Source organism: Labrus mixtus, chromosome 8, assembly GCF_963584025.1.
Source record: "Labrus mixtus chromosome 8, fLabMix1.1, whole genome shotgun sequence".
NCBI lineage: Eukaryota > Metazoa > Chordata > Actinopteri > Labriformes > Labridae > Labrus > Labrus mixtus.
Window position 1 is genome coordinate 11,031,131 of NC_083619.1, and position 54,979 is coordinate 11,086,109.

Sequence of the window (54,979 nt, forward strand, 5' to 3'; positions counted from 1 at the left end):
GACAAATGCATTTGGTGACATGTCTTTGGCATAAAAACAATCACATATGCAAAACTGTAATACAATTTAAAGTTGTTTTTATTTTTTACCTTTTATTTTTTAAAGTTATTTTCTTAACACAATTTTACATATTCTTCAGAAAAATGTTTTGGAAGACAAAAATAAAATAAGAATAAAAGTAGGTTCAGGGTAAGGTTTATTCTGCTACTTTCTGTTTTCTATTCAAATATAAGTTTAGCATTTTCTTCGTTTCATCATGACATAAACTTAAATGCGGTTTCCACTTAAAACATCATATCTGTACAAGGCTTTCTCTTCATGGGAGCACTGGGTAGCACTGGGAGCACTGGGTAAGTTATTTTGCGGTGCAACAGCGAGTCCGCGTGGCCAGAAGAAAAATAATAATAAATATAATGCACCTTTAAATGCAGTGCACACGTTTCACCGGTAGGCGTCGCTGCTGAGCCGTGCAGAAGTCAACCCAGGAATTTCTGCTACAGCTGATTTGGTCGCCATCTTTGTCCAGAACATAAACAACATCAACCAGTCGCGTTGGCATTTACATACCCTGCTGCTGTTCGGAAGAAACCCCCCCCTTCCCCCCCACCCCCCCACCCCCCACAATCTGCTCGCTGATGCACCAGTATTTTATCGGAAGATGACGGCTGACGTGGTAACCTGAAGCACCGTGAGAGTCAGACGGTAGGTGGGCTTCACTGTCGAGCTGCAGGGTCGTCAGCTGATGTTTCTCTGCTTTTTTTTAAATAGGTTGATTTGTGCACGCGCTTGATGCCATGACAACGGTGCGGCTGTCATTAACACACTGATTCTGGTTTTCAGCTTTAATATGTCTGTCTTTGAGATTTAATTAACCTCTTCAAATCACGTCACTGATATTTATATATACCACCTTACTGCGCTGACATGCACGTAAAGCGTGATAATACGCTGTTTGTGTTACACTAGCGACAGAGCCGCTGGTTGATTTGGTTTCTGACCTGTTTTCTACAGAGATGGGGACCCGGTGTGGATTTCCTCAAAGGGAGAGAGCGGAGTTGTAAGGGGGGGGCGGGGGGGGCGGGGGCGGGGGCGGGGAGGGCAGCGGAGAGGGCCGGAGGAGATGGACCAGGAGTACGAGAGACGGCTGCTGAGGCAAATCAACCACCAGAACCTGCCGACAGAGGCCCGTCTGTCAAAGGTAAGGATGTAAGGATGTAAGGATGTAAGGATGTTACACGTAGGCCTGTGTGTGTATGAGTCCTTCTTCAGTATGGGATAAACAGGGGATACTGGACCGATTTAAAGGTCCTTTATAGCCTCCTTTTTTCTACGTAGTAGAACCCTGTTGAATGATTTGACGTGGGTTTGTTTTATTATAGTGTCATAATATGCAGCAATAAACAGCTTTATAAGAGTCCAGTGGTTTGCAATAAAACTAATAATACAGGAAAACAAATTAGATGCATGGATTACAAATAATAATATAGAAAAAACATTCTGAAGGGTTCAAAGCTCTACAAACAATGGTGGCAATTTATTTAGATTAGATTAGATGTTAAGAATGATAAAATACTGAACTATACTATTCTATCCTATACGAACTATAAACCCTTGTGCTGGAGCCATTGACCTCGGCTGTGCTGATAACCAGTACAGCAGCGCTCCCTCTTGTGGGATCAAACTGGGATATCCCTCTCTGTTGTCATCAGTGTTTCAAAACATTTTAGTGCCTTAAGCAAATATTTCATTCATCCAAAGTGTTCTTAAATCATTATAATAAGGACAGTACACAATCAAATGTGAATAATTCTCTACTAAATCACATGATTATAACTGGAATGTAGGAAATGTTTGATATGCTCTCTCTGGTCTTTCAGTGTGTGAGTGCAACCTGCAGTCCTGTCAGTGTGAAGTCAGGGGACCGCTTCATTCCCACCCGCGCTGGAAGCAACTGGAGCATCAACTTCCACTACGCCAATGTGAGCCATCAGTCCAGTCACATGACCTGTGGTAGTGCTTCACAAGAACAAAGTGGTAATCAAAGCTGTATCAAAAATTCATGCTCATTTCCTTTTTTCTCCCCAGGAGAACTGTCGCTCCCCAAACCAGAACCATAAAGCTAAAGATGCCAGCTCGGACTCAAGCAAAGGTCAGGCATTTGTGCTTTCTGTGAATCATCCCTGTAGTTTGTGACTTCAATATCTCTCAACAAACTGGGTTTTGATCACCTTTTCCACTCCCATCCCTGCAGATGCTGTAGCCTATGCAGCTTTGTTGAGGAATGAGTTACTTGGTGCTGGGATAGAGAGCGTGCCTGACCCTCACACGGACGACCGACGCCATGCAGTCCTCTCTCAAGACTCTCAAAGCCTTTTTAGGGTACAAGTCATTTAAAACGTGTGCTATTCAGCTCTTTTAAGTCACTTACATATTGAAAAGAATGACACTGGATGTTAAATAGTTCTGTTTTCTGTGTTTTTTCTCTGCAGTACACTGTCCACACTAAGAGAGTGCCTTTCAATAGCGATAATGAAGTCTCACCGTACTCCCTTTCCCCTCTTAGTAACAAAAGGTATGACAATGTTCACATGCAGCACCTTGAACACAAACAGTACTTAATCTACACAATCAGATAACTAGTCTGTCTTCTCATTATTCTGTAGTCACAAGCTGCTCCGCTCCCCTCGTAAACCTGCCCGCAAGATCTCAAAGATCCCTTTCAAAGTGCTGGATGCTCCAGAGCTGCAGGATGATTTCTACCTCAACCTGGTAGACTGGTCAGCAGGAAACCTGCTCAGTGTCGGACTGGGAGCCTGTGTCTACCTGTGGAGTGCCTGCACCAGCCAGGTCAGAGGAAGACTTGGAGACATTATTTTATCGCTTGATCACTATGATAGACAGAAAAGCGATAATTGTCAAATCTAATAGCTAGATCAGACCAGCACGATTGGGAAAAAACTGTTTAATGAATGCTGACAGGCATGACAGACTTCCAGGAACATGGTATCTATTTACTTTATGTTTAACACGTTTAAGTAAACTTTATCTCTTGATGTTAACAGGGTGCCTTTTACTACAAACCTCAATTAATCTCAACCTAACTTTAGGTCTACCTAGTGACAGACACAGAGGTGCAGCTGAGGGAGTTACTGACAAACAGTTACAACATACCCGCTTGTAGTCAGACCAGTCACACCCGTAAAGATACACAACTCTTCTGTCATAAAATCAAAACGGATTAGTTATTTTTTTCAAACCCCACAGTGTGTGTGTCGACTTAGACATTAGTCTTTAAGACAAAAAGCATTTTTTGTACCAGTTTGTTTCTGCTTCAAAATGGACATTTTAATAAGGGTATGTATGGGACTTTTGGGTCTTTTGTAGCTAGCCTTAATAATTAGCCTTTCATTTATTTATGGTTTATTGATAGGGACAGATGCAGTATACTGTACGTAGATATATTGGGGGCGGCAGTGGCTCAGTCTGACTTGTGTTGTGAACCGGACGGTCAACCGTTGACGCCCTGGTACCGAACGAAAGTATGGAAGTTGGTTTGGTTGCTGGAGAGGTGCCAGGTCACTCCCTGAGTACTGCCCAAGTGCTGTTAAATGAAACATTAAATATCTGTATAACACACACGTGTTCTGTTTATCTCAACAGGTGACAAGGTTGTGTGACCTGTCAGTGGATGGAGACTCTGTTACATCAGTTTGTTGGAATGAGAGGGTGAGCTGAATCTAATGTTTGTAAGAGAAAATTAACTATTTGTAAAAGAGTCAATAATGTGAAAATAACAGTGGGTGTGCCTTTTGCTCTGGTTCTATCAGGGGAGTCTGGTTGCTGTTGGTACGCACAAAGGTTACGTTCAGATCTGGGACGCAGCAGGAGGGAGGAAGCTGACCAGTCTGGAGGGTCACTCTGCACGTGTAGGTCAGTTAGGAACTGATGGCTCAGATGTTTTTGAGCCGGCTTGTAGAAAAATACTGTATCTAAAAAAAAAGAGAATCTCTTAACAAATAATAGAATTTGGCACTTTACAATAGCCCTTAGGTCCAAATGATTATTTCTACCAGCAAACGTGTTGTTATAAAACAAGAAACACCAGATTGACTCAAGACAGTCACAGTGAAACATGAGACCCTCTCCCTTTTGTCTCAAGGTGCTCTGGCGTGGAATGGAGAGCAGCTGTCGTCGGGGAGTCGGGATAGAGTGATCCTGCAGAGGGACGTCAGAACCCCCCCTTCTGCAGAGAGGAGGCTGCAAGGTCACAGACAGGAAGTGTGCGGCCTCAAATGGTCTCCTGACCACCAGCACCTAGCGTCTGGAGGGAACGACAACAAAGTGAGGCACTTTGAACTTTTTTACTGACAATTGGATTACTGAATACTCTTCTTAAACAGAGTGGTCATATTCCTGTTCCTCTTAATCTCCTGCTCAGTTACTGGTGTGGAACAGCTCAAGCCTCCTCCCCGTGCAGCAGTACAGTGACCACCTGGCGGCGGTGAAGGCAATCGCATGGTCCCCCCACCAACACGGGTTGCTGGCATCGGGGGGCGGCACTGCAGACCGCTGCCTTCGTTTCTGGAACACGCTGACGGGTCAGGCCCTGCAGAGCACAGACACCGGCTCCCAGGTCTGCAACCTGGCCTGGTCCAAACATGCCAACGAACTGGTGAGGAGGATTTTACACACGCATACAGAGTTATGAATAGACCTTCATGTTGGGGATTTAATCTCTCTGCACTAATATCAGTGATTACATTTTTGTGTCATTTTTTTAATTCATTCACCTTCAAAAAAAGAGTGCCCAATGACGGCTGGGATCAGCTCCAGCCCGCTGCAACCCTGAACAGGATACTTGTTTTAGATAATGGATGGAAGAGATGGACATATCGTTATGTTTGGATAAAAATGTGAACAGCCCAGACAACCAAAAATGGTATTATTACTATTAGGCTGCATTGTGTGAAAATGCATTATATTGTTAATATATTATATATTATACTTACATAAGAGAGATGTAATGACAGTATCAAGCAAGTGATCACTTAACATTTATAATGATAACTTGGCTTAACCAATAAATATACATGAAGTTTCCCCTTGTTTTTTTGCGAGCTGTGCCTTCACAAATATAATTCCGTGCAGTATAACTCCTGTATGTGAAGTCTTTGTTGGTAAAGGATCAGTCAGGAGCTCCTTCGATACCTGTTTCTGAGATTGTTCTTTAGTTAGTGTTGCTTTTGAATTGGAAGAATCATTCCAAGAGGTTTTTTTTAATGTACAAAAGAAAACAGTCCAGCAGCAGCTCTGCAGAAGACACGATGGAGTAGAAGTTTCTATACGGTTTTGTGTCTTTATTTTATAACTGTTATTCTTTTGTTCACAGGTGAGCACTCACGGCTACTCTCAGAATCAGATCCTTGTGTGGAAGTATCCGTCTCTCACGCAGGTGGCCAAGCTGACAGGACATTCTTACAGAGTGCTCTATCTGGTAAGAATACAGGTTAGAGTCCATGTTCAGTGCCTGTGCAACTAGCTGACCTTTACGTCATCTGCCGGTGGGAAGTGTTATCATATTTTATCATATATAATATTATTACTATAAATATATATTTATATTTGACTTCAGTATAAGAAGCAACACTAGAACATACAAGTGAAAGTCCAGCATTTACAAATCAAACCTAAATATGATGATGAAATATTTCTTTTCTTTTTTTTTTTTAAATGTACTTTTACTACTTTTACTCTTCATTCAGAAATGAAGGCCTAGTTCAGGTATAGGCGGGTTTTTTGAAAATGTAGGTACAAACGCAACTGCGTTTTAGGTGACTGAAAACACACCTTTTGGAAAACTGCTTCCAGGGTGAAGATTTTCAGAAACTCTGTTTAAGGTGTTTATGTGAAGACGGGGGCTTGTAACGTCATGCTGTGCGCCGGTTTCTTCTCCGTTTGACGTCATTGTGCGACACTTTCACTTTGGTTTACATGAGATTAGTGCAATGACAGACATAACCAAACGAGCGCTGGTGTTAACGTTGCAAACTGAATTTTTTTTTACATGTTTAAACATACGTACACAGTTACCCTCCCACTATGTCGACCAGCAGAGGCGCCTGAACGGACAACTTTGTAAATGAAATGGTCATAGGAACATTTTCATATGTCATGGACATCGTTTTTGACTTTGATGACCGCTGTAACAGTGCGTTTTATGTTTTCATGTGGATGAAGATGCTTTTGAGAAGTTAGGTTGTGGACAGGAATATTTTTTTAAACAGAGGAAAACCTTGGTATAAAAAAATACTTGCCTACGTGTTGACTAGGTCTAAGAATGTGCTTCACCCCTCACCTCCCCTAATTCTTTCTTGTATGAAAAGTTTCAAGTGTCTTCATAAAATGTTCAGTCTTCATCCCCACTTCCACAGTAGAGCAAACATCAGGAGTCGTTGAACTCACCTGTGTAGGTGTGCAGTGCCTTTAATTTGCAGATTAACTTTTGGAGTCAATATGTAAAGAAGAATTACAAATAAATGAATTTGTAGTAAAATGACCTCAAAATATCAAGTACATTTCACAACTGGATTTGTCATTGATTCCTGTGACCTTGAACCTAAATAATCCGTTTTACTCCATAGAATTGCACCCTTTAAACCTCCCACCCCCCCGTCCCCCCTCCCCCTCTCTTGTCCTCTCGTCTCAGGCGGTGTCACCGGATGGGGAGGCCATCGTTACAGGAGCTGGTGATGAGACACTACGTTTCTGGAATGTCTTCAGTAAGACACGCTGCACCAAGGTACAGTTACTCTGCCACACATGAACTAAAACTGGTTTAACAATATGTTGATATGGATCGATATATGGACACAGCAATTCTCTATGATTGATACATAGTTCAGACAGAGACTGATGTGTTGTCTTAAACATACACCAGCCGATGCATCATCCAACAGCATAACAGAGGAATAGAATGTTTGTATTGGTTAAGTTATAAGTTTGTCAAATCACATCATTGATTCTTCGGTATAGATATAAATATCATTATGTATTGAATGGACCAGAGAATATATTTAAATCCTATTGCAGCAAACTTTAAGAAATCATCCCATCATTGCTTGGTTGATAAATATAATCATTTATTGTTTAGGTATTGTGTTTTTTGTACTTAATGATTCCTGATTCTTATTTTATCCCTCTTTCTTTTTGTGTATCTGTATTTCTTAATACTTAATTGTGTTTAAGAGTAACTGTGAGACATTAAAGTGTTTATGATCTGATTCTTATTAAACGTGGGCTTTTCATGTCCATTCGATATATACAGCTTTCATACCTTGGTTGTTTGATGTTGCTTAACATCTTTAAGGTGCAGGTTCATTCATTCTCAGCTCTTTGGAAACACTCACATGTTAAAGATATCAGCTGAAAAATGGATTCATCCTGATTATTAGTCATGACTGACTACATTACAAAGACCTGGATTTCATTTCTTAAGGGTCACTAAACAAGATATTGATCATCATTTTAGATTATCCTTGAGGTATTTTTTTCCCTGAGAGATGAAGGCATTTTGGGGTTTAAGAAAGAGTGACAGGTTTTAATGTTGGATCTCTTTCTGTTCACAGGAATCAAAGTCGGTGCTGAACCTCTTCACCAGAATACGATAGTGTGCGCCTCAGGTCGGGACTGGTTTGATGAGCAGCCTTCTGAACTGCTTTTTGCACAAAATCCCTGATGATTCTCACAGACTAGGCCTCTCTCATCTCAGCACCGGCTCTCAGTGCACCAGACACCACCAGTAGAGTCATCCTCAAATCTTTTTTCCTACAGAAGACACTGTCAAGACCTCTAAGAAAAACTGCCCGCCCTCAAAGTGATGTCTCTGACGAACACTGAAACATGTTGTCTGCTTCAAAGAGTCTGTCTTGTTTTCTTTTCTGTTGTGGAAGTGATGAAATTGTTTCATTATATATCATCAGAAGTATACATGTAGAATATTTCTAAGCTCTATAAAATCATGACGTCTCATTTTTAAAGGCTCTCCTTTACAAAGAGGAGGAGGAGGAGGAGGAGAAGTAGAAGAGGCCAGGAGGGAGGGTCGGGGTTTCTATATTTTCATAATGTGTGAATATGAACTACAAGCAGTATACAAGAGAAGAGAAACAATAAATAAGAGAACATTCACACACAGTTGCTCAAGCAGCTGTAAAGAACCAACAGTTTATTTGTGTTTTGTCCGTTTGTGACACTTTGTATTTCTATCATGACAAAGTGATCTTACTACAAACATGTTGCACAGAAGTCAGCCCTGATAACAGTCACTTTCATCCGTGTGTTTGCATCAGATCATTAGCATGGTTTTAAAAGTCCAGTGTCACCCTCTAAAGTAAAAAAGTCCAGAAGTATTGGGAACATTTCTAGTTAAAAGAGATTCACATTTTGGTTGTTTACTCTCCTACATTCAGAGTATTATTCTAGTATCCAGACCCCTGCATGCCCCGACAGAGCAGAGAAAAGTCCTTCACGATCTCCTTCACGCGACGCTTGTGCGTTTGTTCCCTGGAAGAAAGAGAAACACGTCGTGGTCACAGATCAGACTTTTCACTCCAGTAGTACAGAAAAGCTGAATGCCACTATCATTGGTAAATGGTAAATGGACTTGAGCTTTTATAGCGCTTTTCTAGTCTTCTGACTACTCAAAGCACTTCTACACTGCAGGTCACCCATTCACTCCCATTCACACCCTGATGGCAGAGTTCTATGTAAAGTGTCCATCAGAAGTAACTAATCCCATTCATACACACTCATACCCTGCTGACGAAGCAGCATGAGCAACTTGGGGTTAAATGTCTCGGCCAAGGACAAATTCCCAACTCAGACCAAAGTGAGCCACACCCTTTGGCCTTACAAAGTTTTTTGAAAACAGTGTTGAAACCTGCTATTAACAACAGTTTAATCCTTTTAATTAGAGTGAATTAAGAAGAATCATTTTCAATCTTTTAGTCCGGATAATCTTCAAGTATAAAAATCAAATGCTTCTCTCAGAAGAAAAAAAAAATGACTGTATGTGTGTGTGGATGGTCTATTTATCGCCTAATGTAAGGAACAGTCAAAGTACGGCGCAGGAAACAAACTACTGTTTTGTTTTCTGTTGTTAATCATCACTTATGATATGAAGGTGTAATATTTTCTCCCTTCAAAGAGCAATTTTCTGACAGTGCTTACTTTTCAAACACCAGCATAGTGTGTGTTTTATTTATTTATTAAGATTGCCAGAGTACACAACAAGCATGCATTTCTAATAGGAACTGTTTTGCTTTTCACCTGGTCTATAAACGGGCCTTAAAACAGATCTGTATTTGAATTACCTCAGAAGCTGTTGACTGAAGTTGTGTTTCTGCTCAGTGGAGACCTGTGCAGAGGGGAATCCTGGACTCTGCAGCGTTTCTTTGAGCCACTGAGACAGCAGAGCCGGGCAGTGTCTGTTCAGACTCAGCAGCACCTCAGAGAAGTGCTCCGTCAAACTGCGAGGAGACCCACCTCCAACCGCCTGAGGCACACGGATTAAAGATACAGCATGACAGTTTGAAATCAGACCGTATCATGAATGAAATGCATTCACAGGTCTGATAAGTTAAGCATGTCACAAATGATACAGATTGTCATATCTGGTGTCCGATGACTGACTCACCTGGAGTATGGTTTCTGTCAGGAGCTTTCCGTCCCTCTGCAACACTTCACCAAGCGAGGGAACATCTTTGCATCGAGGCAGCAGCTCGGTCTGTCGGACAGAGCACCAAAATAACAAGAATCTCTCGACTGATCATGAGGCCTTTACTTTACTATTAAATCGTGCACAACATGTCTGCCTTGACTTACAAAGAAGAGACTGGCAGCTTTAACTGTTGGCGTCTCTGGAAACTTCAGTGACAGAATCCCTGAAAGAAAATTTAAAAAAAGATCCTCTCAGGCAGAAATCAGAAAGACTTCATCTAATTTGTAGGACTATAAAAAGGTTTACATTTTGCCATTTAAATTTTTTTTTTTAGGATTTTCTTTGGTCTTAAAAAGTGACAGAAATTTTGAAAATAAAGCATGAATTTTCACATCAAATATATGATCACGTCTGTGAGCACAAGCTGCGTGAGCGCAAGCTGCGTACAGAATACAGTAAAATGATACTCACCACAGTAAAATAGAGCTTTAACATCCAGCTGGTCAGACAGGTAAACATCAGGCTTCCTCTTCAGAATCTTATTGTGAAGAAAAACAAAAAATGTTGGGAAATTTCTGTCTGATTCAGAAAAAAATAGACAAAGAATATTTAAAAAAAAAAAAAAAGAAAACCTGAGCATGAAGTTGCATAAATGATTCTACGATATCAGGATGATCCCTTGGGCCTGTGAAGGAAGGATCAGATCGGATGAGCAAACCTGCAATGTGTCATTGGATGAGCGTAAATGTCTTTGCAGGTGTTTGCTACCTTGCTGAAATATGTTCAGTGTTGCAGAAGTCAACAACTCAATCAGGCTTTTGATGTTAGAGATGTGCTGTTCCTCTCCTGCAAATATGTGAACCATCTGAGCACAAAGAAGAACAACGTTCAGTCCTTACAGCATGTTCAGAGCCTTCATTTCATTTACAGATGTAATGCTTTTTTGTTCTTGATCTGCGGGGGCGCACCTGCCGTGCAAGGTCCAGAGTAGAGGATTGTGGGAAGGCGCTGTAGATCAGCCCCAGCATTTCACTCAGCTGAGCAACCATCGGACCGAAGTCGTGTAGGAGGGTTCGAACTGACTTATCAAAGACCCCGCACACTGCCTGGAGGGAGGAAACGGAAGAGCTGTGAGTCAGTAAACGCACACACATGAATCATATATACACACACACACACACACACACACACACACACACACACACACACACAACATCGAAGACATACAGTGTGTGTTTATGCAGGCAGCAGAAAGCCTCCTACCTCGACCACCTCTGAGTCATTGAGCCATTTGCTGAGGATGGTCTGAATCAATGTGAACACTTGCTGGAGCACAACAACAACCTGGAATTAAAATAAAGAGGATGTTTATATGACATTTTATATGATGAAAATGTTGTGCGTGATATTAATGAACAAAGCTCACTCTAAGGGATTATGAAGAAACAACTACTTCTCTTATCTATCACAAACAGTATAAACTAGATTTAATTAGCTAGAATAGAAAATGAAAGCCGACCATAGTATCCCATGTAATTAGGTAACAAATATAGTATTTGTTCTGGCTAAACTTACTGGATTTTGAGCGCTCGGTGAGGGAGGGAGTCTCGGGCTGGATGCTCCCTCTGAGTCATCTGCATGTCTGATGTCGAGAGTGGTGAAGAGACTGGACAACATCCCCAGGATGTGGATTATTAACTGTTTGTTAGCAGGGTTAGGCTGTACAGAGAGACACAGAGGAATATGAAGCTTTTGGAAAGAGCAACAACTGAAGGAAAGCTGCTGTGAGTGTGTGGAGAGGGCAGGGGTGATTTCCACTGTTATTGAAGGACGTTCTACCTAACAAGTGAGTTGTGGCGTTTATAATTCAATTGAACTCGAACCTTTATTCATTCTAAAAAGGATCCCAATGCCGTTGAGGTTACAATCACACTTAAAACACTGTGTTATGAAAACACTTACGATTGGAAACAAAGTGGCTAGAAATCAAAATACTAAACTTTACAAGAGAGGGAAGAGCTCTAATCTGTAGAGATTGCTGGAGAGCGTTCCGTGGGTTTGGGAAATGCAGATTTATCGATTTCAGTGAAAGCTTGAGGGACTTTAAGAACAAGCCAATCAGTAGAACGGGCAGCTAAGGTGCCCAAATTGCACTCCAAAAGGTCTGTGATGTAAGATGGACCATGTACTACTACCTATGAACTATGTACTTTACCTCCTGCTGGGCCAGGGAGTCGAGCTGCTGCACATGAGGCGTGATGAGAGCGTGAAGTCTGACCAGAATGTCCTCCACAGGCAGGGCAGACAGCAGGAAACCTAGAGCCTGCATCAACCACATGCACTGGCTGCTCTGCATACACACACACACACACACACACACACACACACACACACACACACACACACACAGGAACACAAACAGCACACGTCATACATGAGAGATGAGAGAGACGGCTGCTGCGTTTGTGTTAACAGAAAGAGAAAATAAACCTGTCAAAGTTGAGGGCTGCTTACTCACCTTGTGGATTTCTTTCACCAGCACATCCTACAGGATGACACAACAGTTATTGCAAAGATACAAAAACATACATCATATTGATGGGAAAAAATGGCCACATGTTTAACCTGTGACACGGTCAGGATGTCCTGAGCGTAGGGGCCGAGGTCGTGTCTACACTCCCTGCAGATCCTCTTCAGAGTGGAAACACTGGACACAGACAGCTCAGGCTTCACAAGGCCCTGAAGCACCATGGGTAATATGCCGCCCAGCATTACTGGGTGGTCAGCCAACCACTCAGCAAGGGAACCTGGACAGCAGGGGGGAAGTCATTGAGGGGCAGTGTACATGTCATGGACAATCGAGTGCATACCAGGAGACAAAGAAGATGAATCTATTCACATGACGGTCATTTTCTTCAGACTGCATGTTCAGCATTTGAAGCTCAAAAGGTCGTATCAAAGAAATGTATGTGGTCGAAAAATTTAATTTCACAGCTTCACAATCAAAAAGCAACGGAAAAACAGTTGATCGTAGAAATCTAGGAAGATATTTCAAGTTATGACAACATATTTGACAACAAAGTAGCTAGCATTAAACATCAACTACTTTAAGCATTTAACCTTGAAACATAACTCAAGCTCTGCACAAAAAAAAACACAATTGATTTCTGGAATTCTGCCATCACATCCTTGTAATAAATCTTTGCCAAGGTTTTATGCATCAGCACTTTTGAGTGTCTTGTGTTTATAGGATTTGCAATCTGGAGTAACATTATAACAGAACCTAAGCTTTCTGAGCATGACGTCAGAGGAAAATGCCGCTGCATGAATATGGTGACTACGCTTAAATTATTTTTGTTTGCAATTTGTAAAAATGGTGTTACAGTTAAAATACTTTATTTTTACCTAAGTCTTCCTGGGTAAACTGAACTGTACTGACGAAGAGGGACACAATAGAAAACAAATGTCAGGCATGAACAGTACCTATGGTGTACATGACTGTGTCAGCCAGCATTACATTGCTGATGTTGATTCTGGGGATGAGACCAATAAGACCGGGGATAACATCCGAGTAGTTCACATCAATGGTCTCAGCTATAGACTGGAAGCCAAATAACAAGGCCTCTGTGTCCTAAAGATGGAGGACAACAAACGAAACATGATGTCTGATTCAAAACAGAGGAAGAGGAAACACATTCGGAAAGAGGCAAAAAGAACTATTTAAAATCAACAGATATTAATTGGAAGATTTTATATATGATGACGCTCACTTTCCTAATGTTTAAATACTCATTCAATTCTCACATTAAGATTTCTAATAGGAGTCAGTTATATTTTTACCTGCCATACTGCCGACTGCTGGGGGTCCATCAGCTGCCGCCCAAGTCTGTCGTAGAGGTTACTGAGCAGCTCTGCCCCCAGCATTTCATACACATACATCAGAGTGTCCGAGATGTCCACTCTGAAATGCAAAATGCAACAGAAGCAGCTTGTGTAGCCTTTACGTTTAACCCAGTTTGCAGAAATGTTGCTTAAATTTGGTACAGACATTTTCTCTCAGGATGAAAGGTTTTTATCTGAATATAAATCCATAAGAAAAACCTTTTTTTTTTTTGTCTGACCTGTAAATTCTGAACTGCTCCTTGTCATCAGAGGACCAGGAGGCATACTCCTCCTGGGAGGGATAGTGAGATTTGTGTAGTAGCACGTCCACCAGCTGGAAGTAAACCGGCCTGTAGACCTGCAGGTAAACAACCTGCTTCTCCTCCTCAAACGACATGATGTCATCCTAAACATGCAAAAAAATCATTAAAAACACTCAATCAACAAACGATAGTGGAAAGATTGAAACCACAAACCATGTACTGTTTGTTTCCCATACCTGCAGAGTGTACCAGAATGTGAGTGTGAGGGAGCTGGTGGTCTCTCTGACTGGGTAGTGCCCGGGGGTGTCGGTGCAGAAAAGAATCATGTTAACTAAAGCCAGATATTCTTGCCAGTGCTCCACCTGTTCCAACAAAACCCTGTCATACACAAACACATTTTTCCAAATTAAGAGTTAAAAGCCATTTACTGAAGCCAGGTTAGATGATGGCAGTTCCTGTGTGACCATCTGTGCGTACCTGGAGTGTGTTTCCCCCATGGCAACAGCAATACGACAGATGCCATGTGAGGTCTCCATGTCCCCGTCCTGAGCTGCTGCCTTCAGCTGGTCATGGAGACCCAGCACCAGAGGCACCAAGTTCACCAGAGCATCGATGTACCTGCACATGTTACGAGTTAAAAGATTATCCTCAGAGTCTGCTCAAAGTTAAAAGGCAAAGTAAGTTCACTGTCTGTTGGGATGTTTAACGCATTGATATGTTTAAAATTCATGAAGACTTGCTCAAATAATAAAACGATTTAAAGTTGATACAACCCATAGGCCTACATGCTTAAAAAATGAATCCAAATGATAGAAAAGTCTGTATCTTGATTTTTATTTTATTTTTTCAGCTGCAATAGATTAGATTAGTGATCTAAAAAGTCGTCTTGATCTGATAGCCTGAGATTGATTGCTTTTGTCTGCACAAACGGAAATCGCAGTGTTTTAAAGATTTAAGATTTAAGATTTACTTTTATTGATCCCTGCAAGGGGAAATTTCTGTTTTTACACTCTGTAAGTCATGAACACACACATAGGCTGAAATATACACACACATGCAGAAACAGGATCCTATGGACATGCACTAATGGAGAGATGTCAGAGTGACGGAGTTGCCCACAGCGGGCGCTCCTGGGCTGATGGTGGGGAGGGGGTTTGGTGCCTTGCTCAAGGGCACCTCGGCAGTGCTCAGGAAGTGATCTGGCACCTCTCCAGCTACCAGACCAACTTCCATATTTGGAACCGGTGCCCAACCCAAGTCCCTACAGACGGAGACACTGAGCTACTTAAAATGTTTTTAGCTGAGAAAAAATGGCACTAACACCCTGAGTTCTCCCCTGTTTTTCAGGTAAGCTATGTTGTCGATTATTAATAGAGTTCCTTGCCTTCAGTAACTTGCTTACATGTCAAGAGAATCTAACATTTGAGTGAATTGATGCTATTATCGACGATATCACTGCGCCTAGCTTTACTGTCAGGTAGCCTACATAGGCCATCACTTAAGTGCAGGATGTGAAAAAAATCACGAAAACCGGAAGCAAATACAATGTATGAAAAATGAAGTTACCATTTCTATGAAAAGTATTACCTGATATTCTAGGTAGAATCTAACCCTACCTTATAGTAATGCAGGTGTGAGAGAAAGTGAGTTCCCATAACAGAGAAAAACCTGAAGCTTAGTGCAACCATATTTATATTATTGAAATGAATTACATAGAAACTTGGCTGTAGTAGCTTGGAAACATGTCAAGAGTGTTTGGGTAACATTGGAGTGAGCTCAAGTTAAAGTTTAGACAGTTAGTTTGAAGCCTGTAGGGGAGGTGTATCCAAGATTTTTGTCAACCTTACATTCAAATGTTCACATATTATATGTGTACTTCCCTGTATAGTTGTTTGTTTTGAAGTATATTTTAAGTTTTACAAAATTGTCCCCTTTTATTTTCAGCAGGCATAACACATATGCTCTGACTGTAAATATTAATGGTCGAATCGTGAGGTCACTCATCTGTTACTGTAAGGGGCTTTGCAAGTTCATCGATGGCGGTCGCCATGCTGGGAATCCTGTCTCAGCCTGACTTTCAGTCAGTCTAACCACAGGCTGGACAAGAGCTATAGCTGAGGTGGGTTTTAAGCCTCCACACAAACAAATACATTGCGCCAACTTGTCAGCCAATCAGGTAAGCTACGCGCCTTGTTGTGAATAAGGCTTGTCCTTCATGAAATCAAAACGGATGAGTTATCAAAAAATTAAATTAGTACAGTGTGTGCCAATCAAGAAGATGAGCTAATCAAACTACTTTTCTGTTTTCTTACCAGGCTGTAAACATGTTAGTTTCTGCTGTAAAAGCTGACTTTGAATAGGGTTTTATGTGACTTCTGCAGCCAGCCTCAAGCAGACACTCGACAAAGTGCAGGATTTTGCATTTCCGCATCTGCTTCATTTTTCAATGGCTCCGATTCACACAACTGACTGTTACTAAATGCTGAATGTTTGATCCATTATGTGTCTCACCTTTGGCAGTCTGGCTGTGAGATGGCATTCACTATCGTCTCCACAGCCGTGTCAAACAGCTCTGGGTTGGACAGTGCAGGGAAACAGTCCTGGACCAGTTCATGACTCTCCCCTAATGGCACATCCAGCCCCACCCAGCTGGAAAGGCAGCGGAGCACCCTCTCCTTCACCTGCACAGAGGAGTCCTGGCTTTGAAGCAGTTGGCGTAGCAGTGGACACACCATCGCCCACTCCCCAGTTAGAGCCTCCCTCAGCTGGGCACGACGAGCCTGAGCCAGCCGGCTGCTCTGGAACTCTTCTGGAAGTACGGTCAGGAGCTCCAGTAGTGCCAGGCAGTGTACATGAGGTTCCTGCACAGACTCTGCACCCTCAGAATCAGGCGTCTGTGGCTGGAAGGCCCTCACCATGTCCGCCACTGGCTGGGACCAGGCCTGTGGGATTAAGTTTAGAGCCATAGCAGCAAGGGCCACACAGAGTCTGGTGAGCACCATTTTTGGCCCGGATGAGAAGTGAAGGATGTGGGAGAGGAGCTGCATCCTCAGGCTCTCATGCTGGTCCGTGGGGAGGTCGGTCCAGTGACGAGAGATCTTGGTGTGTAGGGTGCTGGCACCAAAAAATTGTACCTCTGGTAGCTGAAAAGAAACAGACAGATTGAACTCAAAACAGCAAGATGAAATGTCAGCACTGTTTTAACTTAAACTGTGCAGTTCTAAAGACGTTTACGTAGGCACACATCCACAGACCTTGTCAGGACCAAGCAGGGCCCAGCAGAACTGCCATGCCTGTGCTGAGGCCTGGGCCTGGGTTAACCACTTCTGGGCCACATTCTTACGCTCCATGTCCGGGTCGAAATACAGCTGATAGAGAGCCTGTGAAGAAGGGGAGAAGAACCAATACAAAGGCATGGGAGCATTTGCAAAGGGTAACTCAATATTAACAGATACTAGTAATGATGACATGACATAGCTACTCCGAGGAGGGACGATAATGACAATCTGAGATTTATCTGGGTAACAACTTGACCAATTTAATGTAGCACAATTAAGTTGAATTTCTGAGAGAATTTCAGATTCATTTTTAATCACAGCATGCCGCATTGGTTGAATACAGTGAGAAAATGTGTTGTCATGACAACTAATCCAAAGCACATGGTGTTAGTTATTATTAGGACAGCATATGCTTATAGCTGGTATCATGTTGCAAAGGTCCAGTTAGTGTAATTTGCCTATGTTAAACTATAATAAACAAATACAAATAAATAAGTAGTTTTAACCGAACTTCAGCCTTTACAGAAATGATTAGGCTATACATAAACCCTAAAATATATCAGAATCCAAATGATGTGGCAGAAAACAATCACAGTCAAATCAGCTGTCGTGTAATGTGGTGTACACAGAGGCACATTAGTACGCACAATACATGAGAGGCTGATTATTGTCAAGTTACTTACCGACTCCACATTCTCCACCGTAAACTCCAACTCCACCGGGCTATCTCCCGGATTGGATGGAGGATCCATCTCCCGCAGCGTGAAGGAAGAGCTCTCCCTGTTGCTTTTGGTTAAATCCTTTTAGCAATTAAAGCCTCTCCAGTGAATAAAAAAGAAGCAATTGTTAAAAAAAAAAAAACAAGTGTCCTCTAAAGTGTGCCTTAGCACGCTGACAGAGGACGCAGCGGGTCATTCAGCTGTTCATACAGCACACATGTGGGTAGTGCGCTCAGGCGTGACGACACACTGACCTCTGTGGTGCTCAAAAGTTGTTGTCTCACATTACCAGCAACAAACACTGACACCTATCACACCCATCGCTGTGTAGTGTCTTTATTTCACGCTACATTTGTAATATAGGCTAAATTATACACAAAGGAAACTTGCTAACAGCTTGTCTGTGTGTTTTAAATGCCACAGCGCCGCACAACAGGCGCTTCTGACGCAGACGGCTGCGCTTCTGACGCAGTGACGTCTGATTGGAGCAGCGGAGCAACAGCAACTGCAAACTGATGCATGTGGGAGGAAAATATAGAGAGATTGGTGAATGTGACAGGAGTTAACGCAGAGCACGAGAGTGAGACATTTCGGTTTTTTTATAGCAAGAAAAGTGACGCGTTTTACTCTGCGCGCGAGTCTAAAATTCGCCGCCTGCTTGCCGCGCGGCCCCACCCCTGCTCCTCTTCTGCCCGACTCCCTCCGGATATTTTTAGCGCTGATGATGTGCCCTGTCAAATCACGTAACGGAAACAGCCTCGGAGCTGAAAAGCAGAGCTGCCGCGTAGAGAAAGCGTTGGGTCCTTTTTTCTTTGTGATCTGCAGAGAAAAAGCCGCGGATGAGATGAAATTTGAAAATACTTTTGTGTTTTGCGTCTTGGTAATCCTTACCGGCTCATCGCAGACGAGAGGTAAGGTGTCTCCCTGGTGTGTGAGTGTGTGTGAAAGTGTGTGTGTGTGTGTGTGTGTGTGTGTGTGTGTGTGTGTGTGTGTGTGTGTGTGTGTGTGTGTGTGTGTGTGTGTGTGTGTGTGTGTGTGTGTGTGTGTGTGTATCTCTGATCAGACTTGACATCCTGCTGACGTTGGACTCGATATCGATTCAGCACATGATGATGAGCTTGCAGGCTGCTGTTCACTTTTGAAAAATGAACTCAAGATAATTAAGATAGAAATGTATTTCATAAACTGTGGCCTAAATTTGCTGTTTGTTTACACATTCAATGTAGGTTTTTGACCACCAGGGTCCAGGAAATGTATTTCAACTAGAATGTTCTTGATCAGTTAAGACTTTTAATTGCTCATGAATATGATTTTATCTTGTTTCATATATGCAAACAGCAACAAAATCATGCACGCAAGACATTTCTTTTTACGATGCATTGTCTCAGTGGATTAAGAATACATTCTGGTTTCATCTTCTCCAGAAGGGTTTGTCTATTGCATGACTTAATGATAAGTAACTATATAACTTTGAGTTTTGAATCATAAAGCTGCAACTAGTCGGTTTACTGGTTCCCTTCATTCAACTGGCCACTTGACAAAGACAAACCTTTCCTCCTAAATGCACCTTTTATTATATTAGGCTATACCTAATACTGCAATAATCAAACCAAGTCACTTTTAATCATCACTTGTCTCTTTAACTTTCACTGCACATGATGTCTTCATTTTCATTTTTCACTCCTTAATATTCCCCTGGTATATACCTCTTATTTTATTAGTATTTATCTTAACTATTCTGTTTTGATTTTGATTTTTTGTACTATACCTACTTGCTACTGCGTCTTTGTGTTGCTGCAAACCCCAAATTTCCCCTCTGGGGATCAATAAAGGATTATCGTATCTCATCATGATCATGTTTTAACACCTCAGGAATTTCTCGGGATTGGCCGCTATGATTGCAAAATAAACATGTTTTTGGTTTTTGAACTGCTAAGACTTGTTACTGCTTTCCATGTTTGACCCAGTTTAGTTATTCAGTCAGGGCCTTTGTAGTACCATCCTCTTTTAAACATTTGTTTCTGTATAGTACCCAAACTTTATGAAAGTGAAGTAGAAAATGTTTGCAGAGGCTTGTAAACTCACCATGCTCACACAGCTGCTATTTACTATGAAGCTCAGAGTGTGATAATGTGTAGGAAATCTGATAACTGATAAACACGACATCAGTCAATTCAGTAAATTATGCTTTCAGAATGATGATTTTTCGATTGATTATACGTTATAATTCATCTTTGATTTCACAGGTCAGAGCAGTGCTGCCATGCCTCCTGAAACCTTGACTTCTCCTGACCCGACAGAGGATCCAGATCATGAGGTCCCACAGTGGACACACATTCCTGCAGGCCAGGAAGACGCCTCAACTCAAACCACCATTACAAAAACAGAAGTCCATTTAGAGACTGTAAAAAGTACAGCGTTTCAAACATCAACTGCAGGCTATACCTTGGCTACATCTCAACACACAGAAGTACCTGTCTCCATGACTGCTCACAATGCCACTTCTTCGGCTCCAGGTAATTCAGACAAACATGCATGCACTGTTTTCATTTAAACGCTGCTTCTTTTCAAGTTGAAGCCTTGGAAACATAGGAATTATGGTGATCATTTCACTTGTTTTTATAAAATTGTGCATCTATAATTTTCAAGTCCAGTCTGTTTACTTCGTCCAGGTTCTTAAAATAAAACCCCCCACAAACTGAACGCTGTTTAAAAAGACAGACATCCTCACTCCATTGCCAGCAGTATTCCAGGAACACAGCCACAAGACCCCCACATGACTGGACTGAGACGGAGAGTGTGTGCTGTAACCTCATTAAAGAGATTCCCTTTTACAGATCAGATAAATATAACCCCTCTGCTGACGCCATGTTGGCTCTTTGCGCGGATTATTAATAAGCAACAAACGTAATGCTTTTATACAACACACTTTGGTTACCTTTTTTTTAGCTTCATCCGTCACACTTCCATGTCTATGTCGAATAGTGTGTGTATATATATACATTATAGTATGTATTATAGTGAGTATTATATTACTTATGTTTGATTTGTGACCCCATAGAAGAACGTGAGTCTTTCCAACAACACCCAGCATCAGTGTAATATTACGATGAGGCTACTTAGCCCGCATGAGCACTAAACACAGCCTTTCTCCCTCACACGTCTTGTAAACAGTAGAGGCGCTTGTAATTATACAACTTCCAAAGTTCCTTGAACACACCCCCATCCCCAGCCCCCTCCCCAACTGTCAGCATGAGCTGTCCAACACGATGTAAACAGACACATGTGCTTTAAGTGGTGTGAGAGTATGCTCACGATGAAAGACACAGATGAGGTGGGGTTTTCTTAATGCATGGGCAGTTGTAACAGAGAGAATAAAAAAATCATCCAAATAACTAAACAGTGACTGACTTTGTATAAACATACAATACAATACAAATAACCTACTAAAAAAAAAAAACATTTGAATATATAGTGATCAACTGATTATTTTCTTTATTATAAGATTAATGTGTTGGTCTGTAAGCCGGCCTGTTCCCAGAAGCCATATTGTAATTTTCAGCCTTGTTGACCATGTTTACTTCTGCTGTAATTTTGAGCTTTGTAATTTGGGGGCTAACAGGGTTTGAACTGCTTTTAGAGCCCGCCTCAAGTGGCCACTAGAGGAACTGCAGGTTATGGCACTGCTGCTTACCTTGAGGGGTTTTACTCAATGCAACTATGAACAGTTTGAACAGCAGGTGATTGTGCTGGATTTGTTTTGACAAAAATCAAACAAACTGGTTTTTGACATTGTCAAGTATTTCTGGATAGCAGATTTAATGTCAGGGGGAGGGATCTGTTTTTATGAGTTACCTCTGTCTACTGTGTGTATGCTTTGTTTGCTTTGTGCTGTACAACTCTGCCCTGATATCCCCTGTTTCAGATCCTGCAGACAGCCTTTCATCCACACCGACTGTGGAGAGCTCCACCCCTACACAGCACATCTCCACCACTGAAGGCAGAGCCCTGCTGACCACAGAACCCCTCACCAACTTTTCATCTCTGCCAGCCCACACGACGCATGGTACCAGCTCCACAGCCCACACCTCCACCACACAGCAGCAGTCTGAGTCACTGACCACATCCTCCACAAAGCCAACAACCACAGGGCTCCCTCTGACCTCAGCCCCGGGCCGGGCTCCTGCAGGGCCGACGCACCAGGAGGTTCCATCTGAACTAAATGTTGGAGATGAAGGTAAGGTGGTGGACAGGGGGTAGAGAGTGTTGTTTAAGGACCCCCTGCTTTGGTTTTATTTTCTCATTCTGGCCTAAAAGTGTGTTAATAATCTATTGTTTTTTGTTTGTGTGTTATTATAGACCACAAGAGCCCCCGCTCAAGCTCCCCTCTGGACCCTCTACTAGCTGGTCTGCTCTCAGTGTTTATTGTCACCACTGCCATCGTCTTCGTCGTCCTCTTCCTCAAGTTCCGCCAGCGAACAAACCACCCAGAGTTCCATCGGCTGCAGGATCTACCCATGGTGAGATACTTTTCTGTTCCTACAACACAGTAATGCTATTGAAGAACAAGTCCTGATTTTGTTTACGTTTTGTTAAGTGTTAGATTCTCCAACTTACCCTGGAGAACAGTTGTATCATTTCTGATGTGTGTAGGATTGACCGGTTTTGATATTTTCACCAGTACTATGAACCAAAGATCCTTTTGACTGTTCTGATGTACACAATCTTTTTTTTTAAGGCACTTCTACATTTCTGCATCTTAAATTCACAGTGTCTGCATTGGGGCCAACATCTTACGTGATACTCAGTCTGGAAAGTCTAAATAATGTTATTAAGTCTTAATGCTGCGTTTCATACTCTCAAATTATATAACATCAGGGAATTCATTCACTTTTCATTTAACAGAAAACTGAAAAGACTGTAGGTAAACCCAGAAAGACATTGGACTCCATGCCAGATGAAAACAATATACGTTACCTGATAACCCATTAGGCTTTGATAAGTTACTAAAGGTAACATTAGCATTCAACTCCTTTCTAGCTAACTTTGCCTTCATCTGGCTAACATTAGCATTAGCTAGGAATCAATGCCTTTTCTTTGCCTTAATCCAACTGTAAGCTAGCTAACATTACTGTTAGCTAAGAATTTACCCCTTTCCTTTAATACCGTGTTACACTATTAACACTATTATTTGTTAGCCAGTTAGAGGTTGAATGCTACTGATGTAACAAGTAGCGTATGCGTTATCAGATTCTTGTTGTACCTGGCTCTGACCAAATGTCTTTCCAAAAAGCGGGGAAGCGTTTGCAAACCTGGAAACCATCTAAATGTGATGAATTGCAACCCTACATGTTCGATTTCCCCTCCAGGCCATGTTTGAAAATCATCTGTGAATGTGTGAGTTTTTTTAAAGTTTGAACCATAAACACTCCAAGTTCATAGGGTAACATTTTCATCAATTGGTGTTTAAAATCAATCAATGCCAAGATGCCCAGTACCCCAGCTAATGAAGCATACAACCTGTCTAACAGTAACTATTAAATATGGCGGATCGGAAATATGTTCTTCCATTCCTCTCTACAAACACCCTTGAAATCTAGTGTGCACATGATAACTTAAATATACATTTGCATGAGTTGTTGTGATGAACACTTCAGAGAATAACATGGAAAAACACAAAACCAGGGTTCAAGACCAACTGAGTATATACACATTCACCTTGTGGCATTTCTTCCTCACCTGTGCAAAGTCCTTTTTAAAAATACTGTTTGTATTTTGTGTTTTCATCATCTTCTCCAGGATGATTTGATGGAGGACACACCACTCTCCAGGTATAGCTACTGATCCAATGAATCCATTCAGTCACTTCTACCACTCAGCGAGCAGACGAGAAGAAGAGACGCCAGAGGAGCCAGTGTTGGTCTAAGGAAAGCCTTTGCCTAAATGCAACCAGGTTTTGAATATTTTTGGTCAGCGATAGTAATGTGCCTTTCTGGTTACATGAATCATAACATCTTTTAAAAAGAGAGGATTCTGTTGTACGTTTTGCCACATTCCCTTTAAATTTCCACAGATCTTCAGTCTGGTGGAAAGCATGTTGTTTTCTTTCTTTCCAGAGGGCGGGTAAATAGTACCTCTGCACCTCAGTCTGACTCCTCATGTATGCACAGCACTTTAATGTGGCATGAATGGTCACATCGCCCCCTGGGGGACTTCTTAGGTAGTGTGGATCAAGGCAGCATGAAGTCCTCTGATGTATTTAATACACAACCTCAGGTTATCAAGAAAGATACAAGTGTGGATATCAGAGACGGAGTGCGGATATTCTTTTAAGATGGAAAGATGCCAACATGCCTAAAACAAGTATTGATTATAAATGAAGATCCCTTTGGTGACCAAATAGTGAAGAGCACTTTCAAATCCATTTCGCCCGGTTGCTCATGTTGTCTTAATATTGAGGCCTTGCTTGTAGAAAATCAGCAGAAGCAAGACATCTTTTAATTCCAAAGCCATAAATAAACCAGCTCTCCAGCAGCCAATCATTCAAATATATGAACCAGATTACAAGCATTGATCTTTGCAGCCTTCTAGTTAGATTTATTAATTTTGATGATGAATTCACCAATCCACAGAGACAAGACCTTGCTTCACTTAACAAAACCCTTTGCAGGAGTACATTCTGAAGTTTTATTAAAATATTACGGTTGAATGTGTTGTAAAATTCATATTTATGAAGAATGTATTTGTTTTGTTCAAAAGCTTTTACTGAAAACAATGAAAGGAGGCGCAGGGAGTTGTCCAGTTCAGACTGTCATTAGATGTATGTGTATTAGCTGGAGTATTATTCAAATGTACTTGAACAAAGCTGACTTATCAGTGTTTTTAGTGTGTGGTCTAAGTAACAGATGTATGATAATATGTCATTGAAATGTGGACCTGTAAGAACTTCTTCTGGACTGTTTGATAATAAAAGTTAAACCACGGGACTGTAAGCCAAGACGTTGCACATGCAGAGGCAGTGGGACCTTGTTAGAGCACAGCTAAACTGTGTTTAAAGCATTTTGCTGTGTCATTGTACTAAGTGCTTTTTCTGTAGGTGTTCTTTAGCTGACAGCTCTGCAGAGATATCAAACACCTGCCTCCACAAGTACAGTGGACTTTGATCGATTAATCAGATTTAAAAAAGGAAAGCCACTCCTTACACACACACACACCAGATCTAAGACTACACATTCACACGCTCATTCAACAGCTGAAAAAAGAGCACACGATTATTTATAAACAATGAGTGATATTTATTGTCATCAGTAAGACAAGTCAAAAACTTTCTTTTCAGTATGACTAACATAATCTAAAAAACACAGAAAGACAATCATGAGTGGATTTGACATGTTTTGTACTTGATGTAAGTAACTATTGTTTTCAGGTTTTCATTGATCTACAAAACCTGATGTTTTCAGTCAAGCATATACAAACAAAATGTCCAATGCTCTAAGCTTCATTACCTCTGAAATATCCCTTTTTATTACAGAACCTCCATTTGTTTATTGCAAAAATACATGAGCATATTCTATAAACTTGAAATTAGGGACAAACTGGCAGATCTTGCAGTCGGTGGGAGAGCCTGAAAACACATTCATAATGAGGCATGTGACTCCCAGCAGAACCAGTCAGGTCACTAGAGAGCATTAGCCTCACCTGACTGTCAATGTCAAATTGGTCAAAGGTTAGCACACATGATGAAAGGAATATGGGTTATAAAAGTGGCTTTGATTATAAGGCAAATTACTAATTGGGCCCCACTGTTAAGAGTTGGTCCTCACCATTAAACATTAACCTGACGGAAGGAGCCTCGCATCCGTGGTCCCGTCCAGCCGAGAAGCTGGCGGCCGAAGTTGAACGTGGACAGCATCAGGCCGAGCATGGCGAAGTTCCCAAATGATCCACGCATCCTTTTTTTAGGATCTGATTAAGAATAATAGTAACAATAAAGACTTATTTACACCCTGCTGTATGTTACCAAAGAAGAAAATGACTTTGAACTTTTGTCAACATGGTCTACTTACCTCCTGTAGAGTACCCATGTGCGTACACCTCTCTGCTTATAATCCACACAACTCCAAGTCCAGTGGCACACCGCTGTGACAGACACACACACACACACACACACACGCACACAAAATCAAAGGAAACAAATTGAGATATGCCAGGAGTTTTTTTTAAAAAAGCATATTAACTTATTCCAGCATCCCATCAAATGAATCAAAAACTGATTCAAAGTGTGAACTTCAATGACTTTGCATGTAACGCCTTATTGTGGACAAACTGCTACAGTGGTATGACGGAGCAAAAATCTACTTACAGGACAATTCATTCCAGCAAAAGCAAGGCAGAAGAGAAAGGCGGGGTAGATCTCCAGACTGGTGGGAGGTGATAGGAGTAGATTGACTTTCACCACTTTATTCATTACTTGATTGAGTCATAAAAGTGTGGTGCAATGACAGACAAAGTTAAAGTCGTATTGCTGATATTAAACAGTTAGACTTACGTGTTTTGGTGAGCACGCTGGATGCAGTTGAAAACATTCCCATTTTCTGGGTCGTCACTGTACATCTGAGGATACTGCAAGGCAAGGATGTTTGTAAAGAAAATCTTAAGAGCTGAGTAAGCTACAAAATATGTGCCCAGCCCCAGCTTGAATCCAAGTCAACAAACTGCACACTGGGTTCATACTTGAATGAATGGAAGGAGGTTCCTAACAGTGTAAATGAGAAAGCAAGGGTTTTAAATACTGAACAATACTCACAGGCACGTTGTACTTCTTGCGGGCTTTTCCAACTTTAAAGGCCAGATGTGTCACCATCACCATGCTGGCAACACCAGTCAACACCACATATCCATACTCCTTGGAAAGCACAACCATCCTGACGACTCTGACAGAGAAATAAACACAGCCATATTAAATGACCCGAATAAAGATGCATAGATTTTTTTTTTTATTATTCATTTTTAAAGAAATAACTTTTACATTTTGTTTTTCACCTAGCTTTTTTCCCCTTCATTTTAGTAATTGGTCAGAATATGGAAAAGTACAAACACTTGCAAAACATTACAAACATTGCAGCTTTTCAAGAATTTTAATACACATCATTCTGGGGCTTGTGGGCTTTCTTGACTTCTGTTACAGCGAATGATTTACAAATCTGTCAACGAGAAGATAAAACGAAAAGCAGGCAGCAAGGACGACTTGAAAACGAAAGGTCAGAGAAGGACTCAAACGTCGCCATTAATGTTTGAATAACAACTTTGAGAGGAAACGCAACATAATGACAGACCCCAAAATAATTAAAGCGTTTACCTCACAGGTGAAGTTGGAGCACGACGCAGATAGCTTGAAAGCTCAGGTGAAGATAGGTAGACGAGCAGACGCTCTGAAGTTTCCTACGTAAATGCGTCGGTTTGCGTGAGGCTTACGTAACACAGAGAGGGCGTGACACCAGTAGAGCAGACTTTCCGTTATTTTAGATAATTATTTACTCGACAAATTTAATATCTAGTGAGTGCTAAGTGTCACCTAAACATCCGGTTTCACTTCTCGGTATAGTTGCATTTGTGTTACAAAGCAACATTTCACCGGTGGAGAATTAGTTCCACTTTTGGGACATGCGCATAGACCGCAGGTAGGCTGCTTTGCTATACACTCGTTGCCAGGGCAACCAGCTGAAATAGTGAACTCAGAAAGACCAACAGGAAGTGCTAAATTTAAGGCTACTGGGACAACACAGTGGGGCGAATACAGCTAACACATTTATGTAGCCTACACTAATTATCTTCGCTTGTTACGTATTTCCAATGTAATTGGTATATTAGTTATAAAGTTATACATATTGTGTTTATAATTCACTGAATTCCCCCCCCCCCCCCTTATTTATTTATTTTACTCCATTTTATTCAACTACATTTCTGTTTTGCTGCTCTGGTAGAACCACTTAACAAAGTTTCTTGTTAAAATAAGGTGCCTTTACAAATTTCCATAAGCCATAGGCTATCCCTGAATAGAATAAATATAAAGAATAAAAATATGAGTTACAAAAAGCTGCATCTTCACCACCACCTATTGAACTGATTAATGCAACAGTAACAGTCTAATAATACAGTGACACATAATAGAAGCAACACTTAAGGGATGGTACTGTTTTGAAGCAGATTTTCCTTTCAAAACACCCAGGAGAAATCTCGTGAAACGTTTTGAGGACAATGTGATTGCATATATTGGTGGTCACCTCCTCTTCTCTAGTTTAATCTGTAACCTGAGTAAGATTTATCACTACATTAATTGATGCATAAATCAATATGGTTAATTATTATCAGTTAATGCAGCTATAAAGTGACAGGTCCAAGAGTCCAAAAATACAACAAACAGCATTAGATATGACTAATTGATATGTTCAACAATGTGAAGAAACACTCCTTTTGTATGACAAATGACTTGTAAGGAGAACCACAGGTGCACGTTTACAACATATCATACTGCAGTCTTGTTGAGTAAGTGAGTTCATAATCTCATGGCCTCTATTCTGGAAAACTGAGAGGGAAGGAAGCTAAAAAAATGATTGGACCGCACTGTTGAGGTGACCTGACAGGCCAGACTTCTCTGTGTCACATATCAGGTTAATTTGAGGTATGCAAACCCTATTGCTATGGACACAGGGTCAAAACCATAAGAGCTGCTGACGTGGGACTACAGTCATAATCAATATTAAATACTTAATATAACATTATGATTTATTATATTAAAACAGTAGTGCTGTTATTAAACAGGGTCCATGCATGGCCATGACCCTGTTGAACACCACAAGCTAATACAGAACAAAGCAGCTAACTGGACAGGCTTTTAATCTGAACTCTTGCTACTTTGTTTGTGTCTACAGGTTACTGCAAGATGTTACACTTCATTATGTACATTAAGCTGTTTGTTTCCATTTCCATTCATCAAGCAACTAGTGAAATAATGTTCATAGTTGCTTTGGTGCCCTGTCAGTCAATACAGAAAAATACCATTTGTGTATAGTTCAATGTTTTCAGAACATATGCGGCTGAATTAGGCAGTTAGTTAAACGTCTGAGTCCTGTTGTATACTGTGCTAGCACTCGTGGAATGCCTCTTGTCCAATCACATTACTTTGTATTACTTTATTTTATATCATTATGATGCCCATTTACTTTCCATTTCATTACATGTTGCTATAGTGTAGCCTACTTCGTCTTTGTTTGACCTTAAGCATGCCAATACTTGTTGGAATTACATTCAACCAATGCATGTCAGAGGTTGTTCGAACCAAAACAGGTTTTATGAATGCAGATTGTCAGTAGAGATAAATATGGGAGGTGAGCCCTCACATCTGCAGTAAAACGTGACTGACAACTTGCTCTAAACCAGGGGATTACAAAAACAAATACCTTTGTGTTTGACTTTTGCAATTTACAGTCAGACAAATGTAGGATGTATGTGGTAGCTGTCAAGTCATCTTTGTTGTTTAATTATGTTAGTATTTTTAATTTTAAGATATATTATATATTATTTGACCCCATAACACACACATTTACTATTTTGATTCCCCTTAGGATATTTTTTTAGAGATATAACTTTATTAGAACATTTTTTTTTCCAGAATTTGAAATAAAAGGGTGTTGAGTTTGAAAATGTTTTACTAAACATGAGTTATGAATGAGCCACTGCTCTGTCAGAGGTTAAATAATAATACTTATTAGTGTTTTGTAAATAACGTAGATGAGTTGAATGAGCCTGAGCAATGTTGCCACATGTCATAACTATCAAGCTGCAAACCATGCATGAGAAAATATAAATCGTAGTTTCAGAACAGCTGCTCACTGTGTAAAACACTTCCATGTATGGTCACTAGATGTCCTCATAAAGTCACTGAATGCCTCCATCAGGAAACAGTGGTGTAGTTTAGTTCAGTCCACAGGATGGCAAAGCATTGTTATGAATGTGTAAAGGCCTCCTGCTCTAATTTGACACCTCCAAAAACAAACAAAATAACAGACTAAACCTCCCTTGTGTGTGTGTGTTCTCGAGAGAAGAGGAGTGAGTGTGGTCAGGGTGCAGTTGGTTGTTGACCATCGTTGACTCGGGGTGGTTTCTGTCGGCCTCACATCTGTCCTCCTCCTCCTCCTCCATCATGTTGAGTCTGATTCAGCACTTTAACACCTACACACAGAACCAGGAATAGACTTAGGAGTCATAGTGAGACTGGAGGGAAGAGGAAAACAACTGCTGCATGCCGGAGACCACCTTGTCCCATCTCATCTCGTCTGGCTGTATACCAGTGTAATGGTTTTAACTGGAGGGGGGCTTGGTTGCTTTGCTTTTGGCTGATTTGACTTTGTCAGTCATTATTGTACACGCCTCATTGCACATAGAGGTCTGAGGGGTGTAGCTGACATGGATCTTCAATCTAAACACATTGTTATCATTGCCCTACTCTCTTGTTTCATATCATGTTCACATCCAGTATGATTTCCAGGTGTCAGGTTAGTTCCATCTACACACACCCACACATGCACGCGCGCACTCACAAACACTCACAAACACTCACACTCACACACACACCCACACACACACACACACACACACACACACCTGAGGCTAGCAGCAAGTATCCAATACACATACAAGTCCAAAATAGATATTTTGGTGAACTTGTGTTGGTTAAAGGGAAAAGGTGCCGTGACACTGGGATCTATTTAAGGTGCACCTCTGTTTATTCAGAGAAAAAAACAGAGAAAAACAGAACTTCCATGCTGGTTCTATTGCTTGCTTCAGCGTGAACATAAATAGTAATTTATATGTAGCTTTAAGCTAGAACCAAACATTTTAAAATCTAAATATTGACAGGTCAAACAGACAGTTTAACATCGTGTGAATAAAAATATAGGCTAGACAAAAGGATTTCTAAGGATAAGGCAAATTAAAAGTCGACCACCTCTCTCTCAGGGGAATCACACAAAAGGGCAACAGTGGCAAAAATATGAAACATGGAATAAAAATGAACAGGTAGAGAAGTCAAGGCTCCAAGTTTATTTTACTGCCCTCCAGATGAAACAAAACAAATAGCCCAACCCAAATGCAAGTTAGCCTTACTAGCCGTAACCTTAAGCTAGCAACAATCAGGGGACATATTATGAAAAGTCCACTTTTACAGTGTTTTTGAACCTATATTTGGGTAACCTGAGTGTCTACCGACCCACAAAATGTGAAATAATTCCATCCAGTCCTTTGTTTGTGGACTGCATAAGTCTTACAACACCTGATGTATGTCTCTTTGGATAAAAGCGTCTGTTAAGTGAATTGTAGAACGCCGAGAAACTTGCTCCATTTCTAATCTACTGTCCTTATGATGTCACAGTGGGATTCTGGTAAAAAAAAAAAAAGACCCTCCTCTCCCCTGGTATCTCCATCCATGGACTCCATCTCCAGCCTAGAGCAAAACTTTTGCGCAGGTCCACCATTTTTATTCTTGCTAGCGGAGGAGTGATGTCTACTGGGAAAACTCAGGGGGGCTCATTGCATTTAAAGAGACACACACACCAAAACGGAGCGTTCTGAGAGAGCTGGTTTATAAAGGGTCACAAGCCTGCTTGGTTCATGTTATGTTTTGAACAAAGCACAGCACAGATGTTTCATTTTGGACCACAGGGAACTGTTTGAAAAGGTGGAAAAGGGGTATATCATGTCCTCTTTAAACAACTGGACAGACATAACTATATTGTGGGGGATACAAAATATTCACAACGAATGATTTAAATGGGATTCATTAGGATAATAAATTAGCCAAAAAGTTCAAAACATACCTCGCCTTTTAGTGGGAATCTTACAAAGGGGCGGGGCTTACGCCTACCATAGAAGAATAGATTAAGGAGGCGCTTTGAACTGCAACAGTAGGCTACTTCCAGAGCTGCAAAGAGTCCTTAAAAACAAAAAAGTAAATGAAAAGGTTGATTTTGTGTAACTGCGTAACATGACAGTAAGAGATGAAGGTCTGTGAGGTCCTGTACACTTACACAGACACTATTTACGGACACAGCTTCTACACAAACACATCTGCCTGAGGCATGTGTTGATGCATGGATTATCCTACACTTTACTAACCCTTACATGTAATACGCTTCCCTACTGGCCCAGCGACTTTCTCTCTCGCTTCAGCTCACTGCGAGGCATGAGTCCACTTCTCATCACCCCCCCCCCACCCGCTGAGCAGTTGAGCGCCCCGCTCCGCTCATTTGGATTCAGTTTCAGGGAACGAGACGATGGGAAGCATGCTACTGACAGCGATCACTGCAAGCAGCGCTGCATGAGAGCACGTTATGCGCGCTCACAAGGCGTAAATGGCTGTGTTTTCATGGGAGAAGCTCAAATAATAGAGGAAATTTGACAAAGCATGAAAATATCTGGTTGTCAAGAAGAAGAGACTGGATGCGCGCTGGATCCAGAACCAACGACAGGATGAACTGAGATTACGCGCGGGAGGTTGCCACGGGCAAGCGCTGGGTTTGACCTCTGTGAACAAATTTCTGGGACAAACATCTCGGCGAGGATGTCTCAATGAAGAATGTGACTGAACATGACTCTCTGCAAACGGGGTGGATGAAGCCCTCGGCGGTGTCATGCGTCTTGCCCCGCAGCCCAGCGCGCAACCCTTGCGGCTAATAGTTCTGATCCTCTTCCTCGCCACGCGCGCGAACACATCCCCGGTGCTGTCCACGGGCTGCCCGGACAGGTGCGTGTGTGATGACCAGCTGGTGGTTCAATGCGCCGGGCAGCACCTGACCACCTTCCCGGTCAACTTGCCGCTGGCCACGCGGCAGCTCATCATCTCCAACAACCGCATCGTGGAGCTACCGCCGCTCGCGCTCAACTACCTCTCTGATCTGGTGTACCTGGACTGCAGCAACAACTCCCTAACCGAGATATCCGAGTCCACGTTTGGGAATCTACGGAAGCTGGCCTACCTGGACCTCTCCTTCAACACCTTGACCCGGATCGAGGACAGGACGTTCGGGCCCTTGACGAGCCTGGTGATGCTGAGAATGACGGACAACCCGGGGCTCTCGGAGATTCATCCGGACGCCTTTGTAGAAAACACGGCCCTGCAGGTGCTGGATGTGGGTCGGAACAACCTGACAGTCCTCAACATCACCTCCCTGATCGCGCTGCCCGCCCTGCGCTCCGTGGGTCTCAGTGGGAACCCGTGGAGCTGCGAGTGCGACAACGAGGACCTGTGCCTGTGGGTCCACCTGGAGGGCTTCAAGTTCCAAGGTTTTAATCTCTTTTATTCTAATGTCATCCCAGCATGACCTTTCCTAATGCTTTCATATCAAATTAAAGTAGGCTTCAGAGAGCTAATCACATAGAAGAACTGCTGGGCTCCAGTGATTAATCATTAGATAATGCTGGCTTATATAAACTTTTGACCTTTTGCTGGCTGCTGCCTATAGCTGTATCTCACAAAGGACGATAGCCCCTCTTATAGAAGAAATATATCCCCGAGTGTTATTTCTTTATTTTGTGAGCCACTTTTATTATTGTTTTCTATGTTATACTCTTAAGGTGGAATATAGAGTTCTGTTAAAATGTTTCTTCCCAGGCCTATTCTTTAGATATCATCAGAATTTCAAAATGCAAATAACTGACTGCTGACATGTTGCCAGTTTTGACTAACATAACACTCTGAACAATTGTGGTTTGTTATCATTGATGATAATTTAACAGGAAACTTGTTGATTTTGGGGTAGCACCACCTGGTTCCATATTTTAGGACGTAATGTGTGTTGTTACTGATACTGGTGTCAGACCAACTCTAGTGGCTTGAATATTGTGTGCACAAGTCATACAGACACGAGTACAAAACAATCAAAGAAAAAAAGGAGCTTAAGGAGCCAGGCCACTACTGCACCCAACACTTCTCCCCCCCCCCCCCCCCCCCCAACTATCCTGTAATTTCCGCATGTTCACATGTAACACTGGTTGTAAGCAATGATAAAAAAAAAATTCCCCTGATCATGGCATCTTAGAAGGTAAAATGAACATGCACCCTCTGCCTTCTGGATATAACCCCGTATATATCAAAAACAATATTATATTTATAGATTAGAGGCCGGTCAGCAGCTCTTGTTATGTTTTCTTAGTAATGTTCATATGAATTGATAATCTTGTGGTGGGACTTTTTTCCGATGCAGTTAAGCCAACCAAAACAACATAATGATTCCAGGGTTACCACATAACCACAGTTGTAATAAAAAAAGAAAAGAAAGAAGTGTATCCTGGGGGTTTGTTGATGTGGAAATTGAGTTACTGTGTTTCCACTATGAGCTGCAAGTGCTCAATAATTGTAAATGTCTGAGGAATAGAGAAAGCAGAAAACTTAAACAGAGAACTATTGATGTAGATTGAAAGATGTATGAACTGTTTTCAATTTGTATTTCATAGTTTTTGAAACAGCTAATGAATCCTTTGCTTACAGTATATTTGATAATCAGCTGTGAGCTACACACAGCACTTATATTTGCACGTCTGGTTAGATGCTTTACTGCATTCTTCCGTGTCTCAGTACCTGTCTCTTTGCTATGCCAAAATGCTTTAATCTAATCTTTTCTAACTTGATCTAAAATTACAATCTGGGATTGCCATGTTGTAAAACTATTCTATACTCAGGTCTGACTACCCTATAATAGTAAAAATATTAGTCAGACTCATTAGGCCCTTGTTGGCCCTCACTCTTTACACTTGATGTGGAAAGTAATTGTTAAGTTATGATTGTTTTCTGATCAAACACTTCCTGAATAAAATATATAAGATTAAAACTAAAATATTAAAGGTCTTATGGATTGTAACACAGGGACCCCATCAAGGCAAGGCCTAAATATGACATCATAAACCACCCCAAGGGTCTCATCACGGCACTTTATATTCATAACCATGCATTTTCCCTTATATATTTTCAATTAAATTAGCATGAACTAGTTAACACAGTACCACTGGAGCCCCCCGGGCTGTCTGCCTGTAAGGAAGGAGTGACTCCGTGCTAACATCTTTGAAATTCCTGCACATCATGTTACTTAAAAACCCTCGTCATGTCTGCACAGCTGATAATATCACGCCATCATCTCTCACTGGTCTATTATGTTACATGTCCCAGATATGGTGTGTGGTGCAAATTATGTTGCCATGTGTTTACCATCATGAGGTTCGGTGAAGTCTGCAAAAGTTCAGCCCCTCTCTCAGCTTTCAGCGTGATGACATGCAGGTGACAGCAGTGCAGCTTGACAGCACTCAGACTATCAAATAACAAAGAGGGTGAAAGAGGATCGGAGGCGAATAGGGGGCTGTTTGATTTCTCTTCACACAAGTGTGTTCATTAATTTGGCACCGCAGTTTTTGGAGCAAAACTAGAGAGTCTTTTATCTTGGAGTGACCAATCATTTCCTTTTTAATCCAGCCTTTGGGATACCGTGCTGCATTCGTGATTAATGGAGCATAGTTTCAGCATCAAATATTGATCCCTCTTTTTGTTTTGTTTCTGTCAGGCTGATGAATGTGTCTGATTTTCAACAATCTTTCTTACTTTGAGTTAATGTGCTCATGCTCCGGAGTGGATGTGTCACTATGCAAAAGGGCAGCTGCTATTTATAGTGAGTCTTACTGAGCAAGAAGCCAGTCATAACTCCAACACCATAGCATTAATACACCCGCCACACTTCCTGAAAAAGGCATCCCCTGCACCTCTCTCCCACACATACACATGCTATAGTAAACCATGGTCCCTGCGCAGCTTAGTCCAAATCCATAACAAGTCCTGCAAGAGCTGTCCTATCTTCCTGCTGCTTTGTCTAGTTTAATTTGGAGAGGAGCCTCTTGCAGTGACAGCTGCCAGCAAGGGAGAAAGCGGACACACTCCGATACAGTCACACTCTACCTCTGTTATGTGTACACACAGCCTGTCCATCTCTTACAAGCAGACAGCACAGGCACTCAGACTCAATTAACTCAATCTTTCTTCCACTGTCATCTAAAGCACACCAAAAATGCATTATATTCACACTGTGAAAAGTCTGTTTAATGTCATCTTGCTGTGTTCAAGCAAAAAGTTGCAAATCACATAAATGTGGCAACCTCACACAATGTTAAAATGTCACAGACAGGGAAAATCCAGTATATTCAACATCATATTTTATAACCAAATATCTACAGGTAGAAAACATCTAATGCTTGAGTCTGTTCACTTACTAGCTTACATACGTTTTTGATAGTGTTAAGCGATACGATGGGAGCTTGAGGCATCTACTCCTTTATATAAAGCGGACGTTAATAGTTGTTGCTTAGTGAACATATCAAAATGTTCTTAACCTTAAATGTGCAACTTTTAGAGTATATGTCCAGTAGATGTTGCACTTTAGCACCAGTCTCACACCAAAAACAAAAGTTTTCTTTGGCCATGCTTCCTCTATCCCACATCTCAACACCTCCCCTCCTCCCCCTGGTAGTGGTTTAATGCTGTTAGTGTTTGCTAATGTGTATGTTGTTTTGACTTCTAATATACCTGAAGTCCATAGAGTACAGATTTTCATTCTCTATTGTCTCTTCAGTTGTGTCACGAACGGTTGGAAAACAAGGAAGGTGGACCCAAGTGCAGAATAACCAAAAATATTTAATTAAACGAAAAGGCCAAAGGCAACAAAAACTTCTTTACAAAAGTTCAACAAAAAAACACAGGGATCAAAAACAGGGAGCCACAGAGGAGCACGAGCAAATATTGACATACCACCGACCGCCATACAAACAACATACAATGAACTGACCCAGAAGGGAAGAAACACAGAGACTAAATAGACACAGGGGTAATCAGACACAGGTGAGACTAATAACACAGGTGAAGACAATCAGGGCAAACAACATGGAGGGAAAACACACAGAGGCAGGAATGAACACAAGACAAGAAACACTGAGGAGAACTACAAAATAAATCATGAAACACTGAAGACACACAGAACTCAAGAATGAACAAAACACACTAGAACATTAAGAAACACTAAACACTGAAAAACAAAACTAAAAAAGACCAAATCATGACAAGTTGCTTATCCATCCAGAAGCTTTGAAATGATACAATTATTTTGTCAGTCAGTACAACATTATATTTGCATTTCAGCTTCCCACATCGACTTGGTAAAAGGACTTGAGATTGTATAGAAGTTTTTTTAGTCTTCTGGCAACTCGAGCCGATTTTTGCACTGCAGGTCACACCTACCCGTTCACAGCCATTCACACTATGACGCTGACGCAGCATCTGGAGCAATTTGTTTCATGCCAAAGGACACATCGACATATGGCTGCAGGTTGAGAGACAACCGACTATACCACTGACCCACAGCCTCCCCATGAATATGTTTAATTGATACACTCACACATGCATACAAATGTATTTCTTTATTTATTCATTTATTTGATTTGCAAAGAGACTATGTACAATACTAAACATGTCATAAATTGATGATTTGTACCAGAGTTAGCTTGAAGCTAATTTTCATACAGTCCCTTGACAGGTCATAATTACGAATGCATCACAAGACACATACAGAATACAGAGTGACACAGCAGTACAAACACAGGCACACACAATTGAAACAAGAATATGCTACTTTAAAAAAGGTTTGTTGATGATTAAGGTGTTAGCTCTTTTATCAGCAGTTTTTCAGTTTAACTTCAAAGCTGCAGCTTTTAATGTTGCACAGAAAGCTGTCTCACCACAGGCAGTTTGATGAAAGGATAAAGAACAATCTCCTCATGAAGATATTCTTGTGGACTCTTAAGCCTTCTCCAAGTAAAAGATAAGAATGTGACGTTATGGAGGTTGGGCAGAACTTTTTTAAATCTTGAAGGGAAGAAATAAATACATAATGAATAAAAACATGCAAAGCTCAAATGATGATGCTTATCGTTTCATACAGGGATGATTTTATTTAGATGTTAAGGCCAGAATGTTTATAGTTTGTGACACAAGGTCCCCTCAAGTTACTAAAAGAAGTAGGAAATAATAAAGGCATAAATATTGTGTTTGCATCCAAAGAAATACAATTTCTAATTTGTCTTTATCTTGCTTGTATGTGGGCTTTTATCATTTAATTTTTTACGTCTCTTACAATAAAGTTTTGGATCCATTATGATGTCAAGGTATATGAAAGGGCTGTGCAATCAATCAAGTGCAATTTCAATGTTTGTCGCAATATGAGAATTTGCAATAAACACATTGCAGAAGTTTGAATTATCGCAATTAATAACAAAAATTATTTTATGTTAACAAGCAATGCTTTCTCGCTCAGCATTTGATCTATTGGATGGAGGCGGGTAATAATGCTGCATTCATGTGCTGCTCGGGTGGTGGTCCATGTTTTCGAGTTGGGAAGTCATTCTTCCGACTTCAGTGTGTTCACGTGTTCTCAGTTCAGAAAGTCTGAATGTTGTAACAACAGCAAAAAAAAACAGCGTTGATGCCACAAAGAAGATCTGTGGAATGTAACTGTTAAAAGTTATATCTGAGCAAAAAGTTGATGTGCAATACGTGAATTAATAAAAAGTATCTTAACATTAACAAAACATATTTTGCCCCTCATGTGACGACGATTCTGACGTCAATTCGGGAAGCCGGGCACCTAATTATTTTCCAAGTTTCCAATGCTTTTTGGTTTTATTTTGGATTCAGAGTTGAAACTGAGTTGTAGCTAATATGCACTCTTTCATTTTTGTTTTTTGATTTCAGATTATCAATATCGCAATACTGAACAATGTCATCACACTAAACATATTTCTGTATACAGGCCTAACTCACCAAATATCACCATCTCTAAAAGTCTTTTTTTACCAATAAAAACTCAGTAATTCATGAATTTAGACACCCAAACATGCTTAAACATACTTTCATTGCTTGAGGAGGAGGAACAGATGACAACATTTTACGGATGACCATGTTTTCAGCTGCAGGCTCTGTCTCCAAAGCCTTGTTATCTTGAGTCTGGGTCTCACCTGGTTCATGCAACATGGCTTTGCTTGTCTCCTCAGTTTAGGAAACGCATCAACAGGGAACGAGTGAGCAAGGTAGAGAGAGAGAGAAAAACCTTCAGGAAGGAACCAACAGATTCTCCTCTGTCTCGCCTTCCTGGCTAGATTAACACTCTCCCTGTTATATAAGGAGAGCGTCTAGAAATAGAGCAGAGTGGGGATGGGGGAAGGAGGGAGGGAAAGCCCTCGTCTTTGATGCAAGTCCCATTGGGGGGGGGAGGAGGGGGGGGGGGATGGGGTTGATGCCAGAAGGGTTTCCTCCCTGGCTGACAGGCACACACACACACCCTAACGTACACGTGCACACACTCATAAGCATGCTCTGCAAGGGCCGAGATAGTGGATGAGAAAGTTAATTCTCATGGAGGGTGTTTGTGCATGTTAAGAAGGAGTGTGCATGTGTGTGTATTCTGTGTGTATGCATGGATGGTTTGTTTGTTAAAGCTGGAGTGTAACAGCATATTGTGTGAACAGTGCACAGCAGCAGCCTTTGAGAGGATCAGAGTATTGCTTTGAATTCTCTGTGCTGGATGGAGCTGAGAGAAGCTGACTGTCCTCGTGTTCTTCAGCTGCACGCTAGTTTTCAGATCTGTCAGCCGCAGAAGAGCTTCTCGCAGGATAAGAACAGAGATTTGTTCACTGAGTAAATCAAATATTAGGAGAAGTCACATTTCTGTCACGCTATTTAAATAACTTGTCAAGTGATTTGATTGAAAGCTACAGTGTGATCCCTCCGAACCTCCATCAAATCACACCTCCCACCAGCCTGAGTCAGTTATAACACCTTTATTTGTTGTTACTGAGACTGTATGAATATATAGTCAGCAAGCTAGCACAAAAGTTGACATATCAAGCTTAAAGGGATGGTTTAAATAGGTAGCTAGGAGATTTGAAATTATTATCTGAAGTAAATGAATAAGAAGTACAAAAAAATGCCTAAAATGAAAGAATTAGCTAATTTAATGGACAAACAGGTGACATTTTATGGGAGTAATGGATTCAGAGTTAAAATGTTAAACTACAAAGCATCTAAAAAGCATCTGAAAGTAATCTATGAACAGTTAGCATAAAGTTATGAACGGTTAAAAGGGTTTAATTAGTAAAGAGATTAACTGTTGGTTTGCTGAAACTAATGGAAGATATTAGCTTATGAGCTAATGATACATACAGTCTGTGGTTTATCTGGGAAGCTTATGGCTGTTTGCTAAGACAGGGCAAAACTTTCACCTGTCTCATCATTTATACAAAATGATTGGACACACACATTAGATGCCTTCTGTGCGTAGGAGTAATGACTAGTTTGTTGAGACTGTGAGCTAAAAGCAAAACAGACTGTGTCCGAAACTGTAAACTAACTCACGACTACATACTAAAATAGCATATAGGCTACTAACCTGACCGTTAGTATGCAGTTAGCATCATATTAATGTAGCCTACGGGTCACATGACTTCATAAAAATATCGATATTAAGCTAGGGGCTACGTTGGATAAGCTACCACTAAGCTAGTGCAACTGTGGATCCATAAATATAATTCAACCACAATATACAAACGTTCATTACTACTGAAGCTACATTGTAATTTTAATATTATTTGACAACTTGTAAAACATTACAGTTTGGTTACTTTTATTTTACGTGATGGCTGGCTGGCAAGCTCCGCCAGATAGTCTTAGAGCTGCAATGCATTATGGGATTGAAAAGTTCTGGCTGATCTTGTAAATATCCGGTTACCTCTGGAGTGCATGAAATTGCATGCTGTGATTTAGGGGACATACTTCTTCCTCAATGTGACGTTAAATTTAGTATGAAAGTACACACACTCCAATGAAATCTCTTGCTGAAATAAATGGATAAACAGAAACACAAACATGATTTTAGCAAAGAAATAATAGATAACAGCATTTGATCTGTTATCAACCAAAAAAGATATTACAGGTTGCAGAGAATCAAAGCAGCTTGCCTTCATGCACACTCTATATTTTTTCCCAGATTGATGTGTGCATTTTCACTAATGTAATTTTTACAGCAAGACGCCAGCACAATGAGAATGTTTGTTTTGAAGCTGTTGCAGGGTTACAGAGAACTGCTCCCTGTGCAGAAAGTTTCAGCCTTTTGATCTCTCCCAGTGGGAATTCCCCCCTGTAAGAAATCTTTGAAAATACTGAAGCCAATTAAAAACATTGGCAGTATGGAGACGGCAACACTCTTGTTTTATTTCTGCTCACAGCAGTGAAAGACTCAGCCAGACTTCAGGATTATTTTCTGTGAAAGCCTCTCTTGTCAGCTGCTGCAGAGCTCAACAGCCGTCATGTGGCATATTTAATTTTGACTGATAGGCCTTTTAAAAATGTATCCATCCACTGTATTTTTCAGAAAGAGTAAGAAGTCTATATTTTCATTAGGATTTGAGGATTTCAGGAAGGTCTTAGTGGTAGTCATATCCCTGGCCTGATGATAAGAAACCTTATTATCTGGTTTCAGGCAGACACAAAGGCTCGAGTCACTCTCTAATCCTGTGGGGGAGAAAAGATTTTGAATAATTCATCCATGATTTTTATTATTTTTCTTTTTTTTTATGTTGTTTAATGCTACATCAACTTAAGACTGTAGTTCACATGGGAAGCTCCTTAAGCTTTGCAGCCTGACAAACAAGCTTCATCGTTATGCAAGAACAATTTCTGACTGTAAGCCTTATGAACCTGAATATTTTATGATATCTTCAGCCCAGTTCAAAAGTTTGAAATGAAAAAAAGTAATATGCCTGAATTATTAAACAGGCGGCTCTGTTTAATAGCTTATGTAAAACATTTTCTTTAAGCTACTTTTCATGGCTCTCAAACATCAAAGGATCCTTTAAATCACTTGGTGATTAAAGGAGCAATATGTAACTATGTGTTTGAAATTGGTACTGCAGTCCAAATTCAAAACAGTGGAAAGAGATGTCTCCCCTCGCCTCCTCCTATCTGCAGCTGATGCTCATGCAGGTTGCCATGTCGCAGACACTGAAGCTTCAGTGTTTAACCAGCTCTGCATCGGTCTTGAAACCTTTCTGCTCTCTAACCTCTCTCCATTTTTCAAAAACATCTCCAATATTTATCCTATTTTTTTTTTTTGCTCGTGGAGCTGAAGATGCCGAGGCTATTCAGGTGGGGTAGAATCAGTTATATTTGAACCAGTTTGCTTACCCTAAAACAGGTCAAAAACAAATAGAGACTATTCTTGACTTGAACTGAAACTTAGGAGGAGGACATACTCACTGCTGTCGTCAGAGAAGCCAACACTTCAACATAGCATGTTTCCTTAATGTCTGATGAGAAGGTAATTTTATGATTTAATTCAGTAGATATCTTCAAATTGCTACTTTAAGAGGCAAGGGTGCATACATGCTGTTTGTAAATAGGATGAGGTCAATTGAACCAAAGCAACAGCTATGTGCCCTTTTTATATAGGCCTTTTTTTTCAAGTCAACTTCTTTATAAGTGGCAGTTTCTGAAAATAATACATTATGCTTTTTAGTTAAACACAGCACAAGTCACTTCACATTCTCAGCAGCATTCAGAGTCCATTTTAGCTCACAGACTGTTCAAAGAGGGACAACACACCACCACTGTAGCGTAATTAATTCATTAAGATATTATATGTCTTGTGTTCGATTGAACTCCACCGACTGGTCCCACGTTTCAGTCTCCGGCAAGCGGTTCTTTTCAGGCCCAGAGAGGTCCACAGGTCAGATTAGATGCCTTGAAACCTGGGTCGGAGTGTGCAGCTGGGATGGAGATTGTACGTCGGTTCAGCCGTCGTCTAAGATGCTCCAAGAGGATCAAACAGGAAAAATATTAAAGAGTCTTTTGATGCGTCGATTTCCAATTCAGATTAACCTGATGGCCATCTCGATGAATCCAAACTAAGGAATTGGCGTTCAAAATTGAAGAGCAAAGACTTTGGAGAAGAAAGTTCAAAAGCCTTGCTTGAGCCAGAAAGAATTGGTGTTTCCAAAAATGTGCGCTGAAAATAAAAGTTCGGCAGAGAGTCGTCTCTACGGCACAAACTTAAAAGAAGTGATTCGAACTGAAGTCCGAAGAGAAGCGAGCAAGAAGCTGAAAAAATCTTAAACAGAAAACTGGAGATCTGAGCTGAGTCTTGAACTTTTATCAGCTGGAGGAGAGGAGGAGTAGCCCGTTGGTTACTCAATAAGATTAAGAATAAGAATCTAAACATATATACGTCACCAAACATTCATTTCAATATTATTTTTATCAGATCCACGTTGATGTAGGTTCACGTCATGTTTAGACAAACATTTCTATCAGATTCATGTTGAGATGAAAATCAAACTACCTGGGAACATCTTCAGTTAATCCCAGCCTGTAGGTGAACAAAACCATGTTATACAGTCAACATTAAGACATATTAATAAAGTAGGAAAAGAAATTGGTGTCTTTAAATAACACCTTCTATAGCTAATATCAAAGAGTATGCTTTATAACACGTCTAAATGTATAATTATGAAGGTTACGTATTCATGGACATTCTAACACTAGATGGCAGTAGCGCTCCACGTCAAATTCCTATTAAAACTATTATAACTCTCATTTGTATTCTTTAAAAAGATGATTATAATACATTCAATGTGAAAATTACAAATATCTAGATGAAGAAAGACATCAATGTTCATTTGATGCAGAATTGAACGCTGTGGTTTAATTCAGTTCTTCAGCAGTCCTTCAACATTCGTAGATAGCAGAGTGTTCTGTTCCGCTTGGTTGTTTACTCAAGGTGTTGTAAATGTTTATAATATCCTGTCCTCCAGAGCCTGTCTGAGAGGGAAACTTAAAGAGCCCATATTATGCCCTTTTTGGGGTTTGTATATTTAATCTATGTACCTACTTTTGTACGTTCACAATAGCTAAAGTCCGAAAAAAGTGTCTGTTTTCATGTACTGCTCCTCCTTGCTCCCTCTACGCTCTGAGTCCGTCAGCTGCACTCTGCTGAGCCCACACTGTTAGACCCCACGTGGGCCAAGTCTGCTCTGATTGGTCTGCCGATCCGCTCTGTCGTTATTGGTCAGTTGCTCAGCACGCTTCTCGGAAATTTCAACATGAGCTGCTGGGCTTGCCACAACGAGCCAATGGGCTTAGATCAGTGATCTCACACTGACAATGACGTCGGACTGACAAATTTTTATCGAAGGGGGCTAGAACCGAGCGTTACATGCGGCTAATGCTACAGCTAACAGGAGGACGTAGGAGAAGCCGTGTTTCCGCGGACTTTGAATTTTTGCATAGATGTGCATGCCTAAACATGCACAGGACACTTGGAAAACACACTAAAGGGCATATAAAACCAGAAAAAGCATAATATGGGACCTTTAAATAATTGATCAGTTCCTTTGTTTCTTGGTAAAGAGTAACCAACATGTTAATCCACATCCCTGAGTCCTGCAGGAAGAGAAGTTGTGAAACGTGGCTGCTAAAATCGGCTACACCTCCTTCATTGTGAAGTCAAAAGATTCAGAGCTCCCCCTACTGACTGACTGCAGAACAGGTCAAACCTGCCTCCTCCATGTTAACAGATGGGATAAGGGGCAAACTTTGATCCACCCTAATAAGTGTTTATGTCCTCTTTTTTTCTGCAATGATTAGTTATTTGATTCTATGGTGTAAAACGCTATTATTGACAGCTCTGTTTACTAATGTATGTGTTACTTGCTGTGTGCACCAGATTAGTAGAGCAAGGTTAAAGGTTCATTTATTGTCATTCCAGAAACATGGGTACATGAGCAGAGGAGGAAACATAAAAAAACACTACCAGAGGAGTCAGTGAAAATTTGTAACTGTGAGTGTCTGATTCAATCCAACACAACAATCTGCTCGACTGTTGACTTTACTGACCTAAGGGAAATGTGAATTAGGTTAGCGGAAAACTTGTGTGACTTCAATACCGTGACTCTTCCAGCTGATCCCTATGCAGACTCTGGCTCCAAATGAGCAATAGGTCAGCGCCTGTCACAGGGGCTATTTTAATTTCACTTTTACAATGGGAGGAGGCTGTCGGGCATGGCCATCTTTACATACAGTCAATGGCCCAAACCCTGACCTACTCCTAAACCTTTAGCAACTAATTTAATCCTTACCAACTTTGACTGTTTCACATACCTTAAACCTAAGGTCATGGTTTAGTTTGGCTTAACCATTTCAAATACTTAAAAAAAAGTCCCAGCCCGGGCTAAATAGTTGTAAACCAAAAATGGTAGACTATAGACCATCTCTCAATCTGAGTAAATCTTTGTAGACAAACATGATTTGGGAAATGAAATGTTAATACATTTAGCTCCATCAGGTAGAACATATTTTCCAATGTGGTTGTAGCCCTGCACTACCAAATATCTCAGTGAATCTTTGTAAAATCAATGATCATAAAGAAGACAATAGCATCCCTCTAATGCATAAACTGAATGTTTAGGAGAGCTTTGGAAAAGATTAGGTTAGCTATACAGATTAGCTATTCTCAAAAGTGATGAAACAATCCAATGCCAGCAAACGAGGATGTGCAGACACTATGTGTGAAGCATGATGTCAGGCAGTGCCTCCACAGTGAACAAAATGTGTTTTGAAGGGCATCTTGTTGCCGTCAATGTGAACCAAAGACCTTAAGCAGATTTTCTCTCTCTTTAAGGATTAGACCATAAATAAATTCTCATCTAAGATGTGTTTTGAGAATCATTTCCAGTTCTGCATCGTGTGCTTGCTCCCCGGGACTAACGATGCAAATGTTATCTGTAAGAAAAGAGTTTTTAGTTGAACTTTTTAAAATAGGAAATAGAATGCACTCATACAGCACTTTTGTAATCACTTAAAGTGTTTTCAGACGACACACATATATCCACACTCTAATATTAGAGGCTGCTTATCATATTTATACACCACTGTCAATGCCTTCTGGAGCAACTTGGGGTTCAGGGTCTTTTCCGTTGGCACTTTGACACTTTGTAAACTGCAGGAGCTGCGGATAAAACTTTGACCGAGGTCCAACTCTACTACTAAGACACTTTGATGATTTGATGAATACAAAACGTGTGAAATGTTTAGTTTACATTTTCAGTGACACATTTCTTTGACATTATGATTCATCACCTATTGTGTTTTTGTTCTCTGATTAATCCTCATTACTTCTTGCTGCTGTTTTTGTGTGACAGATGAGGGACAGACGGTGTGCGGCTCACCTGCTGACATGCAGGGTCGTCGTCTGGGTGAGGTCGGCCTCCAGCTACGGACGTTATGTCACCAGACTCTGGGCTCCTGGGACTATCTTTTCTTTGTGGTCATTGGCTTTGTCATCTTCGCTGCTGGCACAGTGTCGGCCTGGGTGATGGGCGTCATTATGGTGCTCTATGAGCGCTACATCAAGAAGAAAGATGAACAGCTGGACGTGGACGACGAGGAGGAAACCATCGAGAGCGGCCGTACCTCACGTACCAGGAGTGACCATGGCAATGGGAATTTGAAAACATCACATACTGTGTGAAAGATTTATTCATCCCCTGCACGCCATGGATTCCTACAGTGCCTCCTGTCAACTTCCAGGACTGTCTGTGAAGTCTAATCACACTCCTGTCACACTGAGTCTGTGTAACAGGCTCAACACCGAAGGGGGAGGATTCAACAGAAACGAGGCATGTCTGTCCTCTGATTTAAAGTGTGCTTTAAGTGTGCTGAGGTGAGGTAACACACACTTGGGCTGCCATTGTTGAGGTCCTGAGCCCTTTGTTATTACTGATTATGTATGCAGACCCTTTATGGTTTATCACTCAGGGCGAGCAGGAAGGCTATTACCCAAACTCTTTTACATTGGTCTAACCAACAGAGAATTATTTTAATGGTTAACAGCATAATATGATTAGCTAATGGTCCCATTCACACATTTTAGAAAAGTGTCAAGAAGTGTCACATATTTTGTACCTATTGACCTTATTGCCTGCAGTTAGATGACAGAGATTGATACCACTCCAATGTCTTTGTTAAATTTGAAGCTGCAGCCTGAGGCCCCTCACTTTATCTAGCATAAAACCTGAAAACAGTGAAATCGCTAGTCTTGCAAATAGTCCTTGACACTGCTGACTGCGTAAAACATGGACAAAGTCTTTGTGACATCACCCATTGTTTTTTGAACAGGACGTTTTGAAGCACATCAGTTGAAATGCTATCCTAACCTAACTATTGATCAATCTAGAAACAGGCAAAGAGGTGGGGTTGAACATTTTGCCAAATTATAATCAAAACGGATGAGTCTTAAAAAATGTAACTGCAGTTTTTTGTATTTCTGCTGCATTGGCTTGATGTTTCCACAACAGAGGTTGCTGCATGGGCTTAATGGGGATTCATTGGCTTTGGGAGCCAGCCTCAAGTGGACGCTCTGGGAACTGCAGTTTTTCGCACTCATTTCCACATTGGCTTCATTTTTAAAACGGTTACTGCTGCTGAAATCCAACAACGAGCACCTCTAAAGGTCATGAAGTAACATGTTGTATCTTTAATTTTTTCGCCAGGAGCATGAAACATCTAACTTGACCATCGATTAGTATATCCAGTAGCGGCCCATCCTGCCTACTGTGTTTTCAAATACAGCAGCTTGGTCAGTGGCTACATTGATCAAAATCTGATGCCGTAGATACCACTTTAGTGTCATTTCTCGACACCGTCCACTATTTATTTTGATGTGGCATTGAGGTAAGGTGATAAAGTATGAAGAGTGTATGTCAGTCAAATGTGAACTCAAGAAAACACAACTGTCTTTTAGGATGTGAAATTATTAAAAAATATATATTTTTAAGAAGTTAACTTTTTTTAGTTAGTTAACAAACGGCCACTATGTAACAAATCTGTATTGGTTTTGTTAAACATGGTCATAAGTTGTGTAACATACATTTTATGTAGCTAGCACATTTAAGTTAATGCTTATGTAAACCTAAAAAAGGGTGAATTTCTGAATCCAAACCAAGTACTAACGGAGCATAAACATGACCATACTGCAATGTTTCGCAATTTGTAAAGTAAAGTATACTTCAAGTACCCCACAGGGAAATTAGTTTTAGACTCTGTCCTGCAGAAACAGACAATAAACTCATAGTCTGACATTTTTTGCACATCAAAAAGTAATTAAATATGAAATCATTGTAGGCAAGCTTTATTCTGAGATGTTACCAGCAATTATTTATGTAACATTCTTAGTCTCTTGTTGTCTCTTGTAAGAGTCGATCAGAAGTTGCACATTTTATTTCTCGTGACCAGAGAGCTCTGCATGCGCAACGCTGACAGGAGAGGGATATCTATTATCAGACTTTGGCGCTTCACTTCAGGCCACAGTCCGAGCCGCTGTTTTGTAATAAGCTGGGAGGAAAGGTAGACACAAACGTCAACCGTGACCATTAAGTCTTTAACTAAAATTAAGATTAAGATTTACTTTATTACACTCCGTTAATCATGCAACACACACATAGGCTGAAATATACACAAACGGAGAGATGTCAGAGTAATGGAGCTGCCCACAGCGGGTGCTCCTGCTTGGTGGTGGGGAGGGGGTTTGGTGCCTTGCTCAAGGGCACATCGGCAGTGCTCAGGAAGTGATCTGGCACCTCTCCAGCTACCAGACCAACTTCCATATTTGGTCCGCAATGGGACTTGAACCCGTGACCCTCCGGTTCCCAACCAGTCCCTACAGACTGAGATACTGCCACCTTTAGAGTTCTAGGGATGAGTCAGAAGACCAAAACCCAATGCTACTGTCACAAAAGTAGTTTGCGCCAATGAGGGGTAAAATCTGGTCATAAAATTTGTTTGTATCTATCGTTTTACTAAATTGATGAGTACCCTTCTTACAAATCAAGATGAAAATCTAATCGATCCTACTGAAAAAGCATTTTTTGCACACACAACATTTAGCAGTGGACCTCCATAATGGCAACACGCACAATTAAAGTGAAAGTGGTGTGTTCATTCTGCTCACAGGAATGAAAGGAGAAGATTAGACGCATGCATGCCGCACTCAGGAGTGTTTGCAGCTGCATTTTTTCCACTGATGGTTCAGCTATCTCACCTATTAGCCCAGAAACAAGCTGCAGTCCAGGGTTTTGTGTTGAAGATCTATTTGTGAAGTTGAGAGCCGGCTGCTGAGGACTGTTTTGGCAGGGAGCCCTGCAGGATGACGAGTAAACAGGAGAGTGTTATAATTTATTTCTACTTCATCCTGTCACTGTTGGTTTGAGTGCCGTGTCCTCGCTGTTTCTGCATGCACTGTTGATGCACCAAAAAGCCTTATGTGGTGTAGACGACCCTCGAGAGCTACTGACAAATAAGAGATAAACATATGTAAGATCCTATGAAATCATTTGAGTTAGTTATTTAAAATGCTCTTGTTGCTCTTACTTTTTTTCATAGTTAGTAAAAAAAACATTTTTATTTATGCTTTGGATCAGGTGAGTTTTATTAAACATGGAATTGAATGAATCTTCTGTGACGACAGTTTGAAGCAATAAGATAGCTTTTGTGTAGGTAAATATGATAAGTATCTTCTTTTTAAGTGGCTGTACTACACCACTGGCATTGACTGTTATGTACTTAAAGAAGCAGGAAAGAACCAAATGCTGTACGTGTACAATAAGTTGTGTCTGATCCTAATGAACAAATGAGGGACCAGAAAAGGGGGGCGTAAAATATTACAGAGCTCAGACCTGCTGTTCTTTAAATAATTTTATACTATGAAGATTTTACTTTATACAAGTTTGATTTTGAAAGCTGCAAATTGTTGTGATATAGACCCTTTTTCCATTGGAGAGTTTGACGTTACAGTTAGAAAGGTACAGGTGTGGATAATTTAATTAAATAATGGTTGAATTCCATTTAACTGCTCCAGTTTCAGGGTCCTGTATTAGCATACTGGCTCACTGTCATGGTTATGGGGCACATAAACAAACCAGAGCATTGTTTTGTACTAAGAACTCTGCTTTTTCTGGTTGTAGAAATGTATAAAATAGAACCTCCCACGATAGTTTTTCTACTAATTTGAGTATTTAATTCTTGGACGGTCCAACGCGTAACAGACTATAAGGTTGAAAAAGGTGAGAAAATGAATTATTCTAATGTTGGAGCAGTTATTTCATTAATCCGCACTCTGACTCTGAACAATGTGTTGTCTCATTATGTAACGTAATCTGCAAAACTACTGAGAAACATTTGTTCACACATTTACTGCATTTGCTATATTGTTACTTGTACAAAATGACCTTAAAATTCAAAGTCATTGTTTTCACAATGTATAATTACACCATTGTTCACTTCATCTTATTGACCTTTTTCAGACAGTCACATAAAAAGTACATGGTGTAATTAATAACGATAATGATGACTGAATTCCAATATTAGGTGTTCAAGTTTCAGAGCAGCGCTCTCATGCGTTATTAATGTTATTAAGTATACCTATGCTTCCCCTGCAATGGAGAGTCATGTTAGCCCTGTCAAAGGTGTGTTGAAGTCAAAGCAGTTCAAATAGAGCAGTCGATGGTTCTGTTAAATATAGAATCTCCGTTGATTAGTATATTTATGACCCTCAGGAATGAATCTTCACATGTTCGTTTGCGCTCCATCATCATAGGGAGTGATCTGCCAACCTTAACATACTAACTGGCACAGCAAATGTCACTGCATGCCAATAGCGACCTGAGTACTGTACCTGTTAGTTGCCTACTAAAGCAGTATGTGGAGAAGCCTCTGAACATTTGAGTCCTTGGTTGCTGGTTGCTTTCATTGCTTTGGTTTTTCAATTTGCATGAGGTCCTTCAGTATATATTGCATAATGTGCATGTCTTTTTAGGGTTTGTGAAGTTCACTCTCATCTATATCTATATACTGTACAAGCATATGGTCTCAACTGTAAGGAATTTTTTACATTATGTTAGATTATGCCATGTGATGCCACGGGCAAGGGTGAGTGTGCGACCTGGAAATAGGCCAGCCTGTTGTCCTCATTCATGTAGGCGCAGTAACACAGATGAAATAAGAAAATATTTCCACATGTTGTTCTTTTTTAAATGATCATACATACTTTCTATTCTTGTGCATAGCACACAAAGCAAACACCAGGCTCTGAAAACCCTCAGTATCGACAGTTCCCGCTCCATGTGGGCACTTGGAGGTACTTTACAGAAGCTGAATATGCCCAGCTTCAATAACATACTAAGTGGATGAGCTGAAATCCAATATTATGCACTTTTTACACCCCCACACTGCAAACTCAGACCATATTTAGAGGCACATGTATGCATGTGCTCTGACACACAGAGACAAAAGCATCAGTTCTCCCGCTCTCATCGACTCCAACACGAATAACCTCTGAGTATATTGTGCTGTATAAAAGCTTAAAAGAAGAGCTCTTCTCTCGTTACTGACTCAAACCAGAACAGCATCTTCCCACATCGTCAAAACAACACTATCTAAAATTTAAAGGAGTTATATTTGGAAATGTGCACCTTAGGATTCTTGACGTTACAAATATGACAGGACTGATAAGACGTTTACGCCTGTCTTTTAAATATGAGGCTACAGCTAGCAACATTTTTAGCTTAGCTTAGCACGAAGACTGAAAACAGGAAAATGACCATACCCTGATCAAATGGAGAGAAAAAAACACACTAACAGAGTTTCTTAGCCGGTAATAAATACATTTACCTTGTTTTTACTCTCTGCAAGCTGTATAAAAACAAAAAATTTAAGTAATCGAGGGAAATACCTGCCTATTCTTCGGTCAGGAGCTATTTAAGTACCTGGGAAACTATGCACTAAGGGACTAATGAAGACAATCGAGGAGGGTAAACATGCACCCTTTAGAAAGGCACCAAAATTCCTTACAGTTCATTGAGCAGTGCTACTCGTGTGGATAAAAAATTGGCATATGTTTTTTAAATTGTAGCTGGAGCCAGGCTTACTGGATAAAAATCAATAGCTGACATTTGTATTTGTATTTTTAGGACAGAGCTAGGCTTCCATTCTTTATGCTAAGCTAAGCTAGCATTATATTGGTGTAGCTTTAGAGAACAGACAGAGTGGTCACAATCTCCACAATAATTTTTTTAGCATATTTCCACGTGTCCTGAATCCTAAGTATGGTACTATTATTTTTATTTTTATGTCCAAACTTTGACAAAAGTAGTGTCCCTGTCATGTACACTACTTTATAACTATCACTTTGTGTTTCAGATTAAACATTTTTATTTTTTTGTGTTTGAACATAGTTAGGCTAACATTACACCTTTGCTAAACTTAACTAGGCTAAAACAAGCTAAACTAAGCTGAGCTAAGCTAACAGGCTAGTGGTTGTAGCTTTCAGATGACAACCTGAGAGTGGTAATAATCTCTTGTTTAACCCTTGTCAACAAAGCAAATATGTTCCTTTCCCTTTGTTTCATAAATTTGATACCTGGTGGTATTAATAGAGATATTTGTGTGCTTATTTGTGTATCCACACATCCGTCTTTCAGGCTGAGGTATAGTTTTCAGGAGGTGCTTCAGGACAGAGATGCACTCAGCTGGCTGTGGTCACATCAATAGCACAGCTGTGACTCAAAGTCAGTTCAGTGAATAGCCGAGGAAATGCATCTCACACAGCGGCTGCATGCAGAGGCTCCTGCGGGCTTGTTCCTGCCTCTGGTGGTGTAACTCGTGTTCTTTGCACCATTGTGTGCATCCACTGAGCTGAAGGCTAACTGGCCACTGCAAAATGCCTGCAGATGGTAGATGTGACATCAAGTAAGAACGGCTCTAACCGACCGTAATAGCCCTCTGACACATCTACTTACAAATACCCTCACTCATACACATACACTAACACACACTAAACAGGAAGAAAACCCTTTAGTCGCAGTGGAATGATTTCCACCAAAGTTGGAAATAAGGATATTTCCAGAGTGTTGCTGCTTGGGAACTGGGGGCATATTTTCAGTTATTTCAACAAAATTACATCATTAATCACTGCCACATATGGATGACAGCAACAACAACAAAAAAAACTCTCAGCCAAATCCAACCGCCCGTACTGCTGAACTACTGAAAAAAAGGTACTGCTGCAACTTATATTAAGTGAAATATATATCTAAGCTTACAGTTGTAAAAATGCAAAGTGTAAAAAGAGTTTTGTACTTTCCTTTGCTCAAATGATTTCCTTTTTTTTCTTTTTTGACCACACTGATGCACAAACAGATGGACAGAAATAAGCAAAATGTCTGGTTTTCTTTCCAGGCCAAGAATGACTTTTTTCTTTTTCATTTTTGTCATCATTATCAGAGACTTTGTCTGCTGGAATTTCCTTTAACTCTATGAAATTATTGTGTTCAATCTTATGTTACATACTGTATGTTTTCTATTGGACCTGATATTGATACTCAGCCCTCCTCTGCGAATGTGGATATCGATTTTTAGTGAAAAGGAAGCCCTTGCATTTACTTGGCAGAGAGGAGCTTGGTCCTACTGCTGTTACATGTCTGCACACAGGCTCAGGGGCCTGACAACTCTGTATCCTTCCCCAGCAATAAAAGGTCATTTGAGAGGAGTTGGTGTGTCGTTTTGTGCGTCATACTTCTGCCTGGAGAAGAGTTTTTTTTCTTTGTCTTGTCTGACCTCTTCATGCTCTTTGAATCTGATTGCACCCTCCTTGTGCTCTCTGGGTATTTTGAGGTTAAACTAGTGTCTAATTAGCGTCAAAAGTAAAAAATGTATGTCAGCTTTATTGTCTGCTCATTTTTAGCTCACAGTCATAGCTGCACAAACACATGTGCCTTGCAAAAACACAAGTGACCAAGCACATGCACACACAATCACAGCTGGAAATGAGCTGCATTGTGTGCTAGTGTATTCTTGGTGCCCAGACGCGTTCACAATTATGTTAATCCAGTGGATATGGCTGCAGAAGTGAGATAACAACATGCTTATTCAGAATAAGCTCCAACTCAAAAGCAACACAATTATATTTCATACTGAGACAGGCAATCGGCAAATTGATCTGGGGTATTTTTGCACCATTTTCTTTGACTAACTCCAGTCCGCTTATCTCCAACATGCCTCTCTTTATCCTTCCCATGCTATTTTTATCTTGTCTAAAGATATTTTTGCCCATAAATTCTATTTTCAAATCTCAATTTTGAGATTTGAGTCTCTGCCAGGGCTCCTATTATCATTTTCCAGAGCAGTGTAGGTAAGGAAAGTGAATTTATGATGATTACACTCTAGCCTACATAAGAGAGCTGCAAATTTGAGCGGATGATGCCACACACTTTTCTTGGTCGACAGGAGCAGCGACTTCCAGGAGTCTTTTGTAAAACAACAAAAGTTGACTTTGTTTACTATGCGTTATGTTATTTAAACAAACGTGATAAAATGCGTTGATTAATGACATACAAGGAAGCTGGTTGATGGATTTTGCTACTTTGGACGGAGCACTTTTCACCATGACAAGCTAACTTTCCCGTGTTGACAACATTAAGCTTACCTGCAGTTTGTAAAAAAATAAATAAAAGCTTTTACAAGGGGTATGACCCAGACTAGTTATTTGACAGTAATCAAACAACCTGCGGTCTTTTGTAAACAAACTATGGTTGTTTGGCTTTTATAAGAATTAGACAAACAAGATACGTTTTGTTGACTAGCTTCAGTTAGGGTGGTGGTTTTACTTGACATTTCCCTTTTTAATTATCCAAAACATTACTCCTTAATGTTGGGTTCTATAGTTTTTGTTTAAGGAGTGCTTACAGTTTTATTTCATCTTTTAACAAGGCTAGGCTAACTTTCTCCCCCAACCACTACAATCATTATGTTAAATTGAGCTAACATAGGCCTACTGCTAGCCACAGCTACTCGATTATGTCTTGTTTTTTTTTTTTTTAATTAGGCTAAGCCCAGATGTATAGCCAAAATTTTCTGGCACATTACTATCCAAATCGTGT

At 40.7% G+C, this 54,979-nt stretch overlaps 5 protein-coding genes across 6 annotated transcripts; 3 read left to right on the top strand and 2 right to left on the bottom strand.

The window, feature by feature from the left end:
- The first annotated feature begins 502 nt into the window (after window positions 1-502).
- Window positions 503-8,222, top strand: fzr1b (fizzy/cell division cycle 20 related 1b). Its single transcript, XM_061044255.1, has 14 exons — window positions 503-702; window positions 1,012-1,198; window positions 1,878-1,979; window positions 2,086-2,149; window positions 2,252-2,379; window positions 2,490-2,572; window positions 2,664-2,847; window positions 3,661-3,726; window positions 3,828-3,930; window positions 4,160-4,341; window positions 4,439-4,672; window positions 5,390-5,494; window positions 6,707-6,799; window positions 7,626-8,222. Exons 2-14 carry the CDS (start codon window positions 1,121-1,123, stop codon window positions 7,665-7,667), a joined length of 1,464 nt encoding a protein of 487 aa, XP_060900238.1. The 5' UTR covers window positions 503-702; window positions 1,012-1,120; the 3' UTR covers window positions 7,668-8,222.
- On the bottom strand, window positions 8,181-18,881 carry LOC132978901 (importin-13-like). The gene is made up of 22 exons (XM_061044252.1): window positions 18,749-18,881; window positions 17,822-17,957; window positions 17,115-17,240; window positions 16,372-17,003; window positions 14,338-14,478; window positions 14,097-14,238; window positions 13,837-14,003; window positions 13,556-13,676; window positions 13,199-13,346; window positions 12,341-12,522; window positions 12,234-12,260; window positions 11,931-12,065; window positions 11,291-11,434; window positions 10,979-11,059; window positions 10,684-10,821; window positions 10,484-10,580; window positions 10,348-10,400; window positions 10,187-10,253; window positions 9,880-9,938; window positions 9,692-9,781; window positions 9,369-9,550; window positions 8,181-8,559 (listed from the first exon to the last, which is right to left on the bottom strand). The coding sequence occupies exons 2-22, from the start codon at window positions 17,888-17,890 to the stop codon at window positions 8,475-8,477; spliced, it is 2,886 nt and encodes a 961-aa protein (XP_060900235.1). The 5' UTR covers window positions 17,891-17,957; window positions 18,749-18,881; the 3' UTR covers window positions 8,181-8,474.
- On the top strand, window positions 18,379-25,097 carry LOC132978905 (mucin-2-like). The gene is made up of 5 exons (XM_061044256.1): window positions 18,379-18,768; window positions 20,104-20,373; window positions 21,783-22,094; window positions 22,217-22,377; window positions 23,657-25,097. The coding sequence occupies exons 1-5, from the start codon at window positions 18,579-18,581 to the stop codon at window positions 23,699-23,701; spliced, it is 978 nt and encodes a 325-aa protein (XP_060900239.1). The 5' UTR covers window positions 18,379-18,578; the 3' UTR covers window positions 23,702-25,097.
- A 31-nt stretch (window positions 25,098-25,128) lies between these two features.
- mgst3a (microsomal glutathione S-transferase 3a) lies at window positions 25,129-27,375 on the bottom strand. Of its 2 annotated transcripts, none has more exons than XM_061044257.1 (6): window positions 27,216-27,375; window positions 26,664-26,790; window positions 26,406-26,479; window positions 26,220-26,277; window positions 25,924-25,996; window positions 25,129-25,822 (listed from the first exon to the last, which is right to left on the bottom strand). In XM_061044257.1, exons 2-6 carry the CDS (start codon window positions 26,778-26,780, stop codon window positions 25,683-25,685), a joined length of 462 nt encoding a protein of 153 aa, XP_060900240.1. In that variant the 5' UTR covers window positions 26,781-26,790; window positions 27,216-27,375; the 3' UTR covers window positions 25,129-25,682. The 2 variants fall into 2 exon arrangements, with proteins under 2 accessions (XP_060900240.1, XP_060900242.1); XM_061044259.1 differs by having other exon boundaries at window positions 27,221-27,351.
- Window positions 27,376-32,193: 4,818 nt separating this feature from the next.
- Window positions 32,194-48,106, top strand: LOC132978907 (leucine-rich repeat-containing protein 52-like). Its single transcript, XM_061044260.1, has 2 exons — window positions 32,194-33,196; window positions 46,190-48,106. The coding sequence occupies exons 1-2, from the start codon at window positions 32,545-32,547 to the stop codon at window positions 46,516-46,518; spliced, it is 981 nt and encodes a 326-aa protein (XP_060900243.1). The 5' UTR covers window positions 32,194-32,544; the 3' UTR covers window positions 46,519-48,106.
- The last annotated feature ends 6,873 nt before the right edge of the window (window positions 48,107-54,979 follow it).

Bases quoted from the DNA above. Each gene is read 5' to 3' on its own strand.
- fzr1b (XM_061044255.1), top strand. From the start codon at position 1,121: ATGGACCAGGAGTACGAGAGACGGCTGCTGAGGCAAATCAACCACCAG. The intron at 2,150-2,251 runs GTCAGGCATTTG...CCATCCCTGCAG, and splicing joins CAGCTCGGACTCAAGCAAAG to ATGCTGTAGCCTATGCAGCT. The intron at 3,727-3,827 runs GTGAGCTGAATC...TGGTTCTATCAG, and splicing joins CAGTTTGTTGGAATGAGAGG to GGGAGTCTGGTTGCTGTTGG.
- LOC132978901 (XM_061044252.1), bottom strand. From the start codon at position 17,890: ATGGATCCTCCATCCAATCCGGGAGATAGCCCGGTGGAGTTGGAGTTT. The intron at 14,004-14,096 runs GTATGGGAAACA...TTGCATGTTTAG, and splicing joins CATTCTGGTACACTCTGCAG to GATGACATCATGTCGTTTGA. The intron at 11,435-11,930 runs GTAAAGTACATA...CTCTCTGTACAG, and splicing joins ACTCCCTGGCCCAGCAGGAG to CCTAACCCTGCTAACAAACA.
- LOC132978905 (XM_061044256.1), top strand. From the start codon at position 18,579: ATGATGTGCCCTGTCAAATCACGTAACGGAAACAGCCTCGGAGCTGAA. The intron at 20,374-21,782 runs GTAATTCAGACA...CCCCTGTTTCAG, and splicing joins TGCCACTTCTTCGGCTCCAG to ATCCTGCAGACAGCCTTTCA. The intron at 22,378-23,656 runs GTGAGATACTTT...CATCTTCTCCAG, and splicing joins GGCTGCAGGATCTACCCATG to GATGATTTGATGGAGGACAC.
- mgst3a (XM_061044257.1), bottom strand. From the start codon at position 26,780: ATGGTTGTGCTTTCCAAGGAGTATGGATATGTGGTGTTGACTGGTGTT. The intron at 26,278-26,405 runs GTAAGTCTAACT...ACCTCCCACCAG, and splicing joins CAGCGTGCTCACCAAAACAC to TCTGGAGATCTACCCCGCCT. The intron at 25,997-26,219 runs GTAAGTAGATTT...TGTCTGTCACAG, and splicing joins TTGCTGGAATGAATTGTCCT to CGGTGTGCCACTGGACTTGG.
- LOC132978907 (XM_061044260.1), top strand. From the start codon at position 32,545: ATGCGTCTTGCCCCGCAGCCCAGCGCGCAACCCTTGCGGCTAATAGTT. The intron at 33,197-46,189 runs GTTTTAATCTCT...TTTGTGTGACAG, and splicing joins GGAGGGCTTCAAGTTCCAAG to ATGAGGGACAGACGGTGTGC.